Source organism: Urtica dioica, chromosome 4, assembly GCF_054948205.1.
Source record: "Urtica dioica subsp. dioica isolate 48M chromosome 4, U.dioica_male_clone48M_v1_H2, whole genome shotgun sequence".
Classification (NCBI taxonomy): Eukaryota; Viridiplantae; Streptophyta; class Magnoliopsida; order Rosales; family Urticaceae; genus Urtica; species Urtica dioica.
The window spans coordinates 23,061,254-23,133,342 of record NC_142759.1 but is presented as its reverse complement, the minus strand read 5'-3'; the positions used below and the strand labels follow the sequence as shown (position 1 = coordinate 23,133,342).

Here is a 72,089-nt window from a genome sequence, read left to right as displayed (position 1 = left end):
ACTCTCTCTTGTATCCACCATATGTATAAATATGTGATACAAGTTCATATCAAATATAAGAAATATTCAAAGTCTCGGAACACTCTCTCTCTTCTCCGATTCTCTCTTTCTTTCAACAGTAATATAAAATCATTATAGGCAATAAGCCTGAATGAAAACTAAATAATCGCCAAATGGTTATAAAGCTTAAATAAAATTAGTCTTATTATACAAATATTAAAAATATACTCTTATCTCTTCTTTTTCTAATATCTTTCCCAAGTATGTTAATAAATTATAAATTAGCTAAAGTTCATTCAATTTAGGCTCGGTGGAACTTCTTTATTCCTAGCTTCATGTTCGCAATTGAAAACTTTTTTAGGTATATTAAATTAGCCATCATAACTGATTTAACTAATCATCATAGTATTAACCAAAATTTCAACTATTCTCTTAATTATTAGATAGTATTGCTGAAAATTTAATGCATGGGGTTGATATGGACCATTTGCATAGCTCTCCCTAAGTTATAACCGAGAGAGAACTACAACAGATCATGAAATAATAAAGAAACCAATAAAGAAAGAAAAAATTATACAAAATAATGATTTGAAACTAATTTATTAGTAAAATAGTCAAGAGACACCAATATCAACATTTCTTGTGCACTTACCAAAAAAAACCAAAACCCCAAATTTAAACATCTATTACTAAATTAGTTGTGAAAGACTATTCTACCCTTTTTAATTTATTTTCTTCTCCCTTCTTCCATCATCAATCATCGGATCCTTAAAAAATTAAAAGAGAAATTTAGCTAAGTGCATTTATAAAAAGTTGATTTTAACTCTATACCCTCTTCTCATTTTATTTTTCTTTTTCATTTATTTTTTCAGCCAAAAACATCAAAATTACTTATATATCCATCATTTTCTCACCTTATTTTTTATTAATTAAAAAAAAATAACTTGAAATCTGAGAACCCATTCTTCTTCTCTCTTCCCGCGTCTACTCCAGCAGCCAGCAAAGAAAAAAAAAAGAAAGAGAAAGAAAAGAGAAAGAAGAAGAAGAGAGCACGGGAGAGAGAGAGAGAGCCGAAAGAGTGAGAGAGAGGAAGAGAGCGAGAGAGCGGGACGAGGGTGAGCTCGCGAAGGGGACGCTCGACCGACAACCACCAGGACCGAGACCCGAAGCCACTGGACGCGCGCGCGGCCGGGAAGGAGCGAGCGCCGCCGCGAGCACGCCGAGGACGCCGGGAAAAGAGGGAGACGGCGCCGAGGACACCGGGAAAAGAGGGAGACGGCGCCGAGGACGCCGGGAAAAGAGGGAGACGGCGCCGAGGAGACTGGATTTCGTGAATCAAGGTAAGGATTCGGTTTCCCCAATTTTGAATCCGAATCTAGGGTTTGGATTTGGGGGTTTTGGATTTTAAGCGGATTTAATAGTTGAAGAATTGATTCAATGATGATTTGGATAGTTGAGATGATTTTCTCTTGATTTTGGATGAGGTTGGATTTGAAATAGTTTCAGCCGTGTGTTTGAGATTGGTGTGGGTTGTTATTGATTTTTGTGACATTGTTGATATGCCCGTGATATTGAAATCAAGAATCTGAGAAGGTTGGGTTTGAATTTTGTGTTTGGCCGTGTGCGTGTAAGGCTGTTTTGATATTGTTGTTTGGATTCGTTAATTTGGCCGGTAAGCTTTACTTTGTGTGCGAGTTGTTGTCGTTAACATATATTTATGTTTTGAGTTATGAATTATAATGTCGGTTTGTAATTGAAATGACCAAAGTGTGAATCATCATATGCTGAAGATGAATGGGGTGGTTGTTTCATGTCTTTTAGTAAAAAAAAATGGTCAAACTTCTATTGTATTTTTTTTTTACGTATCTCATCATCCTCTAAAGAATTTTGAATGAAGTCACCGGTGAGTTTTAAGTGGTTGTGTATTGGTTTTATATTTAGGTACCCAATGAGTTCGAGTTTTCGCCAATCCATTATAGAAGCGGAAAAACAACAAGAAGAAAATGAAGATAATCACGAAGAGTCTACGGACGAAGAGAGTGTGGAGTACACGTACGAAGAAGATAACGGAAATGATGATGGTTCGAATGCATCAGAGGAAGAAGAACATGAAAGTGACGATGATGAAGAGTCGTCAAATGATCGGATCATTCAGGTAAAAACACATAATTTATTGCAATAAAATGTTACTCTACTGCTCAGTAGAGCAGATTCTGCTCCAGTCTACAGCTCAGTAGAGTACTCTACTGAACTGTAGAGTAAACAATATTAATAGAATTATAGTTTTTATTCTATCTGACTAAAGCAAAATTAAGAAAAATAATAATTATAACTTGTTTACTACTGTTCTTACGTTTTTTCAGATCAAAGATTTAGAATCATTGAAGCCAGTTCTTAAAGAGGACGATTATTTCCCGATGAAGATCACCATAAGAAGTAATTTTGAAGAGTATTGCAAACTTATCAAGAAAGGTTTGATCAGGAATGAGTTTGAGATTCTCAAGAAGACGCAATTCGGCCATCTTCTCACTTTTCCTAAACAATACCAACACTCGAGTCAAATGATGTGGTACTTTGTTCTTCGTCAGATTCAGACAAAGAAGAAAAAGGAAATGTGGATGATGGTTAATTCAACACCAATGAGGTTTTCAATGGAAGACTATCAAATGATTACGGGGCTCAACTTCACTCATGTTTCAGATAGAAAGAAAATCAAAGATGAAGCATCTCATAATGTACGCCTCGCGATCGAGTTTTTTGGTAGGAAAAAAATCAACATTGATAATTTGGTGTGTGAACTCGAGAAAAAACCCGTGAGAACCAAGAAAATTAACTACGACAAGGTTAAGACCGCTCTTCTTTTATTTTTGACTGGTGTCTTATTCGGGTACGAGAAAAAGACTCTGATTGAAGATTGGATCGTTGGGCTAGTTGATGATATTGAAGTGTTCGATCGATTCGATTGGGGTGTTGAATCGTACAAGTGCACATTGGCGGCTCTTAGGAAGGACGTAAAGGCAAAACTAGAAGAACACTCAAAAAATAAGGAGAAGACATATACGTTTTTAGGATTCGTGCATGCTTTTCAGGTATGATTTTCATGTTTTATCAATATTAATAGTGGTCTAATGGCCAGTAGAGCCGCATTTAATTGATCTACTTACCAGTAGATCAGCTCTAATGGCCACAATTAGTTGATCTACTGACCAGTAGAGCTGATCTACTGGTCAGTAGATCAATTAATCATGGCTCTACTGACCATTAGAGCTGATCTACTGGTCAGTAGAGTAATATGAATTATTTTGAATGTTGTATTAAAATACACTTTTTTTTTTGTAGATATGGATATATGAGATGGTACCTGCAATAGCAAAAGAATACGCTGAAATGATTAGTGAAAGTACGTATCCACGCATTTTACGATGGAAAACTAAGACGTGGAATAAACGAAACTCTCCTAAGTTGAGCGATATTTCCAACACTATTGCAAAAGAAGAGGTAAGTTCATATAATAATGTTCATATAATATGATTAATTATTAAAATATTTTAAACCATAAAATATTTATGATTTTTATCTTATATACAATGTAGATCATACAAGGTTTGTTGCTTCCAACGAGAAAAGAGAAGAAGATATTACGTGGATCCACTAAATTGTTGGACGAAGATGACGAAGTTCTTGATTCTTTGGTGCTAAAATTCAGCTCGGGTGCATTAGTACAAAGAAATATGAACGATGTGCCTCCCGTTCACATTGTTACTCCTCCACTTGATGTGCCTCCGGTGCCACCACCAATACCGCAAACTAGTACGTCTCCGCCAAATGTATCATCTACACCTCTTCATATGAACTATGGTACGTCTCCGCCGATCGTATCATCTACACCTTTTCATGTGAACGATGTCTCGGGTGTGCTCTTTAGTCAATTAAAAAGTTATTTTGACGAAAAGTTTAGTGACTTAAAGAGTCATTTTGATGAAAGCTTGAGTCAATTGAAAAGCACACTTATTCACGAGATTCGATCCACGGAGTCTCGTAGTTGCGAATTTCAAGACCGTGACTGCAACTTCACAAGGAATGAAACATTTGGGGATGATTATCATGATCATGAAGATCGCGGAGAGTATTACTTGACACCACCACGAGTTGTCGAGGAAGAGGAAAGAAATACTCACGACGTCGGTGGGCGGCCATTTAGAAACAAAAAGCGCTCCTTGTATTTGCAAACTCCATATACGAGAAATATGAAGTTTCGTCGAAATCATGGCCTCGAGTTTGCTCCTTTACGTGAGGTATCGCATAGCAAGAATGCTTTGTTCGAGGAATTCATGAGAAAGTCGTATAGTGGAATTCCGATTGAGTGCGGTATAACGAGTCATAACAAAGAATTTTTCGAAGGCATCATTAAGGACGGTGCATGGTTTTCAAGCGAGGTATGTATTTAGATTTTTTAATTTATTTTTTTTGTATTTAGATATCTATTTTAGTTGATAATTCATAACTTTTTCTCTCTCTTTATTATGAAGCAAATCGATGAAGCAATGTACGGTATACGGAAGCGGCAAAATAAGTTCAATGAGATCTTTGATCAAGATGTTGTATTTTTGGACGTCAATTTCACACAACTACTCATATTTGCCATGACGGACAAAGGTCAAGATGTGAATTACAAATGTGATGAAGGTTTGCAATCTTATTGGGTAGGTCAAACACCTAAATTAGGTAAATCTTGGAAACACATGAAAGCATTATACACCATTCATCTTGTGAATGGTAATCATTGGGTGGGGGTTAAAGTAGATTTACAAATATGTGAGATATTTGTTTTTGATTGCAACATGAAATTGTGTAATGAATTTGATGTTGGAGCTTTTATGGAACCGCTTTGCATAATGATGCCAATCATGCTTAAGCAAAGTGGTATGTTTGATGAGCTTGGCGAAAAATTAAGAAGTCCATGGCCGTGTAAGCGGGTGAAAGATTTGCCACAAAATAAGAAGTAAGTGTGTAGATGCTATTTACAATGTCTATTTGTTAGGTAATCAACTTTGTGTTATTTTTTTAACTTTTGTTTTTTTTGGTAAACAGGGGAACGGATTGTGGAATATATGCAATCAAATATATCGAGTTTGATTCCGCCGGAGTAGGCTTTGAAGATATAAACGATGCTAACGTTCCACTCTTTAAGAAGAAGATGGCCGTTGATATTTTTGAAGGCAATTGGGAACTTTGACTTATATTCAATATATGTACTAGTTAAGTATATTATGTGTCTTGATACTTATTGTTTTTAGAAATTAATATGATGAACAAGTTCTTGAGAACGTTTTTATAGAAATGCAAGGTTCTACCGAGCGGTAGAGCTACTCTACTGGTCAGTAGTTTTAGTGGTTCTACTGAGCATTAGAGCTACTCTACGGGTCAGTAGATCAATATTACTTGTGGTCAGTAGATCAATATTACTAGTGACTCTACTGACCATTAGAGCTACTCTACTGGTCAGTAGATCAATATTACTTGTGGTTCTACCGAGCATTAGAGCTACTCTACTGATCAGTAGATCAATATTACTAGTGGTTCTACTGAGCATTAGAGCTACTCTACTGGTCAGTAGATCAATATTACCAGTGGTTCTACCGAGCATTAGAGCTACTCTACTGATCAGTAGAGCAATATTACTAGTGGTTCTACTGAGCATTAGAGCTACTCTACTGATCAGTAGATCAATATTACTAGTGGTTCTACTGAACATTAGAGCTACTCTACTGGTCAGTAGATCAATGTTAATATCACTACAATTTAAGAAAATGAAAGCAATAATGCATGGTAACAAACATCCATGGACATACGATAAATAAGTCAATTCAAAAAAATACATATAAGCATCTTTATTTTATTTTATCAGTTCTTGCGTTTTTTTTATGGTGTCGATCTAGCTTCTCCTCCATTCAAAGGGCATCTTGATATGTTATGTCCAAATTGATTGCATTTTGAGCATCTATTCTTCCGCATCTTCTCTCCCACTGAAGGAATTCTCTTTGTCTTATTTCTGCCTTTTCTCTTATGAACTATTGGAGGTATAACATCAACCAACTCTGCTTCTTTAGGGATATCCCACTCGCATTGTGATGGAACCGGGTATATTTTTTCTGAATACGCAAGCGACCATAAATCCACTGTGTAATACTCAGAGCAGTAATCACGCACATTCTCCAAGGTCTTCAAAGCTGCTAAAGCATGTGCACATGGAAGTCTATCGAGATCGAATACACGACAAGTACAACTTTTTCGACCCAAATCTACAACCGCATCGTACGTCCCACCAATGACCGAGAACTCATACATGTCAATGGGTTTTGCCGTCATTGTTTGGGCCTTAATGAATCTCCTACGAAGAATAGTCTCAACCTCTGGTGTGAAAGTAGTGTTGCACGATGACGCTTCATTTCGATGCTTGTAGAACCAATCCGATGTCAACTCTATAATGGCGTCAAGCATGGAAATTAGTGGGTACTCTCTAGCTTCCTTTAAAGCGTGATTAATCGACTCAGCTCCGCCCGTTGTCATAATATTATACCGATAACCACCAAAATAAGCTCTAGACCAATGACTCACATCCATATTTGTAGTTAAATATGTTGCAAGTTGATTGTACCTGTTTTGAATCTCGCTCCATGACTCGTTGAATCGCGAAACTTGGTATGCTTCAGCCGCCCGTAGAAATAGATCGATGGCATCCGAGCAAAAATAACGTGATTTGAGATTTTGCTTGATATGCCACATACAATATCCATGTCGTGCATTCTTGTAAACTCTTCCCAACGCGTTCTTGATGCTTTGATTTCTGTCAGTAATGAAGACGACATCGTCATCATCTTGTACGATCTCTTGAAGCTTTGTTAAGAACCATATCCATGCATTGTCATTCTCCGAGTCCACAACAGCCCAAGCAATAGGATAACAATGACGATCACCATCTTGTGCCGTAGCGACCAACAAACAACCTCCAAATTTTGTTTTCAAGTGCGTCCCATCTATCGCAATAACTTTTCTCATGCATTTGTACCCTCTAGCCAACGCTCCGAATGTTAGAAAAAGATATTTGAACCTGATTTTTAAAATATATAAAATTTAGTGAATATTATGAATAATAAACACATAATGTACTTTAAAATAAGGAGTTGCAAAAGATATGAATGAAAAAATAACCTGGTATATTCGTCCAACTCTAAATGAGTGATTGTGCCGGGATTAACCTTTTTCAACATGTACAAGTAAGATGGGAGCAAGTTGTAGCTCTCTTCCGGTGAACCTCGCCTAAGATTATTGGCAAGTTGTTTTCCCCTCCATGCTTTCCAATAGGAAATCTCAACCCCTTGCGAGTTCATCATGCCCATTATGCCCTTCGGTGTTGGTGTTTGCTTAATTTCTTGGAAGTTCTTTTTCACCACCTCTGCGACCATAGCAGCACTTGCTTGACGGTGTTTCTTTTTCCGTTTATCCAAACTACAAGTATGAACATTATGATGTGTTCGAATACTGAAGAAGTTAGTGTTTGCCAACTTAACTGCTCGTAGATGCCAACTACAATGCTCCCGATCAACACAATCAACCACAAACACTTTCTTACACGACTTTACTATCTTCATTTCAAAACAATTTTTAATCGCCGCGTCCAACAACATATTTTTCAATTCATCCTTACTTTTGAAGTGTTGGCCTATTTCAAAGTTTGTACCATCTGTGAAGCTATATGGCTTATTAGGTGTTATATCGATTGATTCAACGTCGGATTCAACAAGAAATTCTGACTCTCGGAACATTTCTGATGGTGACGTCGGTAGTAAAGTAGACGTGTCTAACTCATGTTGTGGGAGACTTGATCCTCCTACTACTTTGGTGGTTTCATCTTCAATGTCTTCCATTGTAGCTGCAACCACATTATTATTATGTGTTAGTATACAATAAAAATAATAAGCATTAAGATTGTTGAAGGGTCAAATTATTACCTGTTTTCAAAGTGTTGTTATGATTTCCTTCTAAATCATTACCATTTGCGTCACCTTCCTCAACTTGAGTTTCATGATTAACTTCAAGTTTCTCTATGAATTCTACACGGAGTGAACTTCTACGGTTTTTTTCATCACGATCCATCAAGAAACCGTATACATCATCGTCATCTTCTATGTAGATAGGATCGTATGCATCCCATGAAGTTGACATAAAACTTAGCTTCAAGTCTAGCTTACTTTTATCCACTTTGAGTTTCACATACAATTTTTCAATTAAGTCGGCTAACTTGATCTCGATATTTATGACGATGATAACAGGCTTATCATTCTTTTCACTAACCCAATGATGCGAGCCATCTTCTTTTTTCCACTTTCCATTGTAATAAACCGTTATCGTAGTCTCCGTCATTATCTACAAAATGATAATTAAAAATTAGAATACTAATGATAAATTTAATATACAATATGAAAATTTAAAAGTAGAACACTAATAATAAATTTACTATATAAATCTACTTTGTTCATGAGATATAACTATGTCACTCTACTGCTCTACTGATCTAACTCTCGAACTCGAATGCTTAAATCAAACTCTACTGCTCTACTGATCTACCTCTAGAACTCTACTGCTTAAATCAAACTCTACTGCTCTACTGATCTACTGCTCTACTGCTCTACATCTGGAACTCTACTGCTCTACTGATCTACTGCTCTACTGCTCTACCTCCGGAACTCTACTGCTCTACTGATCTACTGGAAATTACCAGTATCAGTAGAGTTCGACGCTCATCTTCAACATTCGAAAATATTTTCCAATCAAAGTTTCATTGAGTTTGATACGTATTTTTCTGGTTCAAAACTAACAAAGTTTTCAATCTAACACAACAAAAAGAAGTATCAAACTCGAAATATAAAAATTTCATGGATGAAACTACCTAAACACAAAGCTCTAATTTGTTTAGGGGTTGAGTTTTTGCACCGTCAATATCGTCGCCGTCGTCGGAACTCGACTTCGCCACCGGAATGTCTACCGCCCGAATGAAGCTTGACTCGATGATTGGTGTGGTGTGCAAGCGAGAACCCGTGTGTACCAAGCGAGAACCCGTGTGCAAGCGAGAACCCACGTACGAGCTGTTTTTTTTTTTCTTTTCAATATGCGTTTTGGAGAGCTGGAGCTGGTTTGTTTTAAAAAAAAATAATAAAAAAAAGAAAAGGGTATGATGAGGTATTATTTGTTTAAGAGGGTACTCACCTAAAGTTTCAACTTTTAAGTGCACAAAACTAAATGTTGTCATTTTTAAGGGCAAACAACAAAATTACCCAAAATTAAAACACCACTCTCTTTCTCTCGTGAACCAAAAAAAAAAAACTCAAAAAAACACCCAAATCGATTTTTCCAATTTCTCCCGCCGTGACGGTCCTCCGCCGAAGGACACCGCTTGGCTTCGTACTTTTTCATTCCTATCGCTAGAGCGTACACGGCGAGGGTCCGATCTCCGCCCACTTTTGCGGCGAGGGTCACACAAAGTTGTCGATGGTCAGATAATCAAGATCTAGTGTTAGAGATCCGGAGCCCATGACGAAGTTGATGATGGTCGGCGCGGCGGAGGTCGAGCGAGAAGACGGTAGAAGCGTGGCGGCTGTCGAGTGCAGTACGGCGGAGGCGAGGCGGAGATGAGGTAACAGTAGTCGGCGGCAGTGAGGGAAGAGGAATGAGAATGAGATGAGAGAGAGACTGTAAAAAATAAAAACTCTAATAGAATGAAATATTGCACGATAGTTTTCTTTTAAGTGTCGTACAAAGGCTTCTGTGAGGGTTTAATTGGGGCTGCTTGTACGACATATTTTCAAGTCTGTCGTATAACCTACAAAATATAAGGTTTGTATGACAGGTTTTCAGAAGCTGTCGTTCAATATGATCATATCACCACAGCGAGCTTATTTCTTGCCGCGGCTTGGGGATTTGCACGACAGTTTTTTGATGACTTTCGTGCAATCTACTATTTGTATTTGTAGTAGTGATACCAAGTAACCAAGTTACCGCCAAAGACACGACATAACCGATGGTGGATCTGCAATTGTCGGAGCAGCTAGCCGAGTCGGCATCGGAAAAGGCCTCAATGCGAGACGTGGCGCTGGTTTGAATTAGAGACCGTGGTGGAGAGTGCCTTTGACTCTGCAATATCGGCTCAATTTGTTGACAACAAAAGAGTGTATTGTGAGTGTGAGGTATTGACTACCATCAACGAGAGACCTGTACATCGTCGGAGATGCCAGTGGTTCAAAACCATCATCACCAACAAGCAATCTAGATGATATAATCGGAGTTGGGCAGGGTTTGGACTCAACTAAATTTGCCTTGACTAACATGTCATAGCTAGGCTGCATATTTAGTCAGATTGACCTCTATGTGACTCAAAGCCAAGAAAATGGCTTGAAGAACCAAGGGAACCAAAAGACTTGTGAGCAAACTTGGTGTTCAAGACATCGATTACTCATTTGATTTCTTAACCATCACTTCCTATAATAAGGATGTCATCAACATATACAAGCAGAAAAAGACACACAGACCCTGAGTTGTAGTAGACTGAGTGTGGCATTACCATTATTTCGTCTCTGAACCAAACTCGTGCTACTGCTCAACTTTGTCGGAGACCTCCACTACCCCGACACGCTGCCAAACCAAACTTCACACAAACAACTTGAGCTATTTCATTAATTAATTATTCACAACAGAGTTCAGCACTAATATGCAGTATGAAGTTACGAAAGTTGATGTGGGAAAGCTTAGTGAAAGGAAAACAAAATTGCATCTGATATCATATATATCAAACCCACGGGTATATGCTCTCCAGCGCCAGAATCTGTTCGGTTAAGTCCAACCCCGTATCGTATGCCATCTTCCGAATCAGCAAAAGGAATTGTTCCATTATACAGAAATTCGCATGGTAATATATTTTTGAAAAGATAGGCTAACACCATTGATTTTCCTCTCGAGGTCGACATGAGGCTTCTCAAACTCGAGCGTAATATCTTTGAGAGGCTTGAAATCAGAGAGGTATGAGAGGATTCCTTCTTTGACATTCGGATCCAGGTTCAGGCCATGGATACTCGTACATCTTGGCCTCCTCCCAATGGGACCCTCTCTAACTCCGCTCCAAACATCATCATAAGCAGTGAACACACGCGAGAAAGCCATTCTTACAAACCCAAACGCAGTTCCTATGCTTGCTCCAGAAAATTGAAACTATTTAACCACATGACAGTTACAATGATTCTCTTTATAAAAATTAAATAAAAAGGCTTCGTAGGTATATTAATTAACTAAGTCTGAGTTCTCAAGGCCAAGCTTGACAACGACGAACACGTACGAGAAACAACAAGGTTTTTCACGGAGAGAGACGGCGGACGAGGAAGTCGTGGCAGTGAGAGGTGTCACACGCGGCTAGCTCTACGACGTTTTGGAGTTGACGAAGACGAGCCCGGAGCTGGGTTTTGGACTTCGGACCTGGGTTTGACAAGTTAGTTAAAGAGGTGAAAGAACTGATTTGAGTGAGAGAGATGGGAGGCAAACCAAAAGCTTCTACTTCGTGAAATTATAAATTAGTCTTCAATGGATTTTTTTTTACACATTAATCCCTTTAATTTACACTGATTGAGTGAGAGACTTTGAAAGAAAAGAATCAATCTGACAAAATACGTAAAATTCAAGAGTCGCGACTCACGTATGGCATACGCCATGTGCAAATAAAGCTTTGGATATTTGTTTGATTTAACAAACTTTTGATTATTTTGTGGCATATATATGCAGTTCAAACTCTTCAAGTGATATCTGAGAAACTACAACTGGGCCGTTTTTGGAAGACCATCAACGAATCTTCATGCACAAATGGCGACTTCAATAACACAATCACCATCATCGATATAAATACACCTACGCATCATGTCAGCTGCACTTGTACTTATAATAATAACGCTACTTGCCACGTGGACCATATGTAAGTTTTCTTCGAAATAAATTTTAATGATAAACTAATTTGTTTGGATTGCATTAAGATATTTTGAAGAAAAATGCTAATTATTATATTAAAATGTATATGGGTACTGCAGCCTCTTGAAAAGCCTCAACTTAACGGGTCCTCTGCCGGAGGAATTCGGAAATCTTACGCATTTGGAGGAACTGTAAGTAACTTTTTTTATTAGAGAATAAACTTATCTCTCTCTAATGAATTTTATATATATTAAAATTCAAATACCCACAATTTTCATTTGTTTAGGTTTGCAGATATATGATGTTTATAATATTTTGATGATATTTTTTAATTTAGAAGTCTTAGAAACATATTTAATAGTTAATTTAAGAGTATTTTAGAGACTTTAGAAGTTGTTCGTTTGATTTCCCAACAAAATACTAAATTAAGATTCGGGGTAATTAGTCATATAGCCATATGTCCTTACGTCCTTAGCTAATAGACTAGAATATTCCTAAAAGTCGGTTAGAAAATTTTACATTCCTTAAAGGGAAGTTAGTTTCTTTGCAAATGTCTATCTACGGTTAAGATTTTTGTCCCGATCACGACTCACGACTGTGTAATAAAAAGCCAATATATACTATCTATATATAGGGGAATGTAGCAAACTAGCCTAATTAAAACCTTGTAATTTTAATTTGGTCAATGTTTACATTTTTTTTTAGATAAATAGCAATTACAATAACTTAATTGCACGCCTATTACGTTAATACCCTCATAATTGTTGCCGCCTAATTTTTTTGTTTATTTTCAGAACTTATTTTTAATAAAGAAATAAAATATTTGAAATAAAGACTTCCAAAAAAGAAACTAACCCCTATGTACATGTGATGTTCAGAAAGGATTTTTTCACAAAAAAATTCATTACCCATTCTTCTCTTTTTCGACACTACCCAGATGAAGACGACCATTTATTGGAAAACATGTAAACCCAGTAAGATATGAACATATATTAACGATTATTAACTATGTAGAACGCACAAAACCTGAAAATCCAAGAAATTATTAACAGATGTTAACGATTATTAACTTAGCGCAATTTATAAGAAAAGAAAAAAAAAATTTTAATCCAGAAAAAGAAAACGAGCATTAGAAGGGAAATAAAAGCTTTTATTAATATAAGAAAAAAAAAAGTTCGCATACCCCTACACAATTACGTTCATGTTTGTGGTCTTCTTCTTGTCTCTTTTTTTTTTTTTTGTGATCTTCTTTCTACAATGCGTAAGAAATGTACAACAAAGTCAGGCTCGGCCCACCTTCAAGGGAGGTAAAGCTTTGGCTTTAGGCCCCCAATTGAAGAAGGCCAAAAAAAAATTCGTTTGTATGTAATAATTAATAAAATAAATGCTCAATATGTTGAAATCCTTTTGAAATCCGTATGTAAAGCATACATCCCCACTACTACAAAAACAGTTTTCCGGTGCGGATGACTTTTGGGTGCGACTATTCGCACCTAAAAGTCGCACCAATAAGACTTTCAGGTGCAAATAGTCGGACCCAAAAATCAATTAAGCACTGGGAAATTTTCGCGAAATTTTTTGACGATGGGTGCGACTAGTCGCACCCAAAAGTGTGGTACCACTATTGGGTGCGACGTAGTCGCACCCAATACTTTATCTAAAGTGATAGGTGCGACTAAGTCGCACCTAAATGATCTAAAATTTTCGGCGGCCAAAACTTCCCCCATTTTTTAGAAAATGGCAATGGGTGCGACCAGTCGCACCTAATGGTCTTCCCGCGGACTTTTTCGAACATCTTTTCTGACTTATGGGTGCGACGATAGGTGCGAAAATCCGCACCTAAAAGTCATGACCATCGGGTGCGACTAGTCGCACCCACGACCTTTAGGTGTGAACTTTTGGGTGCGACAAAGTCGCACCTAAAGTCGCACCTAAAGGTATCAATGGGTGCGACTTTTGACCTTTAGGTGCGAAAAAAGTCGCACCCAATGCTGTTTTTTGTACTAGTGCCCTTCAACAAAAAAGAGTCAGGCCCACATATTAATACTAAGGCCTTTATTAAAAGCACATATGGTATGTATTGGCTTGAGAGAGGGAGAATTAAAAGAGTCAGCACTAAACCCTAATAACAAGCTCATTACTCATTACGAATAAAAAAATAAATAAATAAGAGAGAGAGAGAGAGAGAGAGAGAGAGAGAGAGAGAGAGAGAGAGAGAGAGAGAGAGAGAGAGTTCATCTTCCCAGACTTAAAAAAATTAACTACCACGCTAAATTGCTGACGATGGACCCTAGCAATAAAAAAAATTTACCCATTTGAAGAAGTAAAATTTTTATTAAATTCTACATTTTATCCATCTTAACTTTTTTTTTTCATTTGTATATGTGTATTGCTTTGATTTTTTTTTATAGATTTAAGTTCGTTTTAAAACGTAGTGTGCATTTTTTTCTTGGAATATAAGGATCAATTATCAATTTTTTTTTAATCTGGTTTAAATATGTTTGGAAAAAAAATATCAATTGGGATATGATAGAATTTGCAAAATAGATATATATTATTAAATATGAAAAAGCGCACTTTAAAAATTTATAGCAAAGAAACATGTAGAAGCAAAAATAAGAATTTGTTTTTACATAATTCAAAAAGTGACAAAGTGGTGGTATAAAAAAGGCTAAAGACATATGCTAATATTAGTGAAATATGTGATAATGTAATATTATAAGAGCATGTATGTCATATTAAAAACGATGAGATTAATAATCATTACTTGAGATATGAGGTTCAAAATGAGTTCATACAAATATCACATATGTTATTTACTTTGCGTGTATTTGACAAAGGCCTTATTTTTTACTCTCGCTTTAGGCCTCCAATTCCGTTTAGTCGGCCCTTAAAGGACTGTATGTTTTGCTGTTTTTCCTCAAGGCTCAGAGAGAGAGAGAGAAAGAGAGAATTCAATTACTTCCTGAAAATTAGTTAACGAAACAATTAATATTAATTAGCAAAAATAAAATATTAATTTGAATATTGGTTTAAACCGATTCCACAATCAAGAATAGAAAAAACGACATTAGTACCGCTTATAAATACGTCACATAAGTAATTTGGTTATTTTGCTAAATTTTCTAAAACGTTAGCTATAAAGTACCACGTTTTAAATGGCTTAATTAGTTATAAATTTATAGATATATATATATATATATATATATATATATATATATATAACAATATATGTATATAACAATTCATTTGTAAAACTGTTCATGATTTTTCTAAAAAAATAAATAGCTTAAATTTATAAAAAAAAAAAAAATCACAAATACAAGGTGTAGTTGAGAATGTACTAATACTTGACCACATGCCGTTAAAACTGTTTTTCATTTGTTAGCTCCACCGTTGATCAATTCGAAATAAAATAAATAAACCAGCATCAGAGTTTATTATTTATTTGTGCTGATTAGTGTTATGGTTTCTAATAAAAATAGTTCCAGAAATGCGCTCGTGCATGTGGAGAGAGAGAGAGAGAGAGAGAGAGAGAGAGAGAGTAAAATAAGTATGAAAAAGAGAAAGAAAAAATATAAAAAAGAAAAAGAAAAACTTGTTAGAGGAGATGGAAAGAGAAGGAAAAATAAAACTTAAAAGTCGCTACGTATTGCAGTCTCGCAAAGCCACATGCCGGCTTATGGGTGAAAGCTGGAGGAACTTGACTCTTTATTATATATACTAGTTGAATATACGCGCTTACGCGCGTTGTAAAGAGAGAGAAGACAAGAGAGAGAAAGAAAAAAGGGAGTGAGAAAGAGAGTGGAAGCGTGAAGAGAGGGAGAAATATGAAGGAAAAAAAAAACTAAAAACCGCAACGTGTCGCCGCCTGGCAAAGCCACATGGCGGACTCTCGATGAAAGTGGGAATAAATGTTCACTTTATTATCTATGTTATAGATTATGGATAAACATAAAATATATATATATATATATATATATATATATATATATATATATATATAGTTTGTAAGTATTTATCTATGTGCAAACAAGATGAGAGTTGTTTATTTACGGCTTTTGTCTACATAAAAATAAATACAACATAGGACAATGTTAAGTCACAGATTTAGAGACGAGAAATTAAATTATATATATATATATATGAATGTATTATAAATCATAAAATAAATAGTTATAGTTGATGTCAAGAAATAGATACAACAATTGTCTCGACGATCGCGAGTATATGCCGAACAAATTTGATCAATGTAGCAATCACAAAGGTTTGATTGTTCTTATATTAGATTAATCACAATGCGAGAAGTGTGAAAATACAAAGAAATACAAATATAAGGTGAAGTAAAGATGGATAAAAATTATAAGCAAAAATTTTCTACATGCGTATGAGTATCCAGGCCCTCTTGTTGTTGTTTGAGTTCTTTTTATAGGCAAGGGACCTGTTTGAACGTGGGTTGATCAATTCTCACGTCGTAGGCGGCTATTGGAAAATTGCTTACATCGTGGGTTGATGTAATTGTTTTGATCCCTCGCGTGTCTATTCAAAATTATTTTTGTGCTTATGTGACCATGACGCACGTTTTATTTGAATAGTCTTATAATATATCGATAACTTTTCTGATATTCTCGGTATTCGAAACTTAACTTATGATCATGGTTGTTTCTCATATGTTGACACCTCAAACATATATATATATATATATATATATATCTATATATATGTTCGGTGTATGATTTGATGGTAATTGTGCCTCGTGACACTTACCTCTAATTTGTTAGTATCTTTTAAGTGGTGAAAAACTTATTATGTTATCAATACCTTTGGAGAGTACACTCGGGTTAGGTACTTGATATCTCAATAAGAAACCTTCTCTTATTTTTGTCTCTGTTCGGCGGTTCTATCATATTTGTGACAGCCCGAGTGGAGCATTTTGTTCCATGCAACTTTTTCATAATTTGTATCGACATGTGTAGGTATGGATTGGGGTGTAGAATCGTTCAAATTGCTCATTAATATGCGACGATTCCGTTTCTATTCGTTGGATTCTGATGTGGGATGCGAATCGGTTCGTGAAGTTAATCCTGGCCGTTGATTGTCATAGGCTTCTCTAGAAAGTTTCAACGTTTCTCTTCAAATTTCTCTCTATAAATATGAGTGTTTTCACTCATTTTGAATATTTATTTTGTTTGTTTTGGCACTTTTTCTAATTTCCCCGGCGAATTTCTCCATCATCTTTTCCTTGGACTTCTCTTCGACTTCAACGCTCCCCTCGACCTTCCCCTCCGCCTCTGTAGCTCCTGATCGAGATGCCCATTCACCAGGTCGGGGCCAAGGTGTGCGAGGTCGGCCACGACATATAAAGGAAAGAAACCATAATGTTAAATTCGGAAAATGGGAAAAAGGAGTATATAGCTAATTAAAAGATTTTTTTATTAAATTTACCTGTGTCAGACAATTAGCAAGCCGGGCAACCTAAACTAGTTGAGAAAGTTCAGTCACGTTCCTTCACGTCCGTCACACCAACGTTGTAATTGAATACATGGTTCAAATGGGAAAGGACATCAAAGGAATCGATAGGCAGAGAAGCAATAGCCACCGAAACCGAAGCCGTAGACCGTTTGGCACCTTTGGATTGCTCGATCTCCTTGCGAGGGCTCTTCGGTGAGGTGAAACCTTGGAGCCTGTAGCCTCTCTTTTCCCCGATGCCTTGGTCGGGGGAATCTTGAACCCTTTTGGAAGAACCAAATCGGAGGGAAGAGTCGGAAGTTTACCCATGTCTACAAAAACAAAACATGTTTGAATTTCAACACATGTATGATAGACTTATATAATAAAATTGATGCACTGATTAAAGCTGGGTTTGCGGGATGATAGGCCTAGTAATACCGAGCAAAGTTATCTATAGTCCAGATGTTGGAGAAGATCCTCTCCGTGATAGAAAGCTCCTCGCCTAACTTGAATCAGGAACGAAGTTTCCCCCCGATAGACAAAAAGGAATGAGATTAAAATTCCACAAATCAATAATTACAAAATATAATAGAATAAACATTAAGATCACCCACCAAAAATGGAATAAGAACAAGGAGTTAAATAATGTCTCTTTGACAAATTGGAATGCAAATAAATAAAAATCGGTCCTTTCCAATATTTGTTGCTAGTCGGCAAGTCTAAAACAAGATTAAGATTACAATAATACCAGCCGTTACACTCAAGATTTAATTTAATCCTATAAAAATAGATAACCGCAAAACGGGGAGGATCTCAAACATAAGCTCGCCCCCATAATATGATCATACATATGAAGATCCGATAAACATTCGGACTAAGTTGAGTCGGGGCCAAGTCCACGCCCATCAACATCTTCTCTATGAAAGGACGGAGAAGAAGTCCACCGAGGACCCGAATAATAACTTGATTCACAACCATAAAGCTTGGAGGAGAACGATCAGCAAACTGATTTGAGGAAGGAGCAATTAATTCAAATATGTGATCGATCTCGACATTTTTTTGAAAACCTTTTAAGTAGCTGCTTGTGATAGAGGAAAAAACTTGTTTTGCAAAGAACTATGTAGGCTTCCGCTCCTCGGGACTCTTCCGATGAGACAATTTCTCCAAAATACCTTTCCACATTTTCCTCCTGATCAGATCGATATTTTTCTTCCACAAACTCCGAAGCAGATTCATATCAACCACACCGATTACGAGACTTGGTATCTGTCCCAATATCATCCGAATTCAAACTCGCCCCTTCTATTGACCCCGAGACACGGTGTTGAGACCTTGGTATAGTAGACATCTCTTGAAGGTCGACTTCAACATCAGCGGCCACCGACCCCGAAAAAGAATTGTTCTTAGTAGACATCTTTCTACAGGAAATCCGAAGAACAACGTTATTTCCTATCCTAAAACTAAAATTAGCTACCTCTTCATCAGAGACCGCCGAGGAACCAAAGGGAATAGATCTCAAAGGCGTCCCTAAGACGTATTGTTGCCATCCTAGTTCAGCAATCCGTACATAATGATGTTGGAAAAACAGATTGGTATCAGACATAAACAATCACTCTGATACCACTTGTTGGTGATTGTTCACCTCATCATAACCATGCGGAATAAATTAACTACACTATTTAGCTAATTAATTAAGATTGTTTAACAAGATCTAGATATATCAAGCAACCGAATGAAATAGACGAGTTATCAGAAAACTTACGGGTTTCTCTTTAAACTTCTGAATCGAGTTCTCCTTCTTCTTATCAACTTCCTCTCCAATCTTTGAGCTCCGATCTGATCTCCGGGATATCTCTGTATTCTTGGATCTCTTTGAATGACACTGTAGTCTTCCGAAACGTAATCTCTGGACGAACAAGAATACAGTGTGGGCACACTCTATTAATCTCACAAGATCTGATTATGGAGTTTCAGATCTACTCTTCTTTTTCTAAGAATGGAATCACAAAATTTTGAGGGAGTTTCAGATCTACTCTTCTTCTGTTGTGTGTGTGTATCGTGTTCTCCTTGACCCTTATTTATAGTGGTACAAAGAAGATATTCTAGGAAGCTCCTAGAGATATTCTATTCTCTTTTATACTTTCCTATTTTGCAGTTAAACATGAACCATTAGATCTTGACTACATATTCTACCTTTTCCCTCATCCATCAGATCATTCTACCTTTTCCCTCATCCATCAGATCAGAATCTAAGATTTATATTTCCTTATTTTTCTACTATATTTAAGGAATCTAAATATTTGAGAATTATGAGGACAATATCTTAATTCATTATTTAATGGATATAATATCTCTACCATTATTATTCTCATAGATATTAGAAAATTAATTATGAGAGAGAATAACATACAATATCTTATTTCCTTATTTAATGGAGAGATAATATATCAACCATCAATTAGTTACTTGATTTCTTTTCCACAAATCTAGCAACTAATTAAAGAGAGAATATTCAGTAATTAATACACGTAGTATGCGCCCAACTTCATGGTCATGGGCCAAAGAATTTTGAATTTTACAGTGTCCATAAGGCCCAACTTAAAATTCAATTAATTATTTACTTGATCTTACAATAAATAATTAATTCCACAATAAATAATTAATTCGGAAAATAGACAAATTTCCGAATAAGTGCTGTTAAACAATTTACAATTGTGAGATTGTAATTATAATAAATTAATTTTATCTTTATTATTACTAGAGAGTTCTTGTCCGCCTTAGTCAGAGCCGAATCGGGGACTATGGACCTGGTAACAGAAGCTCTTACAAATCCAATTAAAAGACGAAATAGTCATTTCTCTTTTCAATCGATTCGTTCAATCTTGTTAAGTACTCCACAAAGTAATCCAAGATTGTACTCTCCTTATTACTAGAATTGTATTTACTCATCGTGATGAGTGTCCACTAATCTAGTCAATTCGTGATAAAGATCCTCCAGGTTCAACCCGTATCAAGTAAGGTCAATTATTCCGTTATACCTTTCTCGATACATATATACCCTAAGCGTCGTTGCTTCCCCAGCGAAAAATCTTTCGTACATTAATTACTAGAAAGTGCTAGCAATCTATCGGTTCTGGAATCAACCCTTAAGTGAGTGTTTTAGCTCACCGCCCGAACTCAGATGCCGAGGATGTGATTCAGTTTAACGGGGAGGCTATGGATGATAGTTGTTATTGATTCGGATTAAGAAAATAACCCACTAATCATATGATGCTAATAAAGTAAACTTCTTATTTAATTCAGTAATCATTCATTATTTATCATCTTCAGTGGGCAATATTCCTAACATATGCCTAAACCAGACAAAATCCACTCTATCCTCAGTGATCGGGCAAAAAACAAAGAGAGCGTCTGGCTCATACCGGGTATGGATTGCCTTGCCTTAAAAGGTTACATGCATTTTTGTCCTAGGAAAATATTTGCTCAAGTTAGATATGATGCTCTTGAAAGGTCTACACTTAGACCGGGAAGATAACAATAACTGATTATTCGAAGTGTTAATTTCAAGAAATATGTACAATAATTGTCTCGGCTATCGCGAGTATATGTCAAACAGATTCGGTCAATATATAAATCGCAAAGGCCGGATTGTTGTTATATTAGACGAATCCCAATACAATAAGTGTGAAAATACAAGGAAACACAAATAAAGGTGAAATAAAGATGGAGAAAACTATCATCGAAAATAATCTACGTGCATGAGTGTCCAAGCTTTAAAAACAAAACCGTATGTATATATGTATATAACTATATAATTAAATAATGTACCAGTTATATTACGTACATTATATATATATATATATATATATATATATTCAGTGGCGGACCCACGTTGGTGGCTCAAGAGGCCTGGCCCCTCCCCCCAAAAATTCATGCTAAATTTTTTTTTTTTTTTTTTTTTCCCGGCCAAAATTCAGTTTTGGCCCCCCCCCCGCCTTTCGAGTCTGGGTCCGCCACTGTATATATTATATGACAATAATTTATACTAGTAGAAATATATGATACTATATATACGTTATTATATAGTATACAGTATACTTAGATATATATATATATATATATATATATAGGATATATATTATACGTAGATATATTATATATAGGATATATTGTATAGTATTCTCATGTCAAAATATATACGTAGTTATAAGCAGTTCTAATTATATAACTAATATATATATATATATATATAATATATTGTTAATTAATTATTCTATATCAAATTTTATATCATAATTAAAAATATAAATTTTATATTAGTATCATAGGTCTTTAGTTAATTGTCTATTGGTGGTGGTGTTGTTTATGGTACAAATTTTTAGTTTTTTATTCCGTCTTGCACTTATTATGTAAAAAGACAAAAAAAAAAAAACACCACAAATCTTTTTCGTCAAAATAAAAAAACAATTATTAATAAGTGCTATAAATTCTCATAGAAGATAATGACACATACCAATTAAAAACTATATTTTGTATTAGATAAAATTATCATTAAGAGCTTTTTTTTTTTTTTCATATTACAGCTAAATTTTTTCATATATAAATTATCACAGGAGCATTTTTTTTATTAGATATTACATTACCTTGTCAAACCAAACGCGATAATATAACATTCCCATGAATCTATTTAAAACATTACTTTCATAGCCAAACACTATGATCATACTGAGAATCTTATTACTTTAATGATATTCATGAGAATGTGATTAAATTGCATTACCCCCAATCAAACGCACCCATTTAGGTAACATTGACTCTGATTGGAGTTCCTCTAGCCTTTTAAATTAATAATTGTATTTTGTTAAGAAAGGAGTTTATTAACGCTATTTGTGTAAAAGTTACATGGTTTTCAAAATATATATATATATATATATATATATATATATATATATATATATATATATTGGTTGAATTTTGCGTAGTTCCACACACATGGAAAATGAAATCACCCATCTATCTCACCAAAACGCGGTCTTATTTTGGCGCCTTTTTGCCACTTTTCAAGCATCTAATCCTTCAAGTAGCTTTAGAGTCTCTCTCTCTCTCTCGCGCGCGCAAATATATATATATATATATATATATATATATATTATATTATTGTTGTCCTTGTGCGTTTAACAGTGATCTTAATCGCAACTGCTTCCATGGACGAATTCCTCCAAGCTTTTCTCGTCCTCCTTTGCGAATTTTGTAAGACTGATATCCATATAACACCCATTTGTATCAATTCATTCGAATTAATAGTTCGATAATAAAATCTAAATCTTTTGGTGCCTAGGTCTCTTAGGTCCAACCGTCTCAACGGTTCGATTCCTCCTGAGATCGCTGGCATTTCCTCGCTCACTAGGCTGTAAGTCACGCGAATAATCACAAAAAAATCACACTTTATTTTTTTTGTGCGGAAGAAAGTTTGTTTATATTTTAATTTTGCAGGGTATTGGGCGAAAATCAGATGGCTGGAAATCTTCCTGAAGCACTTGGGGGTTTAAGTAATTTAGAGAGACTGTAAGACCCGAATTCTTTATTTTTTTTTCCATTTTATAACGTCTTTGACTTGAAAAATACGTCTCAAAAGTTATCTATGTTACTTATGTTTTACTAGCTGCTGCTTAGAGGGTGATTGGCTGATAACAAATTTATACATTGGACAGTGTTCTCTCCGCAAACAATTTTACAGGGACAATACCAGAGACGTTTGGAAATTTAAAGAACTTAACCAAATTGTAAGTTATATACAAAGTGTTATACGTGCGAGGTATTTTTTAATTTTAATTTTTATTTTTTTGGAATTCAAAGATTCATCGTCCTCATTTCCTGATTACAGTTTGATAGACGGGAATGAAATTTCAGGAAGTATACCTGATTTTATTGGGAACTGGACCAAAATTAAGGAATTGTAGGTGCTTAGTACTTCAAAACATCTGTGTATGTGTTATTTTCGTTTGTGCTGAGATAGTTCATTGCAGGAATATGCAAGGGACATCCATGGAAGGCCCTATTCCTAAGACGTTTTCTCTTTTGAAGAATTTAGAAGAATTGTGAGGAGAAATTCTTTTGTATCTAGTAATGTCATGCTCATATTGATCCATGTGATAAAAGGTTTACGGAGTATGTAAACTGATCGGCTTGAGTTTCTATATTAGGAGGATATCTGATCTAAAGTCATCAGCTATAGCCTTCCCTGGTCTGAGTGACTTGAAATATTTGGCAATATTGTGAGTTTAGTATGACTTGAATTGCTGAAACAAAGCAAAATCCTATTTCATCAGTTTCTGTGGTTCACTGAAACTTATCGAGCCTTTGGTATCACTCATTTATTTATTTATTTATTTTTTATTGTAGAGTATTGAGGAACTGCTCAATCAATGACCAAATTCCAGACTACATGAGGAACATGACCCTGAGAACATTGTAACTCTATCAAATAATATTTATCTTTTCCAACGTAATTTTTTTTTTTTATCTATTTCCATTCTTATGAATAAAAGACTTGATTCTTACCCTTTGTATGATACATAAACCGTCCAGACTAGATATACAAGAACCATCAGTATGTATGATACATAAACCATCTAGACAATATATATCTGATACTATTTTTGTTGACCTTCTTGTAGAGACCTAAGTTTTAATAACTTGACTGGTGTAATTACGTGGACTGGTCGCGATCCTATAGCGAAACTGGAGATGCTGTGAGATAATCAAGCGGAAACTCCTATTAACTTCTTATTTATCTACTGATAATACGTTCTCTTTCCAAGTAATTGTTTGATGAGAAAACTACAACATGTGGATACAGGTTTTTGACCAGCAACTCTCTGACTGGAGAAGTACCGAGTTGGATGGGCTCTTCTGGAAAGTCACTGTTAGTCTAATTCTCTGCCTCACAACCATGGACTCAACTTCATATGATTGAGATCGAATTTTAGCTCATATACCTTCTATTGACTTTCATAACTAGAACATGTAGTGCTAAGCTCACTGAATACTCTACTTGCAGGGATTTATCTCACAATAACTTTAATGGGACACCTAGGGCCAAATGTGTTGATATGAAAACTCTGTAAGTATATTTAGACACAAAATTTCCCAAATTGTCCATATGACACGTTTGACACCTTTCTTTTTTACATTTTTCGCACCTTACCTTTTTATATGTCTGAATGTGTAACAGGAATCTAGTCTCAAGTTACCCATCTTCTCCTGATGCAGAGTAAGTGTCTCATCACTACTTGTTACTGTGTAGCCGTAATTATTTGGTTTCGGTTTGTTTAGTGGTAGATACACCAAGTAATTTTTATAGAAATTACCCCAATAGTTGGAATTATCTATCAATTCATATTAATCGCACTTCAATATACATTTTCATAAGCCGTTTCATCAATTCTTGCACGTATGTGGAATCCCTTGTATTGTGTGAGTGTTGTGTTATTAGAGACACACGTGTGTTACGTATACATTTTTATACATATCTCATGACCAAGAACCAAATCCTCCAAGCAGCTGGTGCTTTAAGAAGGACCTTCCTTGCTCACCAGAACAACAATGCAAGACAATATTCAAATTTAATCATGCTTTTACAACTTTATATTTATTTACTTCTATAGAGTCAATTATTTTCCCTATCGTACTTGCAGTTGATTCTTTGTTCATCAACTGTGGAGGTGAAAGAGTTGATGACTATCAAGAAGACAGAACTGCTGGTGGGCCATCGTACTTTTCTTCATCAGACAGATGGGCTTATAGTCTTACTGGGTCTTATAGGGAGTCCACAAGTTCAAAAGGACCATACATTCAGTCTTCCGACCAACCGTCTCTCAGAATCTTCCAAACAGCTCGCATTGCCCCAATATCACTCAAGTATTATGGGCGTTGCCTGAGACAAGGCAGCTATAAAGTGACGCTACACTTTGCTGAAATAATGTTCACTGACGATCAGACATATAGCAGCCTTGGCAGGCGCATTTTCGATATATCAATCCAAGTAAGCATCCAAATTAGACAAACAAAAATTAATAACTTTTAGAGATTCTAAATTTATGTTGTAATAAAGTAAGTCTGTGAGTCAATCTACGAACAGGGAAAGTTACGTGCAAAGAATTTCAATATTGCGGAGAAAGCTGGTGGTGTTAACAAAGGCTATAATGAAACATTTGACGACATTATTGTTGATGGTGGCACTCTAGAGATCCACTTATACTGGGCTGGGAAAGGAACAACACTTATTCCTATCTACGGCGTATATGGACCTCTTATATCAGCTATTAGCGTGACATCAAGTAATTCTGCCTTCTATCTTCGGCTTTGCCTTTCTCTGCTGTTTTACTTTAGGTGCTTTTTATTTTGCAGATGAGGACTTAAGAGGCTTATCTGTTGGAGCTATTGTCGGCATTGTAGTGTCATTATGTGTTTTGGTCATAATGGTTCTGTGTGTGCTTCGAATGATGGGATTTTTAGGCAGGAAAGACCTTGAAGATGAAGGTGCGAATTACTTACACTTTCACTCTTCCGCATATGTGAAAATTTGTGTTTATTGATCTGAACTCATACTCCTGTAGAACTACGTGGATTAGAGCTTCAGACTGGATACTTTTCATTAAGACAAATTAAATCTGCCACTGGTAACTTTGACTCTGCAAACAAGATTGGCGAAGGGGGGTTTGGACCAGTCTTCAAGGTATGCACTACGTTTACGAGTATTGTTAATATATACACGTAAACACTTTACAAAAAAAAAAAAGAAAAAAAAGGGTGTTAACATTTGATATTGATATAAGCTGTTAAAATACCCTCATGCAGCGACGGATCGAGAAACTTTTGTCTCGCTATATCGATCATTTGTACTTTCTTCGGCTAAGCCGTTTCTATCAATAAAAGATCAGAGTTTCTTTTAAGAAAAGATATTGATATAAGCTGTTTATTTTTTAAGGGTGTGCTTCCAAATGGCCTGGTAGTAGCTGTAAAGCAGCTTTCGGCCAAATCAAAGCAGGGAAACCGTGAATTCGTGAATGAGATAGGCATGATATCGGCGTTGCAACACCCTAATCTCGTGCGACTCCTTGGTTGCTGTATCGAAGGAAAGCAATTGCTACTCGTATATGAATACTTGGAGAACAATAGTCTTGCCCGTGCACTTTTCGGTACTTTTACGCATCTTTGATTTAATGTCCTAGTTTTTGGTTAGGATAAGATTTTTATGTTCGTCCACTTGCCGTCTGGTTTGATAGGTCCCGAGGAACACCAACTACACCTAGACTGGCCAACTAGACAAAATATATGTTTGGGGATAGCAAAAGGGTTAGCGTACCTCCACGAGGAGTCAACTTTGAAAATTGTTCACAGAGATATAAAAGCGACCAATGTTCTTCTTGATAAGGATCTAAACGCTAAGATTTCGGATTTTGGCTTGGCCAAGCTTGACGAGGAAGAGAATTCCCACATCAGTACACGGATAGCTGGAACAATGTACATTTCGTTCTCTATTTTCTCTTGAAAAATTGTAGTTCCGTAGATAATTACATCGGTTTCTCTCCCAGTGGTTACATGGCCCCTGAATACGCAACAAGAGGTTACTTGACTGACAAGGCAGATGTTTATAGCTTCGGAGTTGTAGCTTTAGAGATCGCCAGCGGGACGAGCAACACAAATTACCGCCCAAGAGGGGAGTTTGTCTATCTTCTTGACTGGGTAAGTTAGATCTCACACATTAGTTTCGAATGCTCTCATGAACAATATCTCAAGGATTCAAGTATAAAAGTTAAAACAAATATAATTAAGACACCCATGTAAATTTTGGCTCAAGATATATTATAGAAGAGCTACCTGACCGCAGTGCCACGAAATATGATATACACCTTATAAAGTTTTTGGATTTTCTCCTAGAGTAATGCTCTCATGAACAATATCTCAAGGATTCAAGTATAAAAGTTAACACAAATATAATTAAGACACCCATGTAAATTTTGGCTCAAGATATATTATAGAAGAGCTACCTGACCGCAGTGCCACGAAATATGATATACACCTTATAAAGTTTTTGGATTTTCTCCTAGAGTTGTCACTCTTCTCTTTGGCATTTTTAAACTTAGTTGAATGCTCTCTGATGAGATCCTTCACACGGAACAATAATTTAATTGAATGGAAATATTCAAGCCACGACATTTCATTCGAGAACAAGGTCTGAATAATGTCCCAGGCATTTTCCAAAAACACTACATGGGTAATTATGTCATGAAATCCCTTAATTACCGCTTATTACCAAAAAGATTAAATAAATAATAAAACACATCAAATGACGACTTTGCCCTTGACATTCTGAAGATAGACCTTTACAAGTATAACATTCCCCCCCCTTGAAATCCACCGTGTCCTCGAGGTGGGAATCTAGAAATTGTCGCTTGATGTGACGTCTATCGGTTCCCATTTGGCCTCATTATCCGGCATTTCTTCCAAGAAATCAACACCTTGTTGACGCACCGATATGTCGCCCCTAAAACCCCGATAGAATCATCTTGGGCACTGATGCTAGTATGTGATCGCCGATAACTCGACGCAGTTGTGACACATGAAACACGAGGTGGATCGTACGTGGTTGAAGACATAAGTGTTCAACTGTAGGCCACCTCCCCAACCTTCGCCTTGATTTTGAAATGATCGATTAGCGAGACAAAAGTTTCTCGATCCGTCGCTGCATGAGAGTATTTTGTCGGTACGGTTAAAGCTTCATACTCGCCCCGAAATGCATATCTAGACGATATCCATTGGCATGATTCTTCATAATTTGTTCAGGGCCAAGTGATGTTTAGCCCATTAAGTGCCCAATCCCCCCGCTCGAAATACTCTTCCCATGTGACACGTGTGCTGGACTATGTCTCTAAAGCACCAAGGGGGGCGGTACAAGATACAGAACGATGTAATCTGCATGGAGGTGTCAAAAGAAGTGTTATAATAGTATTTCGACCATGAGAGTAGTTGGGACCATTTCTTTGGTGTGTCAACGCTGGAGATTAGCCTCTGTCAGTGGATGATAGGCAATGTTGCGCTTCAAAAGTGTCTCGTGCATGTGCTCGAAAAGTTCACGGTTGAACTGATCGATGAAGACCTAATCATGATCGACTCTGGCACGTTGTGAAGCCAAACAATCGCACGCATAAATACACCTGCCAGAGACAACATGGTAGAAATGGCGGAGCGGAATGAAGTGAACATATTTGCTAAACGATTGACTAAACTTGGAATTGAAGAGTGATATCATTAAGCGGAAATGATTTTCTTAGTGATAATCGGTATAAATAGAGTACAAAGTTGGGGTTACACATAATAAAATTAGTATCCTTGAATTCTAGACACCAACAATAAATATTTATTAATGACTAGATATAGCTAATTCATTAAGTAAATAAAATAAACGAATTACAGAATGTAATCAGAGAGGTTTTTGAGAGAAAAGGTTGTATATTTCTCATTCACGTAATGGGTATTTATACAAGTTAGACAAGAAACATAAAGGAAAGAAATGAATTACAATAAATTCATAATATTCTATTCTAATAACTACCCAATATTATGTTCACATTCTATAATAACTACCCAATATTATGTTCACATTCTAACACTCCCCCTCAAGCTGGAGCATATATGTTAATCATGCCCAGCTTGTTACAAAAATATTCGATCCGAACCCCATTAAGTGCTTTCGTGAAAATGTCCCCTATTTGATCGCCTGTCTTTACATATGAGGTGGAAATCAAGCCTTGTTGAATCTTCTCGCGAACAAAGTGACAGTCGATCTCAATATGTTTTGTTCTCTCGTGGAAAACTGGGTTGGATGCGATATGGATGGCAGCTTGGTTGTCGCACCATAATGTTGCTGGCAAAGTGACGTTGAAGCTTAATTCAGTCAATAGCTGTTGTATCCACATTATCTCGCATGTTCCTTGGGCCATCGCTCTGTATTCCGACTCCGCACTTGATCTTGATACAACATGTTGCTTCTTGCTCTTCCATGAGACCAAGTTTCCTCCAAAAAATACGCAATATCCAGTAGTTGATCTTCTGTCTATCTTAGACCCTCCATAGTCTGCATCTGTGAAGCATTCAATCCGATTGTGACCATGATTTGAGTATAGGATTCCACGTTCTGGTGCTCCTTTCAAGTAACACAAGATCTGTTCCAATGTTGCCCAATGATTAACTGTCGGAGATGCCAAGAATTGACTTACTATGCTGACGGAGTATGCAATGTCTGGACGAGTAACGGCGGAGTATGCAATGTCTGGACGAGTAACGGTGAGGTAGTTCAACTTGCCGACCAATATTCTATATCTTTCAGGATCATCCATTGGTTCACCCTCCTTAGTAAGCTGCATGTTGGGAGTCATTGGGGCAGTGCATGTTCTGGCACCTAATTTTCCTGTTTCGGAAAGCAAATCAAGTACATACTTCCTTTGCGATAAGTATATACCTTTTTTACTTCTCGATACTTCAACACCCAAGAAGTATTTTAGCGTGCCCAAGTCTTTTGTTTGGAACTGAGTGTGGAGAAATGCTTTGAGAGACGAAATGCTGGTAGTATCACTCCCTGTAATTACTATGTCGTCCACATAAACAACTAGGAGAATGACACCATCTCTTGTGCTCCTGAAAAATACAGAGTGATCAAATTTGCTCTTTCGAAGCCCAAACTCTTCAAGGGCATGGCTAAACCTTCCGAACCAAGCACGAGGACTTTGTTTCAGCCCATACAATGCTTTTCGAAGACGACAGACATTTTTTTATTATTTTTTTTTTGCGGCAACGGCGGCGGCGGCGCGTGGAGGCGCGTGGGTCGGCGGAATGAACAGGTTTTGGCACAGAATTGATCGGAATTGAGTTTCTGAATGGTCTGGGTAAGTGGTGAGTGTAGGGGATCGATGGATTTAGATGATAATGATGAAAAGATTTCGGAGGCTTAGAAGATTTTCTGGAAAAAAAAAAATTGAAACCCTAATCTGGTGAATCTAGTGGTTTAGGGCAGATTAATCTCGAACCCAGGTAATGGGATGTTTGATTTCGAATTTTTGGGAATTTTCGGATGGCTCTGATACCATGTAATCAGAGAGGTTTTTGAGAGAAAAGGTTGTATATTTCTCATTCACGTAATGGGTATTTATACAAGTTAGACAAGAAACATAAAGGAAAGAAATGAATTACAATAAATACATAATATTCTATTCTAATAACTACCCAATATTATGTTCACATTCTATAATAACTACCCAATATTATGTTCACATTCTAACACAGAATAAACTAATTAAGTCTATTATTTGACACCATCTCAAGCTATTATTGGCGCATAGATAAATCATACCCAGCTCGAATAACAAATCTTCGAAGGCTTGATTGTAAAATCCATTTGTTAACACATCTGCGAGTTGCTTGGTAGTGGGGACATATGACAAACATATCATCTATTGACTTTTTCCTTGATGAAGTGTTTTATCCACGTACTTGGTCCTATCATGTTGGACTAGATTATGAGCAAATGTTAATAGTTGATTTGTTGTCGCATAATAGTTTCATACGGCTGCTGACTTCCATCTTCAGTTCTAGCAAAATACTTTGTAACCAAATCACTTCACAGAGCGACATCGTGAAACTCTGCCTCGGCGCTGCTTCGAGCCACCATTGATTGCTTCTTACTTCTCCATGTCACTAGGTTTCCCGTACAAATGTGCAGTAGGTTGAGGTTGAGCGTCTTTCATTTGTAAATCTTGCGCAATCAGCATCAGTGAAAACTTCAACTTCTTGGTTTTGATGGTTTCTCAAGCATATCCCATTTCTTGGTCTTCCTTTTAGGTAATGTAAAATATGGTAACATCCTTGAAATGAGGTTTTGCATGGCTATGCATAAACTTATTAACCATGCTACAAACTTGTTTAATATCTCTCAATTGTTCCACAGCCTTTACACTTAATTGTGAAGACCCACTTGCTACCAACTAGGTGATTACCTTTGGGAAGAGTGAATAGTTCCCAAGTTTCATTTTTCTCAACGACTCCTATTTCCTAAAAAACAGCCTTTTTCCAACATGAACTAACCGCACAGACTTTTCTCCGATCACACTACTTTTATCTAAAGCACTCTAAGTGCTCCTCCGAGCAGTCCTACAAAAATAGGGTCATCCTATTGCGTTCTTCTGTCGAAAGCTTGATCATCGATCAACACCATAAGCTCGTCGCCAATGAATGAGAGTTAATCGGTCTCACCAAAGCCATCTCCAATTTGCTACCTACTTATGGGTAGACGGTTTCTTATATGAACCGATCACTTCAACTTGAAGTTTCTACTAGAACATCGACTCACCACCTCTCAACGACAATATATTTTAGGTTAGAGTATTGAGCTAGAGCAAAGAGGACAGGGCAGTAGAACGAGCCTTGTTTTCTTTGGCTTGGGCAATTTTTGCGCTCAAGATCCAAACCGAGATCGCCATACGCGACTAGCGGGACAACATCATTCGCGACAAGGAAGGTAGTGACTAGGCAGTTCGTGACGATATGATTTTGTTTAGTGATCATGCCTACCTCTTGACAAACTGGGTTAGTCTCATGAGTAGTTTTAGGGTTCCATATTTTGGCTCACGAAGGATCCCAAAAGACTATGGAACACGTCCATCAAGATTTCTACTGGAAGTGGTGGAATAAGACTATTTGCGACTTCATCGGGCGGTACAAGTGGAAGACGATGAAGCTTGTGGGACGACTACAACCCTTGTCGATCCCAATGGTTATCAAGGCCAATATCTCGATGGACTTTGTCGAGGCACTTTCGAAGGCTGCCGGCAAGACAGTCATCTTTGTCGTCGTAGATCGATTATCGAAGTATACTAACTTTCTTCCTTTGTGTCGCCTGTATACGGCAGCCTTAATGGCGCTGGCGTTCTTTTCCCACGTCTTTTGCTTACATCGTCTTCTGAGACGAGTAACCGATCGTGACCTAGTTTTCCGCAGTGCTTTTTTGTTCAAATTATTCATTTTATCGTGAATTGCACTGGCCTATTGCACGACTATTCATCTATAGGCAGATGGCCAGATGAAAGTGTTGAATCAAAAACTCGAGATGTACCTACGCTACATTAGCCAAAGAAATGGCTCACTTTGCTATCCTGGGTCACGTACTACGATAATATGTCGTATCATATGGCTCTCCAAGCGACACTATTTCATTTGATGTATGGTCGAGAGTTGCCACGTCTTCTAGATTACACGGCAAGAGCATAAATAGTGTAGAGGTAATTGATCGCAGCTTGACCGAGCGGACTGAGTTTCTACAAAAGACCCAAGCTCGTTTAGCTCAAGCGCTTAAGTGGGTGAATGACCACTACAATAGCAGTTATCGTTTTCTCATACGAAGTCGCAAATTTTTTTTGTGAAAACGATAATTGTATCGGTATTTGACGGTTGCACAACATACTTGACTAAATTGTCTCCGAGGTTATACGATCGTGTGCTTAGCAGAGTTGGAGAGGTGTCATATCGCCTTTGACTGCCGGAAGAGAGTCGAGTTCACAACGTCCTCCACGTCTCGTTGTTGAAGCCGCACAAGGGCTTGCTCCCGAAGACAGTCACGAAGCTTCCTTCTATATGATGGTCATGCGTTAATGGCGCTGCACGCAGTATTACGAGTCTGCCTGTACTGTGGGCTTAGTGGGAGTTGCTCGTCCAGTGGCATGGAAATGTGCTAGAATCCGCAACGTGGGAGGAGTTAGAGAAGTTTGTCGAGGAGACTTTAAGTTTTATAACAAACTCGTTGCGCAAGTGAGTGGATTATGTTACGGATTCCTTCAATGAGGAACAATACCAACGAAAGTATCGTAATATATTACATTAGGATTTGGGCTTTGGACCTTGCGCCACGCTAGTGGCAAAAGGCCGATTTTAATATATTTCATTAGGATTTCTATTCAGTATAAAATTATTTGATTGTTTTCATTTACAAATTTATTTAATTAAATGCATTGTTTAGAATGTAGGACTTCTATTAGTTGGATTCCTAGAAGGATTTGGTTGTCACTGAGGTATACCTATAAATGGGCCTCTTTACATTAATAAACATTATCTTTCAACAAAATAAACTCAAGTCTTTCTCAAACGAGGAATGGCTAATTTTTTTCCGAAAGACTAGCACTCACAAATCAACACACACACATACACCCATGAATCACTCTCACACACAATAAACATACGACCAACTCGAGAACATGGCTCCCCTCACAAATCACAATCCTAGGTTATATCAACGCGCATCTCATAGAATTACCACAGAACGAATCTCAAGTTCGCAAATAAACCTAGTACTCCTAATTAGGAAAAAACTCACAATTAATGAAATAAAAATGAAATTCTTATGCTCAAAAACTAAAAGGGTCTTTTAATTATATAGTCATTTGACTTATTTGTATAATAATCAATTTTTTGTAATTTTTTTGAAAATAGCCACCTCAACTTATTTACGACACTCAAAAAAACAAAAAACTCAAAATAGACGGGAATGTTTTTGGGTATTTTTTCATTTTGAGTGCCGTAAATAAGTTGAGGTGGCTATTTACAAAAAAATTACAAAAGGTTGGCTATTTAGCAATTTTTAGACTTTCGGTGGCTTATTTGGCTAATTTTAAAAAAGGATTGCACATCACATCTCTTCACGCTCGGCCTAAGCTTTGGGGGCAATGGTTCGGTCTCTATCGTTTCTATTGCTTACCAATGAAAGCGTCTGTAACATTTTTCACGTCCTCCACAACAAACATTGCGCTGGTCCTCAAGCTCAAATATGGATACGCTCTACTAACATCTTGAAATGCTCCAAAGTCGCGGTGCGTTGGTGTGCCACTGGACGAGTAGCTCATGCTGCCGGTGTTTAAGCCGAGATCGGATAATCGTGTACGGTGCTATAAGTGTGCGGCCCTCATGGATTGATGGTAGATATGTGATTACCTCCGGTTGAGGTCCTTCGTGGGGCTTCAACAAGGAGACGTGGAAGCTGTGAATGTGACTCCCCTATGGTAGCAAAAGCCGATATGAAACCTTCGTGACACGCGCAAGAATTTCAAATGGCCCATAGGATCGTGGCAATAGCTTGCTTAAGGCATGACGAGCTACCGTAAATGGATGATATGGGTAGAGTTGTTGTTTGGCCCAAGCAAGCCTCAAACTCGATGCACTACGCGTTTACTGTCCCAACCAAACGGAGAAATGTGAGCTCACCTAGTGGGTTGATGCTCGATGAAGGCTCAGAACGGTGAGAACACGGGTCTGAAAATCCGCTCCACTTTGTTAGTGCAAACTCGGGGTGTGGGTAAAACCCCAAGTTCGCTGCTCTGGTGGCCTGCTGAGGTCGATTCGCCATGCCCCCTACACCCGCCGTCGCCTTCTTGTCAGACTATAGCTAGAGACCTTCGAATCGCCATGGCGCGGTCTACTCCTTTCCCGTGGTGCAGCTTTCGCTGGTGTGGTCGCTGTGCCGTTCAGTCCTACCTCGACGGTCCTTGCCTTGCTACTGCTCTCTGTCACCATTAAAACTAGTGCCTCCACTAGTTGTTCCAGGCCCGTCTGTCGTACGAAGCTCATCATTCAGTGTCATGGGTGTCGTGTGAATTTCTGCTTATGCCTCCATATATCTCTTCACTTTTGTTGTTGTTTGAGATTTGTAGCTAAGATAACTTTGGTCTTTCGTGAAACTTAATCTTTATATATGGGTGGTCTTATTTTTGTTTTGTTCGTAATTACTGTTTTCTTTGTATTTACTGTTTTATTGTCATTTGATTTTTAACACATAAATAATTGGGAACAATTTTTCAAAAAAATACTCATTTCACTTAACCTATTGGCACCCACGTAACTTTTAGCTCAAGTCATATTTCAGAGGTGCTAACTGTTTTATATGTTTCTGCAATGTATGTAATTGTATCTAAAGGCTTGTGTCAAGCAAGAACAAGAGGAGCTCTTAGAACTCGTTGACCCAAGGCTTGGGTCAAACTACTCAAAGAAAGAGGCCATGGCTATGCTAAACTTGGCTCTCTTGTGCACCAACCAGTCTCCCTCCCTCCGACCAACTATGTCGTCTGTGGTCGCGATGCTCGAAGGTAAAGCCCCAATCAATGCACCGACAATCAAACACAGCTCGACGGACAACATGGCGATGTTCAAAGAGTTTGAGAAGCTGGCGTTTGAAAGCCAAACAGACTGTGCATCGTACTCGAACGAGTAGTCATCTCTATGCACGCGCCATGAGACAGTGGTTTCTAACCAGAGTAAAGATGACTGTCATGAAATTTCTCACTCGGCAACAGCAATGCTCCTCAAATAAGTACATATAATTCTTTTCCTCTTCATTTCCATGGCTTATTTGCACTTGTGGGCATAAACTATATGAGTTTTGCAGATTGACTAGAATTCTTTGAAAAAGTGGCATCCCTTATGCGCAGTTATGTCAACTGTTATGAAGGGAAATTTTATATTTCTCCAACAAGAGAACACTATTCTGCATTCATAGTATCATATTATAAAACCATATGATGGTTAATAATGTTGCAGTTTTTAAATAATCAGTGCTTGTGGTAAAATTTCAAGTGGCATTTTTTTTTAGAGAAAAAGGGTCAATAAATGAGATTTTGTACTCGAATCAAAACATGTTTCCAATACTTGTGTACTAGTAGTCCATTGATCTTTGTATTATTCTGCCAACAAATGAATGTATACATAGACAATTTTACCCATGAAATAAGATCGCATATGTCACTCGCTTTAGATTCCGTTAAAATTTGATGGAAGTTACAGAAAGGCTGCTAACGAGTGTAAAGTTTTCAAACTTCAGGTACTTCTGGTTAAGAAATAATGACGAATGTTTAATTTTTTTTAACGCCCAGTGTTACATGTTAGATGGTGCTTTATTTATTAAAAATCTTATGTTACTTCATATTATACGTTAAACTACAAACAGAACATTAAAATTAGTGTGCATATAAAGTGATCTAAATGGAAATTGTCCCGGTTAATGCCGTGGAATTAGGGAGACGGTCTGCGACAACAACATAGAAAAGACTCATGACACCGGTGTGGTCTCGGCGGCTATCGTAACTCGACTCGTAAACCAGAGCCTCTCCTTCTCGAATCTTGACTGAACCCGGTTTCGGATAACACGGTGTCATTCCCACCACATAGCCCGCCTCGTTCCCCGCTTCTTTGCCACGACCGTATATCGGGTTCGACTTGCAAACAACTTTCCCGTCCTGATCGTCATAATAATGGCCATCTCTAAACCATTTTCATTTCAAATACCATAAAGGCAAAATAAATAAATAAATAAACTCGCCTGTTTGTATAACGTGGTGCCTAGTCCGCCGGCGTGTTGATGAGACACGGCATAGACGACATATCCGCCCTTCAAGACACTCATCGTATTTCTTCTCGTCTCGACACACTTGTTACTTGGGTTGCAAGACTGCGCAATATCATACTCCACCTAGAGATCACAAGATATAAAACATATATTTCCAGTAAGAATTAAAAAAACACATTAACTATTCGTATTTTCTTTATAATTATGGTCTTTTAGCTATATAGTCATTTGACTTATAGCGTTTTGTATAATAGCTAATTTTTTTATTAATTTTCTGTAAATAACCACATCAATTTATTTACGGTATTAAAAAAGACAAAAAACCAAAAATAGGCGCAAATATTTTTGGGTATTTTTGTCTTTTTTAGTGCCATAAATAAGTTTAAATTTTTACAAAATGTTGACTATATAGCGATTCTGAGACTTTCGGTGACTTATTTGGCTAATTTTTTTATTAAAATTATGTGATAAGCATCTCCTCAGTTTCGGAATCTTAAGAAAGAAAACCAATTAATCACCCAATAAAGCTTACATGGCAGTTATGGCTGCGAGTTCCATTAAATACCGGCTCCGAATAGTACTCATCAGTAATATCCATAACAAAGACGCTGACCGGCAAAAGAGAGTCGGACCAATCGATCCACGTCACGTTATACCTAAGAAAGAGGCCTCTCTTGCCACCACCAACACCAACACCTTCGTGGCTGAGCCGACACTGAGACTGGTCGTCGCAACAATACAACCCTCCCTTGTAACCTCTCCAAATCAAAGCCTCACCGGTCACGTTGTAGAGGTCGCACCGACACTCAGTGCATCCGAGGCGGTCCGCCACGCCACGTGTATCGATGACGTGGACAGAGAGAGCCCACTGCTCATCGAACTTGCCGGTCTCAACGGCGTACGGGTCGGGGAGTCGTGAGCGGGTTCTCCGAGTCTCCGAGCCGAGCCCGAAAGACTTGCCGAGGTAATTAGTGAGGCACCGACGTCTACACATAAATTTAACTTCGGGTAATTTTTAATTGAAATTCTCAGTTAAAAATTCACGGAAAATTTGTCAACGAAATAGTGAGAAAAATAAACTTTTAAATTAAAAAATCCATATTATTTCAATCCAACTGAATTTGACCAATGGAATATCCTTTTTTTTATATTGTGAAGTTTAAAATTGAATTTTGTAATCTGAATTTTAATGTCCTTAGGCTATATGATGTAAAAGAATGAAATATATATATAAAAAAAAAACTAAAATTTTATTTCTATAATTAATCATTACCGTCCCTCGGATGAACCGTTGGCTATGATGCCTTGGTGGGACGTGACTCGGTACGCGGAGGCGGTCCAGTGGTGGACGTAGGCTTCGGTGAGAGGAACCGAGTTTCCGGAATCATCGACCACCTCGGCGGACAAGCTCTTCACGCCGATGTGTCCTCTCGGGAAGTCGATGTCGTAAAAAAACCTATTGATAACCGCACCCGGTTCGAGCTCAAATCTCGGCAAATGAAACACCGCGGATTTCATGGTTTGCGAGGAGGAACTGGATGGAATATATCCGGTCATGCTCATCACTACTATCACTATTTTCCACCCATAAAAACTACGTTCCATTTATTAATATTGTTGGATTTGCAAAATGGTGGTGACTAAAATTTATTACAAGAAAATATGATGCGAGGAAAAAAGGAAAGAAAGATAGACGTAGATCCGGAACAATATGTCACAGATTTGATATAGAATATTAATTATAAGATGAGAACTGTGATTAATTTAAGGTTATGACATGATTTAGTGTTTGTGTATATATACACAATTAGATGAGAATATTGGCGTGTAAGTAACTACCTGAGACATGTGTGGTAGAGAGCATGACACTTAAAATTTATTTTTCAGTTATTTTGTGATTTACTGGAAGGTATCGAAAACAGATTCTTCTGATGGGAAAAATCACAAAATTTTAATATTGGACAAATTCTTTTGAGATAAATAGAAAGTAAAATAATGTATATATTATAAGTATAGTAATTTCATACAGTACTTCATCTCAAAATTAATTAGAGAAATAACTCATGTACGTGAGGGATTTGCTATATTTGCTGCAGTTATCTTGGTCGTTTGAGCATTACGGGTCAAAGTGTAATTTATTTATATTTACAGTGAAGTCCTTATTAGTTTAGTAATTGAAGGAGCAATTTTGTGAGAGTTCGTTAATAAAGTAAAGCTCGCGAGCTTTGTGAGATTTGGAAAATACCAGGTAAAAGAAGAGTAAATAAGATCGAGTTAGACTTGAGGGCTTAAGAAATATTTAAAGGTGAAAGACATTTCCCCCAAACGTGAAGAACAAGGAACCCCATCCACATTAGTGAGAAATTTGTAGGTCATTAACTGCCACGGTTACGGATTAAAAAACGCCGAATCAATTTTTGTTTTGTTTTTGTTTTTGTTTTTGTTTTTTTGTATTTTAGTTTTTATTATCCTTCTTAATATTTTATATAAGATTTTTTTCAATAAGACTTAATTCATTTGTCTAATGAGTTTGACTTTTTTTCTAGTTTTTATTATCCTTCTTATTATTAGAATTTATATATAAAATTTATTTTGTATATTAAATTTTTGACCCATTTCAAAATTCACCGTTAACTTTTACCCTTATTTTTTTTTACATCACCCTCTCTTAAGTTTCGTTTTTTGGGTCTGACTCTTATAGTGGAGTCAAGATAAAATGGGAAAAAAATCAACAATATACACTTTGTTTAATCGAAATATAAAATTTATACCCTCAATTTTCAGAAGTACCAAACTTATTCTTGAAATATAAAAATACATTATATTGCAAATACCACCTTTTTCATTTACTTTTTACGAAAAAAAATAATTTGAATTCTACAAAATATCTTTAATAGAGTAACATTTATTTATTGTTTTATTACAAAAATAAAAAAATTCAAAGTGTCTTTTAAAAAAAATCCTTAATTTTTTATAAAGGAAATTTTTAATTAAATTTTTTTATATAAAATAGAAAATAAAAAGTAATTTCATTAAGTGTATTTTGGAGAATTCAATTTTTTTTTTTTGTAAAAAATAAACGAAAAGTGTGATTATATTAAACTGAAGGATATAAATCACGCATTTCGATTAAACATACGAGATACTGTTGATTTTTTCTCAACAATATGTTGTCTATTTTTCATTGTTTTCGATATCTCATGTGTATTTGTGATTATTTTGAATTTTTTTTTTTTTTGTTTTATAAAATAGCGCGAGGCTTTTTCCATTAGAACAAATGTATAACACTCAATTGTATAAACACCAAATATCGTCCCACAAAGAAAAATAAGACCTCAAGACATGCAATTCAAGATTAATGTCTGATGAAGGCACATATAGTGTGTGAAGTTCCAACGAATGGAATTAAGACCTCTTTTCTTTCTTTTGAAATTAGAGTTTCTCCCATCAAAAAAAGAAAAAAAAAATTAGAGTATCATCTTAAACTTCTTTCAAACTTCTTTCGGTTAATGTTTTTAAAGAATATAATATTAATACATCAATGAAAACAGGCTTCGAGGCAACAAAGAGGAGCTAAGTGGTGACGCATCTGACCCTTCAGATGTGGTTTTGTGGCATTTTTGTCCCTAAATTAAAGATCTTAAAATCGATAATGATCACAACTTTTGGAAATTGGTTATATATATATATATATATATATATATATATATATATATTATGATTTGGACTCGTTTCTTTATTTTATTTAAGGATTTTTATAAATTTTAAAATATATCATAATGTAAGCGAAAGTTTCGGTCACGCGGTTTTCGACCACCCTTTTTATTGGCTTAATTGTGAAGAAGCTGGATGTAATTAAGATATGAAGCATTATTTAAGGACGATCAAACTCATGTTCCTAACTGAATATTGATAGCACACGCATATCTTCGTATAACCCGGAAGGGAATGAATGGTCATAGATTGGTTGCATATCAAATAGAAGGCAGTGGTTCTTCTACCATCATTGTGTCTACGTGGACTAACCAGTCCAGATTCCCAGCTGCCTACCCGGCCCACTAAAAGGTATGGATTAGACAATGTTTTAGGCTCTCAAATCCGGCAAGACGTAGGATCTCAAAAAATTCCAAACCATAGCCTAACTCTTAAACAAAAATATTTATCTCTATGTAAAATTAATATTTTTATGTTTTATCAATTTTTTTAACACATAAATTAAATTATAATATTTATGATATAATTTTTTTTAACTGAAAATTTAATTTTGTTATATGGATTAAAATTTGAATTAAAAAATCTTAATTTATTATTTTTAAATGATTTTTGTTTGGATTTTTTGAGATCCAGTTTTTAGATCCTTTTCGATACCGGGTCCGGGCCCGACGTTCGGCCTCGAAGGTTGATGGTGTGGTCATGTATTAGGCTTAGAGTTTTATTACTTATGCCCGGTCCAGCCCGATCCTTCAATAAAAGAGTTTGGGTTGGCCCGGTCCGATTTGACCATTTTTGACACCTCTTGTTCGTTTAATCACTACATCATATGCTGTTAAACTATTCCTAAATAAATCTTAAGGAAAATTGTGTTCTAGGCCTTCTTCAAGATTTCTTGTTTCTTTATGTAGATAGACTCGCATATTTTGGATTCTCAAAAAATGTTTTTGAAACTTACTTATTGCACATTTAACTATTTTACTATTTAGTTAAATTACTCTTTACTAAATAGTTTATCAAATTGTATAGTTAATATGAATTACGACCATTGAATATGATAAGCATAAGTTTTAGATCATACATTTGGATAATAACTTTAATTTTTAATTTTAACAAGTTTTTTTTTTTTTACAATTATAAATGTCAGCGAAATATTTGGTCATGAGCTTTTTAACCACCCTTTTAAGCTGTGATTTTAAGCATGATACAGATGAATAATTCTGAAACATTAGCGTAAAACTTATTTTTCAAAAGATTATTTCTCATAGTATCGGAAAGGAAGGATTGGTCATAGACTCTTTATATAGCCGTATATGACCATAATTCTGGTGACTGACTTTTTATAAAAAAATTACTATATCTTATGACTGCGAACTCTTCTGAAGGTGCATGTAATAAGTGTGAAAAGGGAGCCTTTTCTTATCCTCTTTGGCGGCCGTGATTTTCTTAGTTCTTAAAGTAATATTTTTAGTTTTATATATAAAATCTCAATTTTTAGATTTAGAATTATTAACCTCAGAAATTTCTGGTTTCGTTTCTATCTATATGTGTATCGATAGTGGTAGTTATTATCGATGGGGACTATGCTTAACTAAAAAAATTGTAGTATGTGTCAAGGTTCGAAATGCCGTTTTCGTTGCCGTTTCGAGCCTCCAAATTTAACGAAAAATCGACAAGTCGATGGAAAACCGAACGGAAAAAATGTGGAAAATGGTATTCGATTTGCCGTTTTCAAATGTCGTTTTTCATGAAAAACCGATAAACCGATGAAAAACCGAATAGAAAAAATGTGGTAAAATATATACACGTAATACATACATATATTTTTCAATTTTTAAACATATATAAAGAAAATAAATTATGTATATAATCTTTTTTAATAGAAAATTGTATATATATAATATTTTATAAATGTGTGCTATTAATGTATATAATTTTTTAAAAAAAAAACGACAGTAAAAAAGATAGGAAAAAAGAACGACACAAAAAAGAAAAAACGACAGCAAAGAAAAACGACATACGACGAAAATCGAAAAAAAACGACAAAAAATGAAAAACGACGACGAAACAAAAAAAACAGCTTTCGTCGGCCGGAGACCTTCCGGCAGCGACTTTTTGTTGTCAATGGTGCCCACAAGAAGAGTTGTAGTCTTTATATTGTACATTTGATCTAACAAAGTCTCATGAAGACTCTTGCTTGTAATTGCTTATTCATTAATAAAAAAGTTGAAACGTTCATTCATTCCTCCTTGTCTGTTTGAAGCTTCATGATAAAACATTAGTCTTTAGTCCATAAACAAACTAAACAACTTACGAAGAGACAAATGTAGATTTGCATGAAAAAACTCTTCGTAGTTTGCTTAAAACAATATATTCGCAATCTAAGGGTCAAAGGACTATTGACCTTAGTACGATTGTTAGGAGAATCTATGATGTCTGGTTATGGGGCATTGAGAGTTGGAGACTCTATAGTTCTTCTAGGTATCTTCCGAAGGTACTGAATTGACCAGTGCACTTCTAGAGACAAGATAAGAACAAACCATTTAACCTCTTATGTCTCGAAGTCACTACGTATGAATTGCATCATGCTTACCTTAATCCTGAAATGAGACATGCCATTTCACAACTTACGTATTCTCATTTGAGAAAGTTAGAGTTCAGACTCACTATGTGATTCCGAACAGGGCCTATTGGTGAAGTACTAAGTTGTGAGAATGTCATGAGTAACTTTGTGAAGTTCTCATAGATATGGAATTCATGTACAAGATTGCTGAAATGCAATGTATATCACATCATGCTTTGTTTCTTGGAATGTGAATAAATGAACTGGCCAGTGTCCAAATTGAGTCTTGACTCTTTTGGATGAAACAATGTGACTTGTTAGCTCCTCGTCAATACATTGTTTCTAACTTATTCACAAGCGACGAAGGAGTTGAGGAAATAACAGCTAGAATGGTAAAATGGTAATTTTGTAAATCCCGACTAGCTGATGATATTCATGAAGGTAAACATAGATCATATTCAGTGGATCCGCTCATTACAATTAGGTTGAATTCTTGAGTAGAAAATAAATTCATTTGAACCGAGAGATTTTCAGTGTCAACTCTTTAGTGGAGTCAGTTGACATTAAGCTAAACTTGGAAAAGGTTTTTGAACTTTTGAGTCCAAGTGTTTAGCTCAAGCTTTGTTCATTTTGATCCATGAGGTCACTGTCACAAATCATATCAAGTAGGAATAGTTAAACTAGCAGCTAAGTCAAAACAAGAACGAGACAAGTTTTGTGAAAATTGTCTAAAAGGTATTTTTGTCTTTTTAGACATAGGACGAAATGAATGTCAATAAATTTTTTGACATTGTCATATGATGACAAATGAAATTTAAATCACACGGCCAACTTAAAGAATTTGGGCCTTGATGATTAATTTCATTTCATAGAATTTTACTTGAAAATTCTTAATGGGCTTTTCTTATGTAGTCATGAACAAATGAAGAAACATCTAGAAGCTCCTTCTAGAAGCTCAAATTTCGTCCAACCCAAGGAAAATAAGGCTGAATTTCGTTCATGCCATAGTGGGAAAGAGAGTTTATTTTGTGCATTAATGTATGAAGATACTTGCCAAAAGAAAAAGAGGAAACAAATTTCCTCTATAAGGAAAGTGCATTTTCGGCCAACTAAGAGAGAACGAATGAGGAAACAAATCCAAGGACTTGCATGACATGTCATGAACGTCCAACATGGGTAGAAAAGAGGAAATAAGATTTGCTCATGCCTCCCCTATAAATAGAGACCTCATTCATCTCATTCTAGTCATTCCACATAAGTTAGAGATTGAGAGCTTCTCTCTCTAGACCTTGTGGCCGATCCTCTCTCTCTCTCTCTCTAGTTATTTTCGGTTTTTGTTTTGGCACCTAGGTCCACATTTGACCTAGTGTTTTAGCTCTTCGACTCTAAGACTTGTTCTTGAGTTGTCGTGTTTAAAAGTGCCCACACACTAATTCCTTTCTTTCTCGACTGATTCTTGTGATAGAAACTTTCGTGGTTGCTTGAGTTAACGAGGAAAGGAAGAGAGACGTGCTGCGAGGGAGACGAACGTTGCAACCTTTTCTAAAAGCTTCTCAACGTTCAAGATTCTAAAAAGGTTAGTAATCTTTTATGCTCATATTAGTTTTTATTTACATGTGCTTGCTCTTTGTCTAGGTTAGTAAAAACTGTTTTACTTGAAAAAGAAAATTTTTTAAAATTCCGCCGCTTACCGAAGCGTTAAACTTTTTCTTAAACCCTAGATCAATTCCAACAGTTTTTCGCCTGGAATCGACGATTTTCGTCGACATTTGAAACCATGGTCTGTGCATGATTTTTGGGTGATTTAACTAATTAGTCAATTTAAACTATTAAATTTGTAAAATAGCTAAAGTTTATTTAAAATTAGTGAAACAGTCAAAATGAAAATGTGCAGTAATCAAGTTTTAAAAAAATTTGAGACTATGATTAATTTTTTTGAAAATAATAAATTGCTTATTATAATCGTAAATTTTTTTTAATCTTGATGCAAATATAAATCTGACAAATGTAAATTTGAATACTTTGCTGAAAGCTTGAAAGTTTAACTATTTTGGTAATAAATTATTTCAAATGGCTATTTTACCTATTTTGTATACAAGAACAAATAGACAAAAATCTTTTCTCTCCGAGATTCCATCAAACTAGAGTTAGAGCCTTTTGAGGGCGATATTAGAAACATTATGATTTTGGGGCTGGTTTAACACTCTTAGAGACCTAAAGCGGGATTTTAAAATACAGTGTTATTAATGAAAAATAATCAGGACAATAAATTTATGAAATTTTTAACTAACTAAGCTATCTTAATCTTAACGTTTGAGATTTAGTCAACATTTAAAAAGTTATGGGAAAATAGCCAAATGTATGAGGTAGCGGTTGGGGTGATGAGTTAAAATTCCAAAAGTGTCCTTAAATCAATTTAATGGTTTTTTTTTCTTCTAAATTCGTCACTTTATCTCTCGTTTGGTTTTGAATTCGTCACTTTCACTCTTCTACTTTTTTTCAAACATTTTTTTTTCATCAAAACTTCAAAAAACCATATCTATCTTATATGAACTCGAAATTGAGTGATTCCAAATCCTACGGATTTGTGGCGCTGAGATCTTAAAAAAAAAGACCCATTGTGTTAGATGAAAAATAATTTTCGATGCCATAGATGTAGAAAAATCACGTTACTGCTTTAGATATGGAAATAACTGAAAATTTTCGGAAATTATCTAGACATTTATTGAATATTCCATCAAACATAATGGATATGTTTTTGAAGATCTCGGCGCCACAAATCTGTAGGATTTGAAATCACTCAATTTCGAGTTCATATGAGATAGATATAGATTTTTAAAGTTTTTATGAAAAAAAGAAAAGAAAGTAGGAGAGAAAAAACGACGAATTCAAAACCAAAAGAGAGAACGTGACGAATTTAAAAACCTAAAGTCATAAAAGTAATTTTATTAGCTATCACTTTTGCCACTTAGGTTGTTTGACTATTTTTCCAAAATGTTTGCAAACGTTTGCTATTTCTAAAATATGAATATTTTTGTTGACTATTAAACTACAGTGCCCTAAATTTAGTATGATGATAATAATAATATGTCATAATTAAAAATTAACAATAATAAAAAAGAGACGGTTAAACAACTAGCCAAAACAACACTCCTACTTTAAAATTGTAGCCCAACTATTAACATATTAAGGAAAATAGCCAATTTATCATGACAACATTCCAATATTTCAATAACACCCTTAGGTTAATATTATTAACTATTATAGTAAATAAAATCATGCATAACAAAAAAAAATTAGTAAATCTTATTTATCGTAACAAAAATTCAACAATAAATCTTATTTACCATAACAAGAAAAAAAAGATAATCTTATTTATCATGCCTTAGCATTTGTCAAGACATCCTTCTTCTTGTGCGCAGACTGTTTCTGGCAAGTTTCCTGTTTTGCAAGATTGCTTCGCATAACACTTTCCTTGGTGATCTTCTCGCGTGTATAGGTAAAGGAACCCTAGATTTACTTCCAGAGGTGTATGACTGCTATAAAAGCCGTGCGCTCCCTCCTCCCCTGTTAGCAGTCTTGACGCTTTAAACAAAAAGGATTAGTGTTTCTAGACGTGCATGATTGGTGGATTGGGAAACTAATTGTTTTTGGTTTAGAGCGGTGTTATTCTTCAAACACTATTTCAGAAGATTGACTGTTTGTGAGATTTGGATTTTGTGTTTACGTGATTGAAGTTTCGCGTGCGTTGAAGACTGAAGTCAACCGAGCATAGGCGAGTGCTCGAAAAGTGGAATTGAGAGGGGTCTCAAATTCAGGTGGAGTTCCTGGTCATGGTAATCACTCGTGGTAATAGTTTCTAGGGTATTGATATTTGTTGTATTCATATAAGTCCTATTTGTACTATTGACTACATTATACTGAAATCCTTTCCACTGGCTGTGAGCCCCCAGACGTAGGTGACGTTGCACCGAACTGGATAACCAACCTCGTACTCTTTCATACTCTTTGTTATCTATTCATTACTTGTGTTGAAGCAAGTTGTCGGACACATTGTCTCAACATTGTGAACGACATCTTGCCTTCCTTACCAAACAGAATTACAATTGGTATCAGAGCGGGCACCCAGATCTTAGGGTGGTTTCCTGGCTATTTCATTCTGTTTATCTGTGATGGATACTTCAAGAGAATGAGGATCCGTAAACGGTCCTCCAGTACTTGATGGGATCAACTATGGTTATTGGAAAGCTCGTATGGGCGCATTTATGAAATCCCTCGACAACAAGACCTAGAAAGCTGTGATCCACGGTTGGGAAGCCCCTGTCACTATTGACGATAAAGGAGCAGAAACTGGCCTCAAACCTGAGAAAGACTGGAGTCTTACAGAAGATGAAGCAGCATTGGGTAATTCTCGTGCTCTCAACGCTATCTTTAATGGGGTTGACAAAAATGTTTTCAGGCTTATAAATACATGCACGAGCGCTGAAGAAGCATGCGAGATCCTCGTTGTGGCCTATGAAGGGACCACCAAAGTGCGTGAGCAGAAGCTTCAATATATTACCACAAAACTTTGAAGCTCTCACTATGTTCGAAGATGAATCTGTTGCCGACTTCAATGTGCATATTTGGGACCTTGCTAATGAGTCCTACTCTCTCGGGAAACCCACGACGGATGAAAATTTGGTCAGGAAAACTCTTAGGGCTCTGAGCCCAAGATTCAAAATGAAGATCACCGCCATTGAGGATGTCCATGACCTGAAGACATTGAAGTTTGATGAACTTATGGGATCCCTAATGACATTCGAGCTATCTCTACCCAAGATCGAGAAGAAGCATAAAGGAATGGCTCTTAAAAGCTCGATCCTTGATAAAAAGAGTAGGTAGACTCTGACTCGAATAATGAAATTGACGAAACCATTGCCATGCTTGCCAAGAATTATAGGAGGGTTATGAAGAGATTCAATCAGATGACCGAGAAGAATGCTCCTCAAGATGTTAAAGACGACTTTCAGCAAAAATTCCTGAAGAGTGGGAACTTTCACAGAAATGGCAAAGGTGGAGATCGCACTCACAATATTGCTGGAAAAGGGAAAGACATTCAATGTCATGAATGTGAAGGGTATGGACACATCCAGAAAGAATGCCCAAACATCCTGAAAAAACAAAAGAGGGGTTACAATGCCACTCTCTATGATGAAGAACATGAAGAGAGTGATTCTGATTTGATAAGCAATTTTGTTGCTTTCACTGCTACTATTACTAATCAGACTACTGAAAATCATACTAATGCTGCTAGTTCCTCAAATATTATTGATATATCTGTTGATGAGGATGAACTGTATGATGATGCTCTTAATGATGCTTATAGTGTCTAGCATACTAAATGGGTTGAAGAGTCTCAGGTTCTGGAGAAGCAAAATGATCTTATCCTAGCTCTCACTGAAGACAAGGCGAGGCTCTTGGAAACCATCATTGAACTAAAGCGGGAAGTGAGCCGGCTGAATGGCGAACTTGATCAGATGTCTAAATCCGTCAGAATTCTAAACTCTAGCACCGACAGTCTTGAAAAAATTCTTACTTCTAGAAAGCTTGCAAAAAATATGAAGGGGCTTGAGTATACTTATGGTGGATCCACATCTCAGACTACTTTTGTTCCCCAGAAGACTACTTCCCAGATGCCTCGCAACATGTCTCAGATATCTATCCATGACAAGTTCCAGAATCAGCGCCAGGAACAATTTAATATACCTACTAGGACTCTTGTCAACAGACCTCGATGGATCTACCATCACTGTAGGCGTAAGAGTCATATCAGGCCTTTCTGTTATCGTATATATGGGAGGAATCTTCATCGGCGTCAATCCTCCCACAGGCAACCACGTCCTCAGTACAACCCCCTACTACGTATGGAGTGGAGAGTGAAAAATATGACCTATCGCGCCAACATTGCGTATACCTCCCTTCATGCCTCCACTGGAAATGACTGGTATTTTGAAAGTGGTTGTTCTCGTCACATGACAAGTGTCAAGGCCTTCTTATCCAACATAAAACCTTACTCTAACTGCCATGTCACTTTTGGTGATAGAGTCAAGGCCAAGATTATTGGTAAAGGTCAGCTTAACTATCCTAGATTATCTTGTTTAACCAAAGCATTGTTCGTTGAAGGTCTCACTGCTAATCTCATTAGTATTAGCTAACTCTGTGACTTAAACTTACTTGTTAACTTCACTCGTGATGAGTGTGTTGTGATAAACAAGGAACCGGATGAGCTTATGAGAGAAACCAGATCTCAAGACAACTACTACATGTGGTCTCCTGTCAAAGATTCTCAGCTCACCAAATGTTTCCTATCTAAAGTTGATGAAGCGAAGCTATGGCACCAAAAACTCGGTCATCTAAACCTCAGAAGCATGCACAAGATTGTCTCTGAAAAGGCTATTGTTGGGCTCCCTGATCTTAAGATTGTTGAAGGAAGAATCTGTGATGATTGTCAAGTAGGAAAGAAGGTCAAGACACCTCACAAGATGGTGCAACATCTTACTACCTCTCGTGTTCTTGAACTACACATGGATCTGATGGGGCCGATGCAGATTGAGAGCCTTGGTGGAAAGAGATATGTGTTTGTGTGCGTCGATGATTTCTCCAGGTACACTTAGGTTGATTTTATTCGCGGAAAATTTGACACTTTTGGTATTTTTGAAGGCTTATGCAAGCAAGTTAAAAGGAAATAGGGAGAAAGTATTGGCAAAGTGATCAGAATCCGGAGTGATCATGGGAGAGAATTTGAAAATATAAATTTTGCTAACTTTTGTACTGCAGAAGGAATTTCTCATGAATTTTCTGCCCGCATTACCCCACAACAAAATGGGATTGTTGAATGGATAAATCGCACTCTTCAGGAAATGGCTAGAGTTATGATGTTGTCAAAGACATCCCTCTACACTTTTGGGCTGAAGCATTAACACTGCCTGTCATATTCACAACATAGTGACCATTCGTCCTCGCACTACTGTCACTCATTATGAGATATGGAGGGGGAGAAGGCAAAATATTAAGTACTTCCATGTCTTTGGTTCGGTGTGTTATATCCTGGCTGATTGAGATCCTCGTAAAAAATTTGATCCTAAGAGTAATGAAGGTATCTTTCTCAGTTACTCTAGAAACAATCAGGCTTTTTGTGTCTTTAATAAACATACAAAATCCATGATGGAATCTATAAATGTGGTTGTTAATGACTCCTCTAATGTTTCTAAAAGTATTGATGATGAGGATGAATGACTTATGTTGGTGACAAGTCAAATGACATTGTGCCTGAAGAAGAACCTTCCTCCTAGGAAACAGAATCTCCACCAGAAAGACGGGCTCCGTCTAGGAGAGTTCAGAAAAATCATCCTATCGAGGAGGTCATTGGTGATGTTGAAGATGGGATACGTAATCGCACAAAAAATCCTGTCAACTATAGGGAAATGATTGGTAACCTCTGCTTTGTCTCTAAAATTGAACCTGAGAATGTTACGGAGGTAGTTGATGATGAATACTGGATCAGTGCTATGCAAGAGGAACTTGTTCAATTTGAAAGAAATAAAGTCTGGGAATTAGTTCCTAAACCGAAAAATGTAAATATCATTGGAACTAAGTGAATTTTTTAAGAATAAAACTGATGAACATGGTAATATAACTCGAAACAAAGCTAGACTTGTAGCACATGGTTATACACAAGTGGAATGTGTTGATTTTGGTGAAACTTTTGCTCCTGTTGCTCGCCTCGAAGCCATCAAATTATTGCTTCGCATCTCTTGTCATCTCCACTTCAAACTTTTTCAAATGGATGTCAAAAGTGTCTTCCTAAATGGGTACCTGAATGAGGAAGTGTATGTTACCCAACCTAGAGGGTTTGTGTATCCCAGCTCGCCTCAACATGTTTACAAGCTTCGAAAGGCTCTCTATGGGCTTAAGCAGGCACCTCGCACCTGGTACGAAAGACGAACTCAGTTTCTTGTACAGAATGGATACATTAGAGGCAGAGTCGATAAAACCCTGTTTATAAAGAAGGAGGAAGAGAATCTCATGATTGCACAGATCTATGTTGATGACATTGTCTTTGAATGAATGTCAAACAAGATGGTGGACCTTTTTGTGCGACAAATGCAATATGAGTTCGAAATTAGCATGGTCGGTGAGCTCAACTTCTTTTTGGGTTTTCAGATCAGGGGTCCAGACATAGCTTATTTTGTTGGGGTTTGTGCTCGCTATCAAGTCAATCCCAAAGCTAGTCATCTGTCTCAAGCTAAGCGTATTGTGACATATAGATCTGGAACTGCTGACTTTGGTCTTCTACATACTTTTGATACGTCTTCTACCCTTGTGGGATATTGTGATGCTGATTGGGCATGAAGCACTGACGATAGAAGAAGCACATCTGGTGCATGCTTCTACCTTGAAAACAATCTTATTTCTTGGATCAGCAAGTAGAACTGCATTTCCTTGTCCAGTGCTGAATCAGAATATATTGCAGTAGGAAGCAGTTGCACTCAATTGCTATGGATGAAACAAATGCTGGCTGAGTATTGTGTCAGACAAGATGTCATGACATTGTTTTGCGACAACATCAGTGCCATCGATATTTTTAAAAATCCCATCCAACATAGCAAGACTAAGCACATTGAAATCAGACATCACTTTATTCGAGATCTAGTGGAGGATAAGAAGATCAAACTAGAGTATATTCACACTAAAAAACAACTAGCTGACATCTTTACCAAGGCTTTGGATGCAAGCCAATTTGAGAGTCTCCGATCTTCCATGGGTCTATGCATTATTGACCAATAGCAATTACAGGGCCGTGGGCAGTTGCATAATTGTGAGTATATTGTGGTGATATTTTTCGGACCCTTGTTTTTTTATTCACAAAAGCTTTCTCTCATGGGCCCATGTTTTTGGTTGGCCTATTCAACATGTTTACAGGAATACAATGCCATTAGTTTCTCGCTTGGGCTAGGAATGGACCAAGGCCTATTTGGTTATTTGTCGTCGTTTTGATCTTCATCAGCTCCTCAAGCATGCAATTGTGATGGTTTGTTTATCGAGAAAGCCTGGGATGTTACTACTTTTTCAAAATTCGTTGAAGCTACGTTTCTTGATTTCTCGCCCTTCTCTCATAAAATTTCCTTGAATCGTGTAACCACCTCTCGTGATGGTTATTTTTGTGGTAGTTATCTTGGTACTTTCATCACAATGGTGGGAACAAGGAGCGAAATTAGCACCACAATCTCTGCAAAGAAAGAAAAGACGAAGATGAAGACGAATGATGTGAAGAAGAAAGGGCTTGTGCCGGTGAGCAACAAGCATCGTGTCCGAGTTCATGAAATGCAACCTAGTAATCGTGCCGATGGTAAATCCGGAGGTGTTATTGCCGGGTCGCCAGTTCCGCCTGAAAACCATTCCCTCGCCGCAGCCAGAAAAGCTATGCTCGAGAAATCTGCTCTCACCATCGCCGACATCACTGGAGATGTTAGCTCGAGCAGTTCCTTAAAAGATAGGATCGATGATCCTATTGCAGTCGCTGAAGAAGTTCTCGCGGATGTCTCTCCCCTCGAAAGTCCGCATGTCTTGATTAAAGGTAATCATGTTCCTCTTACACGCCATGATCTTGTAGATGAGAACCTAAAAGATAGTGAGAACCTGGAATCACTTCTTGTGGATCATGAACCCTCACATGCGGATGTGATCGGTGAAATTTTAGGATTGGGTCAACATGTCAAAAGTGTTGTTCCAACATCTTCTGCCCCTGTCTCTAAAGGGGATGTTGAGAAAAAGAAAGTGTTAGGAATATTGCCCACTAGAAGATGATGATTACTAAATAAGATAAGAAGTTACTTTATTAGCATCATGTGATTAGTGGGTTGAGGTATGATAACATTCAAAATTAATAACAACTACCATCCATAGTCTCCGTATCAAACTAAATCGCATGCTGGGCATCTGAGATCGGGCGGTGAACTAAAACTTGGTCGATGACTGATATGCGCCTGGAAAGCCTTATCTAAAGTCATATATGTGGAACACGAGTGAGGGTTGATCACTCAGTGGGAGCATTATACACTTGCAGAAGGTGTACGACCCGGACAGGCTTTGATTTGGATAGATGCGTCGTTTAAGGACCGTTACGACACACTAGCCATGGTCACAAATAATGGTCACAATGACGCTTGATCTTAGCCCTGAAGTGATCATGGACTTCTAGGTCGTGTTATCAGGTTCTTTGATTCATCACGTTAAAGGCCAATGACGCTTGAATAAATGGATGTTTTGGGAACTCAAGACATGATCGTAGAAGGGAAGTGTTTCACAGATACGGAATCCAGTCTTCCTGAAAGAAGGTTAATGTTCTCTCATCTAAGGGTTGATTCCAGAACCGATTGATTGTGCACACTTCCGAAGTTGGCTTACGTTTGGTTGAATCTTTCGTTGGGGAAGCAACGATGCTTAGGGCTTATATGTAATGAGAAAGGTATAACGGAACAAATTGACCTATCTCGATACGGGCGGAATCTGGAGGGTCATGATCACGTACTGACTAAATCAGTGGACACTAGTTACGATGAGTAAATATAATTCTAGTATTAAAGGAGAGTGCAGTCTTAGCTTACACAGTGGAGTATTGACTAATTAGACAAATCGATCGAAAAAGAGAAAGGACTATTTTGTCTTTTAATCGGATTTGTTAAGCTTCTACTACTAGGTCCATCGTCCCCGATTCGGCTTCGATAAAGGCGGATAAGAACGTTAATATAATAGTATGTATTATTATTATAATCTCACTTGCTATAATAGTGATTGACAGCATTAATTCTGAAAAGGGTGTGGGGAATCAAATAAATATTTATAGTAAAGCTGTTTATTTATTGCTAGATCAAGTAAATAAACTTATTATTTGTTGTTGGACACGTAAATAAGTGTTTAATGGGCTTAAATCTATTGGGCCTTAAAAAAGCAAAAAAAATCGCCTACCCCGTAAGGTGTTGGACGTTTTTTGCACTGGTGTGGTAACCGATATTTTTTCTGTTTTTCTGTTCCTAAAATATAGGAAAATAAATAGGAGATATATTTTCATATATTCTCTCCTAATATTTAGGCTAAATATTATGAGGATATTTAGGAGAATATCTAGGAGAATATAATTTCGTAGATTTTCTCAACAGAAAATATTTTAAACTGTTGTATAAAATAAAATCCTAGATATTGATCTGATGGATGAGAGAAAAAATAGGATTCACTTGTTGAGATCCAATGGCTGAGATTTAATCCACTAGTGTGAGCACAATAATAGGAAATAATATCTTTTTAGAATATTCTATAAAGACACCTTTTACACTGCTGTAAATAGAGGGCTGATTTGAAGTAAAATTTAACCTAATTGCCAATGAATTTCGTGGCCTCTCTCCCTTGAGTGTGCCGACCTAATTCCTCTACTCCTTCCCCTCGGAATTGCTTTAATTCCATTCAAGAGAGAAAGATCGGAAACACCCCGTTTTCAGATCTAGTGAGATATAACGAAACCTACTCTTTTGCCTTATCTTCCTCGAAGATTACGTTTCGGAAGACTTTGGTGTCATCACATCGAGTCCTTGAAGGAGGAGTTCCAGATCTGATCGTGTGGAGGCTTGTACGTTCAAGACGAAGACGGATTGTGAAAGCTTTCGGTTCGTTAGCCAAAGGAGAAGCAATTAATTTGTCCATACCCACAGTGGGTATATTGGGAAAACGCCCAAAAACAAAATCCTTTGCTCATGGGCACATGAAATTCAAAATACCCATAGTGGGTATATTGGGAAAACGCCCAACTTTTCTTGTTCATGATTTAAATAAAGAGAGAATAATATTTAAAAGGAAATAAGATATTTTTCTTCATTCTCTCTATATTTAAATTCCTAATATCTAGGAGATAATATTAAATTTGATATTATCTCACTATTTAAAAGGGAATAAGATATTGGCTTTCTAAATAGATTCCTTATTTAAAGGAAGATATTATGGAATAATATATACTAGATTATGATCTAAGGGTTAAGAGAGAAAGTAGGAATTTAAATAAAGATCTAATATATAGTTGATCTTTAATTGGATACTAGGGTTTCTTAAAACCTCTCCATTCCACTACTATAAATAGAGGTTCAAGGGAAGAGAAATAAGAACCTAATTGCTCTAGAATTTTCGTCCATTCCCTCTTTGCGGTGGACGAAAATTTCTCTCTCTCACTTGCCCTCGGAACTCCGTGATTCCAATCCCATAAACACGGTGCGACTTGAATTCATTGTTCGAGGTCGTAGTGAGATAAAGATTGTGCCCACTTATATTTCCTATTCGTCTCGGAGATTACGTTTCAGAAGACTGCGATGTCATCAACGACGGCTTGAAGCTGATCCCGAAGTTTCAAACACAACACGAAGGAGTAGTCTTATAAATACCGAAGACGGATTTGTCAAAGCTTGAAGATTCAATTCGTGAGCCCAACGAGTAAGTGTCACTAGAACTTAATCTAATTTTTTATCGGTTGCTTGCTCGCTTTCATACTTTTATAGTACACACAAGTAAATCTAGATTCTTGTTTAAATAACCACCTTAATTAGCTTTCGAGTAGCGTAATTATTTTTCCGCACGGTTACCAACAAGGAGTTTGTTTCCCTATTGAATGAGGTAAATTTGTTTCTTATTGTGAATTCCTCTAAGAAGTTTTCTCTCCAGCTAGTCAGAGAGGTGATTGCAAACATACCTGAGAAGTTTGGAAATGAGTCCAGTTCATACTATGCGATTTGTCAGAGGAAATGAATTTTCCCTCTCACCTGGGTCTATCAATGCCTTTTATGGGACAAACCAAGTGGAAGATTTTCAGGGGAGCAAGACTTTGATCAGATTGCTCGTGTACTGACCAGAGAAGAGATGACTTGATGGGTAGATAAGAACTTGCTCTTTACAGAGATACCACCAAGTTCTCTTTGCTCTATGGCATTGCCATCAATAACTGGCTTCCATATCTTCATAGGGGAGCAGTGAGCAAATTCACGGGTCAAGTTCTGTTTGCCATTGGCCAGAAGAGGAAAATGGATATTGAGCAGATAATTTTTTATTAGATTGCAATTCATGGAGCTTATGAGAAAGTCAACTATCCCATTGAGTTTCCTTCTATGATATATGAGATGGTGATCAGCCAGCATCCTTGGTGAACGCTTCTGATGGTGCTCTTATTGGAGAGCCCCTTGCGCTTAATGTTGATCCCAAGTTATTCACAAGGAAGCATGCCAATTATATTGAAGGAGTACATGATGCACCAGATGTTCAAGGAGATGTTCAACCATCCTCTTCTCTTCTAGGTACATCTTCATATGTTTCTTCTGCTATGAAGCAAAGGATTATCAGGCAGCTCGAGTCAGATATCCAGGAGAAAACTCCTAATATCAAGAGGATTATTGTGGCAAGGGTGAAGCTGACTGCTCTCCTTAGAGACCTCAAGTACCCTGTGGAAAAATTTCTTGCTGAAGAAGTTAATGAAGAGAACGAAACCACTGCATGACCAAGAATGTAATTTTTTTCTTTCTTTTTATTTTTTTTTCAATCTTTTAAGGTTTTGTTGCTCTCACCCTAGAATTTATTATTTTCTTGACTTGTCTTTTTATGGCAAATAATGGGAGTGTTTTTGGCTAAGTGCTTAATTTTTTTTGGGGGCTGTAATAGCTAGACCTAAATAATGCATTACTTTCTTTCAGTTTGAACATTTTGAACTGACGGTTACTTCTTTTGGTTTGCTCGAAGCACTATGTGTAATGTCTATTTGTTTCTCCAAAAATTCCAAGGGGGAGATTGTTGGATCATCTGTGGCCTGGTTTGGTTTGGAAAAAAAAATTGTGTTCAAGTTGTTCGAGCAAAACTGCAAGAATATGTTCAAGACCCAGTTTACTTGTGCTGCATTGTCCTCCCGTGGGAATATAACTGGAAACTTCCCAGTTTTCAGTTATGAATATATTGAGTATATATTATCGGATATTTGATTTTTCTATTCTGAGAGATTAGCGAGAGATCGGTGAGTTGACCTAATAAAGATCTTTGGAGTTGAATTAGGTCATTCACTATTGTTAGGTAAATTCACGCCGCCTTAAATCTCTACCTAGTCTCTATGCCTTGGAGATCTTCAACGACAACTAGCTATTGCTGCTTGCAGTTCTATGATCATTGCATTGATCTGAATTTGCGAGTGCGTGTGTTTGCATTGACGTGCTTGATAATCTTCAGGAGAAGATTGAGTGAAACACAGAGAGGGAGTCTCGAATCTGAGGGAGCTCGGATTCTCATCCACTGGAAATAATCAAAGACGGAGGTTTTTGTGAGGAATAATCAAACTTAATATTTTTGTTCATTTGACTGATTGATATAGTGAATTGTTTTCACACGGACGTATTAGTCCCCCTGAGTATGTAGTTTAGAGCCGAACAAGGTTACCATTTCTCTTGTGTCCTTTACTTTTTTTTTTTTTTTTTATTGTTTGCTTGTTTATCACTTTGATTAAACTACTTAAAAGCAATCAATTGTTCAACAAGTTGTTCCACCCACTAGTTGAATAACCATCTTAATCACGTTAAGTAATTTCAGATGCAAAGAAAATTATAACAGTACACAAAAAATATAAATTAATTTATTTTTTGAGTTTTGAGAGTTCCATCGGCTCCTTCTGGCCCTATACACATATTGGGTCACAATATCTCAGCCGTACGACCCAAAGAAGATTCTGGAGACGCTTACTGTTAGGCTAGGTGCGGGACCTCGAGAAGAAGCCGACACGTTGGAAGATCTGATTGTACGTTTTAGGAACAATCCGAGAACAAAGAGGTACCTCATTGTTTTTGATGATCTACACAAGCCCGAGAGCACTCTTTGTTAATTTAATGCAATTTTATGCTTCTTACCTTTGTCCAACTTATAAGATCGGCTTTGAACCCTGGTTTTCTTGCTTGGCTTCCAAATTAGGGAGATCTTTGGCATGCTCGCTAGATTGTTTGACTAAAATACACTCTACCCTGATAGATTGATGAGGTGACTATTAGAGATACATTGACTTCTTCAAAATACTATTATCTAATGGATTATTTACATGAATGCCCCTTGAACTCCTGCACGTGTAACCCGATGCCCCTTGTACTTGAAAACCGTACATAACAAATCTTAAAAACCAACATTGTATCAATTGTAGTCCTTCCGTCAAAAATCTGATTACGGTGTTAAAAAATTAAGGGTAAAATAGTATTTTCCTTTTCTTTTTTTATTAATTTATTTTTTGAATTATTATGTTTAAAAACTGAAAACTAAAAATCTCTTTCTCACTCTCTCTCTCTATGTTTGTAGCCGTCGGGCCGGAACAACATGCGAGCTCGCCTGACAACCCGTCTGCATCGCGTAGAGCTTTGTGTCGTAGCTCCGCGTCACCGTCGAAGTCGTCACCTTGGAATCAGCCAGCCTCGCCTCTTCTCTACCATCGTATCGCTGCCAGCCCATCAGCCTCGCCTCTTCTCTACCTTTGCGTCATAGCCATCCTCGCCTCTTCTCTGTCCTCACTTCGCACCTCGTCTCTGCCTTCGCGTCGTAGCCAACCCCGTAGGGAGTCCCGAAGCCTCGCGTAACGCCTTCGACCTCAGCATCTCCAGAGCACGCAAGTCTTCAAATCTTCATACACAAATTTTTTTTCTTCCAAAAAGCCAAATGAATAGTGAAAGAAAAGTGATTCAAATTGGAGCGGTGGACGTCGCTGAGCTAGCTGAGGTAGGAAGAGGTAATCGACGATTATGAGCGGTGGTGGGCAATCGTTAAAATAATTGAAAAAGTCAAAATTGAACCCTAATTCGAAAAGCCCCAATTTGTTATTTCAAACCACGAACCCAATTACGGTGATATTTCAAAAGAGAGAGAGAGAGAGAGAGAGAGAGAGAGAGAGAGAGAGAGAGAGAGAGAGAGATATTTTTAGTTTTCAGTTTTTAAGCATAATAATACAAAAAATAAATTAATAAAAAAAAGAAATACTATTTTACCCTTAACTTTTTAACACCGTAATCAGATTTTTTACGGAAGGACTACAATTGATACAATGCAAGTTTTTAAGGTTTGTTGTGTACGATTTTCAAGTACAATGGACATCGGGTTACACGTGCATGAGTTCAAGGGGCATTCATGTAAATACTCCTTATCTAATTCAACTAAGTCAATGTTACCATGCTGTCGTCACTATTTGGCAGCATAATTAAGATCCAAGTATATCAGTGCTCTCTTCTAACTATCATTGACCTTTACCCATAATGTGAAGATTAGATATTGACCATAGTACTCTATGGGTGTTGTAAAGTCTTAATTGCGTATTTTCTTGGTTGTTGAAAATATAAATGATTTAGTGAAGTCAACGTACAAAAAAGTATCATACTGAAATTATATGAATAAATAAATAAGTGAATCATAGACAGCTGGAGGAAAGACTCGATCAACGCTCTCAACACCATATATATATATATATATATATATATATATATATATATATATATATATATATCATGTATGTTTATAATCGTAAGATATATTTGATCGATTTCCTAAACATTTACTATACTGATAAAAATCATTGAATAATACCTTATGATAATCATGATCGATTTAATCTTGCTGTTACTGTTGATGCTTGCTCCGCAAGGAATCGTCTCTTTCAACTTTGAATTTGAGAGCTTCGAGAACGGCACTGAGATCCGATTCGTGTTGGGGTAGCAACCCAAGTCTCACATCGAAAGAGTATGCTAGAATTGTATTTTATATAAGGGTCACACAAACTCTATTAGTATAAGGCCTTTTGTGAAGGTGCCCAAAAATAAAACCGAGCGGGTTTGGGTCCAAAGCGAACAATATCATACTAATGTGGAGTTATGGTGAGGTGGCAGCCCAACACGGTGGAGAACGAGGGCCTTACAAATGGTATCAGAGCTAAAGGTTCAGAAGCACTGGGAGTTTGGGTTGCGTTTGCGATGCGGAAAGAGAAGCCCTCAATGTGATGACTTCGCGATAAGAGTGCCTTGTGTCGAAAGTCTTCCTGACAATGATGATGGTTAGGCGGCGTGTCCCGTTGGTGCCAAACGGTGGTACAAAATTAATGATTTTGCTAGAGGAAGGCTATGTGTATGTGGGTCTTGGGTTGAAGGGAGGATTGTTGGGGTAGCAACCGAAGTACCACATCGAAAGAGTAGGCAAGAATTGCCTTCGATATAAGAGTCACACCAACTCCATTAGTATGAGGCCTTTTGGGAAGGTGTCCAAAGACAAAACCGTGCGGGCTTGGGCCCAAAGCGGACAATATCATACTAATGTGGAGTTATGGTGAAGCGGCAGCCCAACACGGTGGAGAACGGGGGCCCTACAATTCGAACAAGACGCTGAGAATCGAGGGCGAGTGATTGAGCTGACGAATATTTCCGGCAAAATGGAGTTCAGCCAAGGCTGTGCCTCGTACAGGAATCCCGTCCAGTTGTGGGACCCACAGACGATGCAGCTCGCTGACTTTGCTACCCACTTCACGTTCTCCATAAAGAATCTTAGCAGTATCCCCGTGGACGGCATGACCTTCTTCCTCGCACCGTTTGAGCTAGACGTGGCACGGAACTCCGGCGTTGGGTACTTAGGCCTCCTTACCAGACCCGACGATAGCACCGATGAGCGCGATGATAGCACCTTCATCGCCGTAGAGTTTGACACCGCCCGGAACGAGTTCGACCCTCCCTACCTGCTACTTGTAACCTAACTATGTCATTGGCTTATGGTAACAATTATGTTGCACTTTAGTATCAAGTGGATTTGAGAAACCATTTGCCTCACAAGGTAAGGATTGGTTTCAGAGCAGCGACCCGAAATTACTATCAGACTAATACACTTCACTCTTGGTCCTTCAACTCCTCCTTGGACTTGATCCAAAAAAACACAGGTTCGGGAGGGAGCTCTGATTCCAAGCCCGGAGTTACCTCCTCCGGGGAATGGAAAATCCGGATTAGCTATTGGACTGGGCCTGGTTTTGGGTGGTGCGGCGATCTGTGGCATCGTAATATATCTTTGGTTGGTTTGTCTGAGAAAAAGGAATATCAATAATGCAGAAGCAGAGGATGAATTTGACCCGTAGATCGATGGAGAGTTTGAAAACAGAGTTAGGCCAAAGAGGTTCACTTACGCTCAGCTGAAAGCAGCAACCAGTGATTTATCGAACGAAGGGAAGCTTGGGCAAGGCGGGTTTGGTAGTGTCTACGAAGGGTCTTTCGGTGACAGATAGTTCGTGGCGGTGAAGAGAATCTCCAAGGCGTCCAACCAAGTACAAAAGGAATACGTCTCAAAGGTTAAGGTCATAAGCCGGTTGAGGCACCGCAATCTAGTGCAGCTCATTGGGTGGTGCCATAAGCAAGGAGAGTTTCTTTTGGTCTAAGAGTATTTTCCAAATGGAAGCCTCGATTCCTATCCCTTCCCTGGCAGGAGATTCCTGACCCCTTTGCCTTGGGAGACAAGGCACGTGATTGCACTTGGGTTAAACTCGGCGCTGCTTTACCTTCATGAGGCGTGGGAACAGTGCGTAGTCCACAGAAACATCAAGTCAAGTAACATCATGTTTGACGCCAATTTCAACACCAAGCTCAGAGATTTCGGGCTCGCTAGGTTGGTCGACCATGAATACAGCTTGTACACGGCGGCGTTCGCCGGCACGATGGGCTATATCGCTCCCGAGTGCCACGAGACTCTTAAACTTAATTTGATTTTATTTTTTTTGTTTAATTTGTTTCCGTCAATGTCTTCATTTAATGTAAGTCTCGACTCTTATACTTCATCAGCATGTACGGGGAGTTCTATTGCCTCGGCCAACTCCGCCGTGAAGAACGCTTCTAAACATTTGTTGAATGCTGATTGTTGAATTTTTTTCATGTATTCTGATCCTCCGTTATTTCCAAATTTTGAACTTTGTTCTTTTCGGTTAGGTGAATCATATAGTAGATTTCTTTCACCAATTTGTAATTTTACTTAATATTCAATCATGTAAGATTACTGTATTGTCAGTATTGTAAGGTATGTCAGTTTTACTTAATACACACGTAAGTTTATCCTGGTTTGACAAATGTGTATACAGCCAGTCTTTGTGCCTTCATTATGTGTTTGAAATTTTTTACGAGCTCAAAATTTCCTCACACAAAGTTCTCTCATATGCAATCTATTTTCCGGTGCTTACAATGATTTGTGTTCCCAAAACTCTCAGAATGATCATCTCTGTAATCCCATCTAAATGGCTTTATATATAGGCTAACAAAGCCAATCCTAATTCACTGACTTGTTCCCTACGTAACTAAAGTTATGAGCCAACGGTCATAACAGATCAAATCCGCCTAATATATTTTTTTGTTATAATTTCTTGCACACGACATCAAACGGCGTCTGCGTGCATAGAGTACTTGTTAGATACGAGATCCACACAAGTTATCATTTATTCGAAGAACTAGTTGAGAGATGCCTTATTAAAGAAAAAAGGACGAAACAGTAAATTTATCCTCTGATGTCTACTTGTTTAGGACTCTTAAAGTACAACAGAAAACCAAAATACCACCAAGATTAGGTATGTCCTACTTCTTAAGAAGTAGAACATTAATATTGAAGTAGAAAAAATTATTAATAAAACACAAGAAAACGTAAATGAATTATTATTCCGAGTTTTAGAGAGTGGCATGTGCTCTCTCTAGCCCGTTGATCAGCCCCGAGAGCACTCTTCATTAATTTGATGTAATTTTCTGCTTCTTATCTTTGTCTGATTTCTGAAATGAGCTTTGGTTTCTCGCTAGGCTTCCAAGTTATGGTGCTCCTTTGCACGGTAGCTAGACTTCAAGTCGGGAAAGGCTGTAGATAAAAGAACGATAATGCACTCAACCCATCATATTGATGACGTGAAGTAATATGTTGACGTCGAATTTTTTTTTATTATTATTATTTAACACCTCCAATAATCATCATGTTATATATCCTCAGTGAGATTTTGGACATGGTATTAAAGATTTAGCTATGTGTTCTCTCTTCTGGCTATCAATAATGGGCCTTACCCATAATGTGAGGAGACTCTCAACTTTGTATTATTTATGATGGGGGAATAAAAGTCTTTATTTGCGTATTGATTGGGCGTGGAAAATATGAATGATGAAGACCATTTCAAAGTACGGACACAGAAGTTTTGCTGAAATTTCATGGATAAATGAGCTGCGTGAATCAGAGACAGAGTTGGAGAAAAGACTCGATCAATGCTCTAGAATCTCAACGTAATATTTTTTTTTTTGTTCAACCACTGTCACCCTAGGTCCCATTTCTTTAAAAGAGGTTTTGTTTTACTAGTGTCAAAATAATTTTCTTGTCGAAGGCTTCGCGTTGGTATTAAATTTATTACAAATTGTGGTATAGAATTGACATTGATCTAATTTGTGAAAACTGTGATTATTAACTTGATTGGATTTGTATCCAAAATGGTTGAAAAAAAATATTTATGACCTCTTATAAAAAGTCGTGGAAATTTCATATTTCAATTCATTTTCGTAAATTTCAAGCATAAAAAATCCAATATTTAGCTTTGAGCTTTGCAGAATCACTAGTGATATATTTTGTTCACCGAGAGATTCTATGGAAGCTACTTATAATTGTTATCTGAATATTTTATTGGATTTATGGTGACAAATACTTAAGACCATTTTCACAATTATATAGTATTCTTTTTTTTCGATAAAATAAATTATGTTACTATAGTGTTGACCGTGAGTACTTCTCTCGTTAGTTTGCAATGAAAGTACATGTGTAATGCTAAGCTGTTGTGAACACATAAGTTGTGCATATTTTAATTAATAATCATATTAAAAAACCAATTAAAACCAATTAGAATTAGAATACAAAAGAATGCCCCCCAATTTTTGAAATCCCTAAATCATCTCTCTTTTTCTTTCTTCCTATTCCTCATAAGAAGGTGCAAAATCGACCACATTCCCCTTAAAATGACCATTTGCATTTTAAAATTGCTACAAAACTTTTCTGTTCGTTTGATTACTTAAAAACAGTTTTTTACTCTTCTACCTTCAATAATAAAATGAAAAAATTCAATTAAGTATTTGTTTAATAATTGTTATAATACAACACATAAAAAATTTCAAATAGTATTTTGTTTTAATGAAGGAATTCAGAAAAAAAAAAAAAAATTAGGTGTTTTCCAATTTTTCACTCTAACTTTTTTTTTTTTTTTTTTTTTTTTTTTTTTTTTTTCACTACTACAAAACTAGGATTCTACAACGCTTAAAAACAGTTGTAGAATGTTTCTACAACGCTTATTAAGCGTTGTAGAATCTTGCGTTGTAGAAGCTTCTACAACGCTTAAAAATCTGTTGTAAAATCCAACAGCTTTCTACAACGCTTAATGATCCGTTGTAGAAACTAAGCTTCTACAACGGATATTTAAGCGTTGTAGAATCATGTCGCCGCGGCGGAAATAACACTAAGTTTCTACAACGCTTATGTTAAGCGTTGTAGAATCCCTAGTTTCTACAACGCTTATGTTAAGCGTTGTAGAAAGTGGGTTGTATAATCCAACATTTGTAGTAGTGTTTTTTTTTTTTTTTTTTTTTTTTTTTTTCCTTTTTTTACTATCTTCTCTTGACATCTCATTCTCTCCTCTCAACACCATTCAATCTGCCTCACTTTCGACTTTCGATTTTTTTTTTTCACCGGAAAACTCAAGTTTTACAATTCTGGGAAAAAAAAAATAAACTCTAATATCTCAACAGCTGGAACTCCGTTTCACAAACCATATATTGGGTCATGATCTTCTCATCGAGTAGATCAGTTTCCACAATTTTAAGTCAAAATTAAGTTTCAAAATTTGATGGTTGTCGTTTCGACTTCGACGATAAATGTAGTGTTTTCCGATGACTCTGTGACCAATCATCAAAACGAAAGATACAACAATAGTATTCGCAGCAAAAACTTTCAATTAATATATATCTCGATGCCTAATAATTCTTCTGTGTATTATTATACTAAAACTACGAAAAAATATTATACTAAAACTACGAAAAAAATTAATAAAAAAATTAAATCTCTGCCACACATTTAGGTGAAAACAACTGCAAAAAAAAAAACTATTAGAGTACAACTATAAAAAATGAAAAATAGAAAACAAAATCATTTTGTGTAAACTACCAAACAGGTTTCATTCAGCCAGAAATTCAACATATAATAAAAAATTATGATGAGAAAAAAAATAACTCAAAATTCAGCGTCCTTTTCTTGAACCACGCGGCCACCATCTCGACCCTCCTTTTATGAGAATTTGGGATTTGTGTGTTGCCTTGAGGTTTGTAATTGTAATAATTTTTTTACGTAGGTTTCTATTTTTGTAATGTGGTAAAGGAGCCTACTTTGTAATCTCCTATTCAACATTTGCAGCCCACTAGTCTCTATTCAACATTTGCTGCTTCTTTTTTCCTTCTTTTGGCCAAGCATTAAGAAATTACACACCCACTCATATATATTATATTCATCATGTACTGAAATGCTAAATAAATAATCTATTCATTTGTCAAGCTATGGATAGGTATTCCTGGTCAGACTTTGTAGAAAAGTAAAGAAAATTCATAGTTATGAAGATAAAGGAAATGTTTACTTTTTCTACCAAAGACCCACCACAAAAGGTTAAATAAACTAAGACTAAGACATATAATAATCGCGATTGCAACACCGCAAAATCTCCATTTCCTATTGGAAAATGGTTGGATCTACTATTTATTTCAATGAATATAGAGTTTTTTTTTTTTTTTTTTTTTTGACACTTTTAGTAGTTTCTTAAGTGAGCAAGTACATTTGCCTTTGGCTTTATTTTTTGTTTTAAAAATACCCCATTAAAGTAGCGTTTAGTTAATATGACAAAACCCAAATGAAACTCATTTTCATCTCCTTGGTTCGCGCTCTCTCCTCTCTCTAAAACTCTCACCCACGTCGCCGAAATTGCCGGGAACCGTAACCCACGTCGCCGAAATCGCCGGGGTCGTTGCTAATCTCTCCTAAATATCTCAGGTTCATTGCTAATCTTCATTATTCTTTCAAATCTCTACAAATCACCTTTTTCAAACCCTAAATCACAGAAAAAGACAGCCAATAAACGCGCGCCGGTTCGGAAGAGTCCGAGGACGAAGAAAGGTCCAACGCCGCTGAAGAAAAATCTTTCTCCCGCCAAGAAGCCAACAACGTCTCGTCGAGTGAAGAAACCAAAACCAGTCATTGAATCGCCAGCGTCAAATTCAGAAGAGACATCGCCATTTGATCTCTGAAAATAAAAACCAACTGTAAATGAGGTAAATTTCTTCACTTTAAGCGTTTGGGTAACTTTTTGATGGCATGCAAAGCTGAGTTTGAATTATTATTTATGTGATTGTAGAATTTTTTGATCTACATTTTGTGTGTTTTGAAGATTTCGTAGGTTATAATTTATGTAATTGTAGACATTTATAGCTATAGTCACTAGAATTCTAGATGTTCATGTCTACATTTTCACACCATTTTGTTGTTGTAGACTTTTTTTCGACATGTACAATTTATGGAATTGTAGACTTTGATGTCTACAATATTTGTGAATGTAGCCATTTATATGAACTGTAGATATAAATGGCTGCAGTCATGAGAATTGTAGACGTAAAAGTCTACAATTCCATAAATTGTAGACTGACCGTTTGTGTAGATATAATTCTGGTGATATGAGGACAGTTTGTGTAGAGTTTCATGTTTTTTTATTGACATATGCATGGATTTGTGAGATTTGTCCCCAAAGAAGAGATTGTGGACCATATAACTTTAGCTTCTTCGGCGCATTGGACAAGTTTGAGGAGACCATGGCCATGTCTCCTGAGGAGAAGGAGCTGTTTAGCGCGTCATGTTTCGACCAATTCCTTGATTATCCAAAAATCACCAAATCATCTAAGATTATTAATCACCTGTTGATGAGGGTGGGTGATTTTGATGGGGTCGAGCCAGATGACGCACTCTACATAGAGACTGGTGGGGAACCGAGAGCTTTTACAACAAAGCAGTTCGCGGAGATAACTGGTCTTCGCTACGTTGATGATTACAGCCCCTGTGATTATTCAACCGATGTGGAAGGTAGCTTGTACAAGGAAATCTTCCTTGGAGGCGTCGTGAAGAATCGCAGAGTGTTGACGTCGATGCTCAATAAAAGCAAGTCTTGGGAGAACACTAAAAAACGAGTGAAGTTGTTACTGCTTCACTTTCTGACGAACATTCTCCTCCCCGCTCCAGCTTACACCCCGATACAAAACATGTCTTGGGCAATGCTTTTCGAGGACTTGGATGAATTCAACAACCATCCATGGGGGAACATGGCTTTGAATTTCTTCCACGGACAGGCGCGGAAGTATGTTATGTAGATGGCCTCCAAGGCCGAGTCGAAGCAGAAAATCAACTTCCCAGGTTTTGTCTACCCGCCTTAAGTATGGGCCTACGAGTGCCTGCATGTGCTGACTACTCTGAAGTTTTGCCAACAAGTGTCAGAAACCGCCCTACTACTTATGCGACGGTGGAAAACTAATACTCATGTCTTGGATTCAAGACTGAAGTAGATTACTTTCCAGGATATAGTTTTCAGACTACTTGGCCCTGAGGTTGAGGATATACTCTCTCAGAAGAAGAAGCAGAAGTTGAAGTAGAAGCAGCTCTTTGCCTCCGCGTTCACCTCCACTTGAGGTCCAGCAATGATGATTCACGGGTCAGTACTAATCCTTGCTATATATCTATAATCACCACTAGTGTAGACATTCATGTCTACAATCAGTACCAACTGTAGACGTAATTGTCTAGGATCAGTTCAATTGTAGACGTCAATGTCTACATTCACCAATTGTAGATGTAATTGTCTACAATCAGTTCAATTGTAGACGTCAATGTATACAATGTTTTGTAATATATTGTCCATTTTCTAACCTTACAGACCCAACTTAAGCTCTTGGAGCTGGATGATTCAATTCTTCAATTGAATGCTGAATGGACAGGGTTTAAGGCCGCCAATAAAGATTTCAAGAACGAGATTAGGGGAATTGTCAAAGCTCTCTCGGAAAAAATTGATCCGCAACCGAAGAAGAAGAATAACAAGGAAGCACAAAGTGAAACAGAGACGGGGACAAAAAGTGAATCAGAGTCTGAGTCCGAGTCCGATGGTGATGGCAAGACAGACAACAAGCCAGATGCCACACCAGTGAAGGAAACGGTCGTTGAAAAAAAAATGAAACTGAGAGTGAATATGAAACTGACTCTGATGCTGGATCGGAGACGGACGATGAAGAAGAAAAAAAACAAGGTAAATTACTGACTGAAATTGTAGACATGTTTAAACTAATTGAAATTGTAGACCTATATGTTTACACTTACTACAATTGTAGAGTTATAAGCAAGGATTAAAATGTTGTTTTCGCTGCCATTTCGAGACTCCTGCTTTACGGAAAATCGTCATGCTGATGAAAAATCGAACGGAAAAATTGTGGAAAAGGGCAAGTGAAATGCCATTTTCAAATGTCGTTTTCGATGAAAAATCGACTTGCTGACGGAAAATCAAACGGAAATAATGTAGCGAAACAAATAAATACATATATATTTTTAAATGTAGTTCAAATTTAAAACACTTCAAATCATACATATCTAGTATAAATGTTCCATAATGAATGAAATACAATGAAATTGTTCATGAAATAAATATGTTTTACAAACATATAGTTACAATATAAAATAAAATGTATCAATAGAATCTCGATGGACGTCCCGGTTGGATAAAACTCATTTGGTTTTCTTGAAGCTTGCAATACTGAGACCAAGTGAAATTCCCCTGGTACGATTGTCGGAAGTTTTGAACATGCATGTCGTAGTCGGCTTGATCGTACCCCACAGCTTCACTTATTAGTGGACATCCTGGTGCACTTGCTATAACATGCTCGTCACCGAACCGATCTACGCGTACACCGAACATACGACGTCCACGTCCTTGCGGATTCATCTGTGGCTGTGGCACTCCTATCGGATTAGGATAACGGTAAGAAGGACAAGTATACGAACCGTCCCTCTGTGTGTCTGACGTAGTGAATGACATTGTGTCGAACTGAGACATCAAGTCATCGACGCCGTATTCACTGCCAGAGGACATGTACGCTCCATATCCTTGTTGGAAGTCACCGCTGTAATCACTACCAGAAGACATGTAATGCGTGGGCGCTCTTTGTGTTCCACCACCATAATACGATCCGGTCTCAAAGTCAAAGTACTCTCCGGGTCTATTAAACATGTAATATACTATTTTCCATATTCATTATACGTACATTGTTTGCAAACTCCGACATGAATAAATGCGAATATACTAACACATCAGATCTTTGACGTCGTGACCCATGATCAAAATCTTGCGTGGCTTGATAACCTTGCTCCATAGTCCACAAATTGTAATGTTGGCTACCACCACAACCACTACCACCACCAACGTCTTGACTAGCTGGATAACCGCTAAAGTCACCACCGTCTCCACCATCATCACCGTCGTTAGGACCACGTCCATCTTCTGCTGATGCATGCAAACTGTGACTAACGTCTTCGCTCAATACGGTGTCGACATCAACACCTTCCCCCCGGGCATGTGAAGCGACGTGTGGGTCGGGGTTCCGGTCTTCATCGTTGAGGTGAACTGGGCGAATTCATTGTAGGAGTTCATCATCTTCGACGTTGTCGCCCATTACCTCCATTGATCTTTGGATCATATCCAACAGATCCTTCCTGTCGACGGCGTCGCTTTGGATATCTCGTAATTGCAATGTCAACCACCCATTGCTTGTTTGAGATGCTTTCCAACTTCTTTTTCATTAAATCGAAGATGTGGTATGGCAAACCCATCGTCGAAACAACTTCTGTATCAACGAGACGCAAAGCAGAGTACATAGGCTCGAACACCTTGCACATGCTATCAATATGGAGCCAAAAGTTGTTGTCCAATATTTTTGACTCCACAGACTGCCTAGCTGCAGTTTGACGGAAGGAACATCGGTCCCACCAATCCGACGTGAACATCTTCTTCAACCCCGGTCGACTTCTCCTGAGACTCGTTAGGGCCAAGAAGTTCGTGGCGAATCTCGTCGGACATGCACGGATCAGCTCTCCTTGTCCCTCTTCTCGCATCTTCGAGATGACTATCTCGTGATTGTAGATGAACTTCATCACTTCTCTACAATTCTTAACAACCTCGGCGACAGTCGCTCGTTTTCCCACGTCCTCGAGCATCAAGTCTATACAATGTACGGTGCACGGAGTCCAATACAAATTATATCGATGAGCGAGTTTCCTTTCGGCTTTCTTGTAAGACGAACCATTATCGGTGATAATCTGAACAATATTGTGTTCTCCGACTTCTTTCACCACGGGCGACAGAATCTCGTAGATGTACAAATAGTTCTTGATCTCATCTCACGCATCAACCGACTTAAAAAAAACAGTCTTACCCCCCGAGTACACCATAACATTTATGATGCTCAAACGCGTCGGTCCCGTCCATCCGTCCGATATTATGGTGCATCCATATTCCTTCCACACTTCCCGTTGCTGCTCTATGTACTTCTTGACAGATGCAACCTCGTCTCTCAAGTACGTGTTATAAATCTCGTATGGAGTCGGAAGCGGGATACCTGGACCTGTGAAGTTTGAAAATGAAAGTACAGTTGGACACAACAATACTTGTCAAATTAAAACTGGTATTTCAAAATTCAAATACACGAGTCTAACCAACTACCACGGCTTCATTGATCATGTGTCGAAAGTGCGGCCCCTTCACTTTGTTTGCTAGTATGTTCTCGTGGATGACATAGCTGCTAACGGCTCGCCCTAGATGTTGCTTCAATTTAGGATTTGTGATTTTCGGAATAGTAGGTTGTCGTCCACTATCTGGCCGAAAATGAGGTGGTGGTGGTGAAATCTCGGAACCCCCACCGGGGCCAGATCTCTAAGCATCCGGCTGTGTCTCTTGACGGCTTCTCTTAAGAGCTTGCATCATATCACAATCGTATTGTTGGTCGAGGTCCAGCTCTACATGAGTCAGACCGAAGCGTCCGGCCAAGTGCCCGTCTACGGTATCATCAAGGATGGCCTTGCTTTTTTTTTTTTTCTTTTAGAGAGTCTCCGCTTGTAACGCTAACATCTCCTTGCGTACTTCTGTAACACAACTAGGACATTTCTTCACGTTTTTCTTCGGATCGTTTCCACTTAAGTGTAACTTCATCCATGTGATTCCCCCCATCATAACGTGCCCACAATAATTGCACGTGAAGTGGTTCGGGTTTGTTGCAGCTAGGGTGCAATGCTTACAAACTCCTTCCTCGCTCATCTTCGATATACCTGCATATTCAATTCAACATTTCAGTCCAATTTCAACTTGTCAAAAAATAATAATAAAACTAATTTCATTTCAATATGTCAACAAATTTCTTTAAACATGTCAACAAATTTATTTAAATATGTCAACAAATTTCTTTAAACATGTTAATAAATTCTATTCAAACTAATTTCATTTCAATATGTCAACAAATTTATTTCAATATATCAATAAATTCTAGTCAAGCTACTTTCATTTCAATTCAAAACGTAACAATTTCATTTCATAATCAAACTAATTTAATTTAAACATGTGAATAAATTCAATTCTCACTACTTTCATATCAATTCAAAACGTAACAATTTCATTTCATAATCTAATTTAAACATGTCAACAAATTTATTTCCACATGTCAATAAATTCAATTCTCACTACTTTCATTT

General features: G+C 37.1%; 4 protein-coding genes, 1 long non-coding RNA gene and 1 pseudogene across 5 annotated transcripts; 4 read left to right on the top strand and 2 right to left on the bottom strand.

The window, feature by feature from the left end:
* Positions 1–1,267: 1,267 nt before the first annotated feature.
* LOC149401282 (uncharacterized) lies at positions 1,268–4,845 on the top strand. The gene is made up of 7 exons (XM_089610649.1): positions 1,268–1,340; positions 1,942–2,155; positions 2,364–3,089; positions 3,340–3,498; positions 3,594–4,436; positions 4,530–4,703; positions 4,804–4,845. The coding sequence occupies exons 2-7, from the start codon at positions 1,949–1,951 to the stop codon at positions 4,843–4,845; spliced, it is 2,151 nt and encodes a 716-aa protein (XP_089466775.1). The 5' UTR covers positions 1,268–1,340; positions 1,942–1,948.
* Positions 4,846–4,912: 67 nt separating this feature from the next.
* LOC149401281 (uncharacterized) lies at positions 4,913–6,172 on the top strand. The gene is made up of 3 exons (XR_016296546.1): positions 4,913–5,002; positions 5,092–5,258; positions 6,111–6,172. It is a non-coding gene; the product is annotated as an uncharacterized LOC149401281 (long non-coding RNA).
* A 30-nt stretch (positions 6,173–6,202) lies between these two features.
* On the bottom strand, positions 6,203–9,101 carry LOC149401280 (uncharacterized). The gene is made up of 5 exons (XM_089610648.1): positions 8,995–9,101; positions 8,013–8,427; positions 7,213–7,933; positions 6,659–7,111; positions 6,203–6,230 (listed from the first exon to the last, which is right to left on the bottom strand). The coding sequence occupies exons 2-5, from the start codon at positions 8,422–8,424 to the stop codon at positions 6,203–6,205; spliced, it is 1,614 nt and encodes a 537-aa protein (XP_089466774.1). The 5' UTR covers positions 8,425–8,427; positions 8,995–9,101.
* A 2,475-nt stretch (positions 9,102–11,576) lies between these two features.
* LOC149401279 (putative LRR receptor-like serine/threonine-protein kinase At1g53440) lies at positions 11,577–36,294 on the top strand. Its single transcript, XM_089610647.1, has 24 exons — positions 11,577–11,583; positions 11,827–12,013; positions 12,126–12,197; positions 22,639–22,707; positions 22,796–22,867; positions 22,951–23,022; positions 23,169–23,240; positions 23,342–23,413; positions 23,484–23,555; positions 23,661–23,732; positions 23,860–23,928; positions 24,135–24,209; positions 24,317–24,382; positions 24,518–24,580; positions 24,692–24,730; positions 25,021–25,064; positions 25,155–25,501; positions 25,598–25,796; positions 25,867–25,998; positions 26,076–26,194; positions 26,447–26,657; positions 26,745–26,982; positions 27,054–27,204; positions 35,474–36,294. Exons 1-24 carry the CDS (start codon positions 11,577–11,579, stop codon positions 35,765–35,767), a joined length of 2,814 nt encoding a protein of 937 aa, XP_089466773.1. The 3' UTR covers positions 35,768–36,294.
* Positions 36,295–36,530: 236 nt separating this feature from the next.
* On the bottom strand, positions 36,531–38,416 carry LOC149401278 (uncharacterized). The gene is made up of 4 exons (XM_089610646.1): positions 38,172–38,416; positions 37,431–37,884; positions 36,872–37,021; positions 36,531–36,788 (listed from the first exon to the last, which is right to left on the bottom strand). Exons 1-4 carry the CDS (start codon positions 38,414–38,416, stop codon positions 36,531–36,533), a joined length of 1,107 nt encoding a protein of 368 aa, XP_089466772.1.
* A 22,256-nt stretch (positions 38,417–60,672) lies between these two features.
* LOC149401277 (L-type lectin-domain containing receptor kinase IX.1-like) lies at positions 60,673–63,092 on the top strand (annotated as a pseudogene).
* Positions 63,093–72,089: the final 8,997 nt, after the last annotated feature.

What these genes read in the sequence shown, in the direction of transcription:
- LOC149401282 (XM_089610649.1), top strand. Translation starts at nt 1,949, where the DNA reads ATGAGTTCGAGTTTTCGCCAATCCATTATAGAAGCGGAAAAACAACAA. An exon ending in ACACTATTGCAAAAGAAGAG is followed by an intron (nt 3,499 to 3,593) that starts GTAAGTTCATAT and finishes TATACAATGTAG; the next exon opens with ATCATACAAGGTTTGTTGCT. An exon ending in GTGCATGGTTTTCAAGCGAG is followed by an intron (nt 4,437 to 4,529) that starts GTATGTATTTAG and finishes TTTATTATGAAG; the next exon opens with CAAATCGATGAAGCAATGTA.
- LOC149401280 (XM_089610648.1), bottom strand. Translation starts at nt 8,424, where the DNA reads ATGACGGAGACTACGATAACGGTTTATTACAATGGAAAGTGGAAAAAA. An exon ending in TAACAACACTTTGAAAACAG is followed by an intron (nt 7,934 to 8,012) that starts GTAATAATTTGA and finishes ATGTGGTTGCAG; the next exon opens with CTACAATGGAAGACATTGAA. An exon ending in GAGTTGGACGAATATACCAG is followed by an intron (nt 7,112 to 7,212) that starts GTTATTTTTTCA and finishes TTTAAAAATCAG; the next exon opens with GTTCAAATATCTTTTTCTAA.
- LOC149401279 (XM_089610647.1), top strand. An exon ending in CGTCCTCCTTTGCGAATTTT is followed by an intron (nt 22,708 to 22,795) that starts GTAAGACTGATA and finishes TTTGGTGCCTAG; the next exon opens with GTCTCTTAGGTCCAACCGTC. An exon ending in TTGTCTATCTTCTTGACTGG is followed by an intron (nt 27,205 to 35,473) that starts GTAAGTTAGATC and finishes TTGTATCTAAAG; the next exon opens with GCTTGTGTCAAGCAAGAACA.
- LOC149401278 (XM_089610646.1), bottom strand. Translation starts at nt 38,416, where the DNA reads ATGAAATCCGCGGTGTTTCATTTGCCGAGATTTGAGCTCGAACCGGGT. An exon ending in CTCGCAGCCATAACTGCCAT is followed by an intron (nt 37,022 to 37,430) that starts GTAAGCTTTATT and finishes TGTGATCTCTAG; the next exon opens with GTGGAGTATGATATTGCGCA. An exon ending in GCACCACGTTATACAAACAG is followed by an intron (nt 36,789 to 36,871) that starts GCGAGTTTATTT and finishes TATGACGATCAG; the next exon opens with GACGGGAAAGTTGTTTGCAA.